The sequence below is a fragment of the Marmota marmota genome, unplaced genomic scaffold (assembly GCF_001458135.2).
Source record: "Marmota marmota marmota unplaced genomic scaffold, marMar, whole genome shotgun sequence".
Classification (NCBI taxonomy): Eukaryota; Metazoa; Chordata; class Mammalia; order Rodentia; family Sciuridae; genus Marmota; species Marmota marmota.
In genome coordinates, this window is record NW_025999961.1 from 5,499,619 (window position 1) to 5,571,707 (window position 72,089).

Genomic DNA, 72,089 nt, shown 5'->3' on the forward strand with positions numbered 1-72,089 from the left:
AATAATTCTCAAAGGATTTGTCTATGTTTGGTGTTTCTAACACGGTGTTATAGGGTACATACAGATAGTAAAATGGTTACTAGAGGGAAACAAAGTATCTCATTGTACATACAATACTCCTCCCTTATCTGTGGGAATACGTTCCAAAATCCCCCAATGAATGCCTAACACCAAAAGTAGTACCTAATTTTATATAAAGCACTGTTATACCACAACAATTGATCTCATTATCTAGATGGCTACTAAGTAACTAATGGACAAGTAGAATATACAGTGTGAACACACTGGAAAAAATGATGAGTTATATTCTGGGCAAGACAGAGCTTGATGATATGAGATTTCATCATGTTACTCAGAACAGTGTGTAATTTAAAACTTGGAATTATTTCTGGAATTTTTTCATTTAATATTTTTGAACTGCAGTTCAATGGAATTGACAACTGAAACTATGGAAAATAAAATCACAGATGAGGGGGACTCCTGTAGTTACTTTTCTTGTTGATAAGAACAGCTAAAATCTATTTGTTTAATAAAACTTTTTTTCATGTCCTTCATGAGATCTCTTGACTTATTCATTCTTCATATCTGCTACTTTGTATCATACCCACATCTCCACATTTCTACCTTCCTCCATCTCTGTGTGTTTTTCTTTTGCCTTTTTTTAAGTTCCACATATAAGTGAGATTATATAATGATTTTCTTACTGTGTCTGGCTTATTTATTTCACTTACCATTATGTCTTCCACATCTATCCACATTGTAGCCAATGCCGGAATCTCCTCCATATTTAGGACTGAATAATATTACATTGTAGAAAACTACAGAACCCTAAAGAGAGAAATAGAAGAAGATCTTAGAANCTAGTATGGCAATATGTAAATCAATGGATGTGTAACTGATGTGATTCTGCAATCTGTATTTGGGGTAAAAATGGGAGCTCATAACCCACTTGAATCAAAGTATGAAATATGATATATCAAGAATTATGTAATGTTTTGAACAGCCAACAATAAAAAATTAAAAAAAAAAAAAGAATCACTTCTATTTTCATTAGACATTTTAACCACATAAATATGTTGGCTGAACCTGACTCTTTGTTATAAAATCTTAAAAGTTTTCTATATAATTGACAGTTCTGGCCTTAATCATGTCATTATAGCTTACTGGACAATTATCTTTGAAAATACAATAATAGCAAATATTAGGAGTTTGCTTATTCATTCTCCTTATTATTGAGAGTGAAGTGTTATTTAAAAATTATAACTATACATATACATATATGTTTGTAACTATATGTATTGTATATATTTCTACTTCATCACTTTTCAGATTTCATGTCCAGTTTTCTAATAAAGGTGCATCTTTCAAATTTAAAAAAAAATATTACATTGTATATACATATTTTAATAATATTACATTGTATATCATGCTCTACTTTATAATTTTTGATCAATCTTGGACCACATAAATGACAGTGGTACCATAAAATAATAATAATAATAATATGATAATCAGAGTAATAACAAATAATAAGTATTAATTATTAAATATTATAATTATTATAGTGTTATTTAAGACGTGTGTGTTACATTTTCTTTATCCATTTGTCTATTGGTATATGCTTAAGTTGTTTTTATATGTAGGTTGTTTTAATAATGCTGTAATGATCATGGGAGTGCAGATCTTTTTAAAATGATTTTATCTCCTTTTGCTATAAACCTAGAAGAGAGATTTCTAGGTCATATGGTAGTTGTATTTTAAATTTATTTCTAGGTCCTCTATTTTGTCCATTAGTGTGTCTGATTTTATGTCAATACTATTTTAATTGGTTAATGTTAGTAATAGCAATCATACCATTTTGACTACGATAGCTTTTTCATAGAATTTTAAATTAGGAATTGTAATGTCTCCACTTTGCTTTCTTTCTCAGTGTGGCTTTGATGATTTGCATGTTTTGTAGTTCTTTATGACTTTTTTAGATTTTTTTTTTAATATTTGTGATGAATGTCTTTGAGATTTTGATAGGGATTGTATTCTGTATTTGCTTTGAGTAGTATGAATATTTTTAAAAACAATTTTTAAATCCAAGAACATGGAAAATCTTTCCCTTTATTTGAGCATTTTTAATTTTATTATTAATGTTTTATATTTTCCAGTGTATAAATCTTTTATCTTGATTTAATTTATTTGTAAGTATTCTTTTTGGAGGGGATGCTATCATGCATGCATTGTTTTCTTGATTTCCTTTTCAGCTAGGTAATTGTGTATAGAAATACTACTGATTTTTTTATACTGATATTGTATCTTGTAACTTAACTGAAATCATTAATTAGCTATAACAGTTTTGTGAACTATTTGGAGTTTTCTACTCAGAGGATCATGTCATCTGGAAATAGAGATTTTTTTTTCTTCCTTTCTAATTTGGATGTTCAGTTCTCTGATGAAGCTAAGAAAATTCGTGGGTTTCACCTTGTTCAGCTGTTTTTCTTCCTGTATGGATGGGAATGATGACTTTAAGCTCCTTACATTGCTGGACTGAAAGCCAGAAATTTCTGAAATCTTTCAGTTTTCAAATGATTTAAAATTTTATTTTGTCTTATAGTCATTCCATTTCACTTATTTTGGAGAGACCCAGAAATTTAGAAACCTAGTCATACAGTAGCAAAACTGATTTTAGAACTGAAATTTGAACTTGTCCACTGTTATTTATCCTAACAAAGTGAGTACAGGTGATAATGTTGATTTTTTTTTCACAATGAAATGTAGAACAATTTCATTAGAACAATAAAATTGGAATAATAAGCATGAGGTTAAGTAGGAAGCAGAGAGTATGTTCTGGAAGAAAAAGTTATCAAGAGGAAGACATTTGACAGAGTGAGAAAATACTTAAAAATATGCTTTTATAAATCTTGAAACATAAATGGAAGTAGAATTTATTGAGTAGTAATTTCATGTAATTAATGCAACATTCTCAAAAATGTGCTAAGATTTCTTTGCCAAGAAGTCTTTTTTTTCTTTTTTTATGAAATTTGCCTTTAAAAAATTTCTTATCTCTTGAATTCTTCTTCATTCTGTTAGGTGCAGTATAAAGTTTTCCTTCAATGAGACAGTCTTTGTGAAGGTAGGATCAGAATCAGCCACATAATTTGTGGGGCCAGTGAAAAATAAAAATTATGGGGCCCTTAACTTAAAAGCTTACGAAGAATTCCAAGACAGAAACAGCAAAGCACTAAGGCAAGAGTAGGGTCCTTTTAAGCACCAGGGTCTCTGAGATTTTATAGGTCTTGCAGTAACTCAGTTTTGTGATCAGTTATTGGCTCACTTCTTTGTCATTTCTGAAACACAATTTAATTATGTAGTTTCTAAGATTCTGTACAATGCCGAGTTCATTTGAGATTTCTCAAAAACAGAGTAGTACTTACTAACTCATTTAGTACTCATTTGTAAGTATCCTCCATTCTCCTCCTCCCCCCCACAAAAAACCCCATGAAAACCATATGTATACACATTCAATGCCCAGATATTAGAATCTTTCACTTCTAGATGGTTTGAATGACTCTCTCTCTCTCTCTCTCTCTCTCTCTCTCTCTCTCCATTATATGTGTTCAGTGATAGATAAGAGCTAGAGAAAGGCTTTAAGGTTTCTCTTCCCCACTTTGGGGAAAGTAAGAGGAAGAGTGAGACACTGAAATCTCTTAGAAAAACAAAAGAATGTTTTAAAGTGACAAATTCTTTGGCTAGAAGCCTCATCTGGTCCTGGCGAGCACACATTCTGCATGATTCTGACTATGCATTTTTATACAATTATTTGTCTTGATGTTGAATAAAAAAATGCCATTACTATGGAAACTGCTTTGTTGTATCAGGCTTTGTTTAAGATAATGCAAAAGAACACATGCTTTTCGCAATGGTTTGTCAACCTCTTTAATATGGATAAAATGAAAACCAGAGCTACATCCTTCTTGTTAACTAGTGTTTTTAAAGCACCATAAAAATTGCAAAGGGCTAAACTAAAGAGTTCCATAGGTCTATGAATTTACATAAAACATTCAGGACTGCTAATAACCCCTTTTCTTCTTAAACATTATAAATGACATTTTCATAAATCTTCCTGCCCCCCATTCTTTTTAAGATTTTTAAAATTTACTTATAGTAAAATTTGTGTGTGTGTGTGTGTGTGTGTAGTTCTGTTTCAGCAAATGCATAGAGTTGTGTAACTAAAAGATACAAAACAGTGCCATCATTCTTCTCTGTCCCTGTGCTCGCTCTCCGCTTTCACAGGTCCTAGCAACCACAGACCTGTTCTGTATTCCTATAGTTATTTTCCAAAATGTCATTAAATATCATCACACAGTACATAGTTTTCTGATTCTGGCTTATTTCACTTAACAAAATGCACTTGAGATTCATCTATGCTATTGAATTGATAATTTGTTCCTTTCATTGCTAAGTAATATTCAATTATACAGATATATCACAGCTTATTTATCCAGCACTGCCATGGAGAGACAACTGTTTTGAATTGTTTCCAGGTTTTGGAGATTCTGTACTATAAAAATTCATATACATGGACATAGGATTTCATTTCATTTGGATGAATATCCAGAGGTGAGAATGCTGACTCATATAGTGTGTATTTCAGTTCATAAGAAATGGTCAAATTATTCTCCGAAGTAGTTGTATCATTTTGCATACCCACTGGAAATGTTGTTTTCATTCCTTATTTCTGTCAAGAATCGATATTATTAGATTTTTTTGTGGTAGATTTAGTAATAAGCAAATAATGATATACATTGAAGCTTTTATTTACATTTCCTTAATAATTAGTTATGGTGAACATCTCATATTCGTATTTGCTATACATAATTTATTTTTTTGTGAAACGTATGTTCAATTTCTGTTGTCATTTTTAAAAGTTGGGTTATTTTATTGTTGAGTCTTGCAACTTCTTTATATATTATACATGTGTGGCTTTTTAATAAATATGATCTGACGATATTGTCTGCCAGTCTGTTGCTTGTGTTTTTTGTCTCTTGTGAAACAAAAATATTTCAATTTTGATGAAGTCCAGTTTATCCAACTTTTAAAAATTAATTCTGCTTTTGGTTTTGTCTAAGAACTTGTTGCTTAGCCTAAGGTCACAAAAGTTTTCTTTTATATTTTCTTTAGAAGTTAATAGTTTCATGTTTTACATTTAGTTATATGGTACATTTTGGGTTAATTTATGTATAAGAAATAAGATTTCCATCAACTTTTTTGCATATAATGCCCTGTTGTTTTAGAACCATTTGTTGGAAAAATATGTATGCTTTTTCTATTGAGTTGCTTTTACATATTTGTCAAATTTTAATTGACCATATTTTTGTATATGTATTTCTGGGCTCTGAGTTCCATTAATCCGTTTTTCTCCTTTCAGAAATATTGCAATATGTTTACTTTAGTTTTATAATTTTTAAAATTAAATGATGTGAATTTTCCAACTTAGTTCTTTTTAATTTTTTTTTACCTATTACAAATCCTTTGCTGCTATACCTAAATTTTAAAATCAGATTATCTAGGTTTTTAGAAAATTATTATGGTGTGTTGATTGTAGATACATTGAATCTATATTTTATTCTGGTAAAAAAAATGTCAGTTTATCAACAGTGAGTCTTTCAATCAATGAATATAGTATTTATATATATATATATATATCTCTCCATTAATAGATCTTTTTACATCAGTGTTTTATGATCTTCAGCAAACAGATCCTGAACATGTTAGGGTATACTTAGTTTATACTTATACTTATGGAAATTTTTGGTACTGTTTTAATTTTATTTTCTGTGGCCTATTGCAAGTATATAGAAACACAGTTGATTTTCTTCATTGAACTTGTGTTCTCTGACATTGCTAAACTATTTCTCCACTTAGTTCTACCTTCACATGAAATGTACATGATAAATAAGTGGAGAAATTTTTTTAAAAAATGGAATTTCAGAGTCCCCATATAGGATATTCTTCAAGTTTTCTAGTACAAAAGTACTAGTTCACACACCATCTTTTGTTTAGAAGTATTTTTGTTTACTTTTCAGAGTTTTAAATTGTTTCCTTTTTTGTGTTTTTTCCAAATTTTTGTTTTAATCAGTGAAAGATATCAGCTTTATTAGGCTTACATCTATGGTAACATCAGTCCTAAAGTATAAAACTAACACTCTATACTTTCAAGAAGTGTCTCCATTCCCATATTTAATGTAAAATATGTCAAGTATAGCATAAGCCCATGTCTTTGTTCATGGAGGCAAAGATCATGTCCATCATCTTATTAAATCTGAAAAATAGCTTTTGTTGTTATTTTTGAGGTCTAAAGGATTAATGTAAGACACCCAACTCCACCAAGTACTTCCAGGGGGTCACCAGATTATTCTAACCTCTGAACATTTGATGTGTTTCTTGAAGCTGATTTGGACACTAGGGATGCTTCAATAGATCAGGATTCAGTCAAACATGACCTGTCACTGAGAATGTGGAGAATCAGTGGTTCAGTGCATATGTAACTCTCACTCATGGTTCATAAAATCTTATCACAACTGATACGTAAGTTTCTGTAGTAGGGCACTCTTTGTGACTCAGAAGTTCTTTGAGGGTTGAGGCTTTATCTTATTTGTATTTTATTTTACCTCGAGGACCTGGCATAGTACCTGAAACATCTCATGGTAGATGCTATACAAGTTACATCTTTTATCTTTAGCTCTCTTTCTCTAGTCTTTGGGATCTTCTCAGGGCAAAATTAATGTTATCTTGGGAAAAGAGGCTCTGCCTCTGCCACTGAAGGAAATATTTTTCAAAGATGAGGAATGAAGGCAGGTAAATCTGCCAGATTCTGGGTGAAGTATTAGCAGGCCCTTTGGCTTCATACCACACTCACCATTGCATTTTATTTGTAATAAAAACTTATTATAAAAATAGGATCTAATTTATATCTGTGATGAACTCCTTCTGACTAATATTCTGTTAATTACCGAGGTCCTACCAGTAAGCACTTAGATATTTATTGAACTTAAAAATAAGAGCAGTAGTTAGAAAATTGAGAAAAAAGGAAGGACAGACAAAATCATCACAAGAAAAGAAAACTACAAATCAATATGTCTCATGAATATACATGTGAAAGTCCTCCACAAAATACTATTGTCAAATCCAATAATATATAAGAAATTACACATCATGATAAAGTGGGATGTTTTTCCAGGAATGCAAGGTTGACTTAACATAAAAATTAATTGAAGTACTATACCATAGTATTAGAGTAAGGACAAATACCATATGAGTACCTCAATAGATGCAGAATTTTTTTTTTGTCAAAATGCAGTGCCTTTCATGTTAAAAATGTGCAACAAAATAGGAATAGATAGGAACGTCCTTATTTTGATATAGGCACTTATGAAAAATGCACAGCTGACATTATCCTTAATATTGAAAAACTGAATGCATTTTCCCTAAAGAAACAAGACAAAAGTATTTGATTTTGTTACTTCTATTTATCATTTTACTTAAGATTAATTAAGAAAGAATAAAAGACATCCTGATTGAAAACATAGAAGGAAAACTACTCAATTTGCAGATGAAATGTTCTTATAGAAACTCCCAAGGAATCCACTAAAAAGTTTCAAGAGCTAGAAAATGAGTTCAGCAAGAGTTCAGGGTACAAAATCAATATACAAAATCAGTTACATTTCTGTACCATAGCAGTGAAAAAAAAATTTAAACAAATCAAGAAAACATTTTTATTTCTAATCACAACACAAGGAATAAAATCATAATACATTTTAAAAAGTATGAAATTTTACTCTGTTAACTATAAAACATTATTGAAAGAAAAATTTGAAACCTAAGTAAATGAAAAAAATTAATTATAAGCTTTTAAAATCTACTTAAATGAATATTCGTGGTTATGAAGACTTTATATTGTTAAGATGGTAACGTTCTTCAAATTGACTTACAGATTCAGAGCAATCCCTACCAAAAATCATCTCAGAAATTGATAATTATCCCAAAATTCACACGGGATACCAATAATCTAAACAGTTTGAAAACTAACAAAGTTGAAGAGTTGAAAATTCTTGATCTTAAGACTTAACCAAAAAGCTATAATAATTAAGATATGGTATTACCACTATAAAAATAGACATATAGGTTGATGAAATAAAGGCCAAAATGAACAATTACATATTTATGGTCATTTATTTCTTTTCTTTCTTTGTTTTCTTTCTTTCTTTTTTTTTTTGTACTGGGGATTGAAGAGATGCTTAATCACTGAGCGATATCTTCAGTCCTTTTTAATTTTTCCAACTTTTTTAGTTTGAGACAGGGTCTTGCTAAGTGACTTAGGCCTCACTAAGTTGCTGAGCTTGGCCTCAAACTTGGCAGTCCTCCTACCTTAGCCTCCCAGAACTGTTATGATTTCAGGAATGCACCACTACACCTGGCTATGGTCAATTGATTTTTGACAAGTATGCCAAAGCAATTCAGTGGTGGTGGGGGCATTCTTTTCAACAAATGGTGCTATGATAACTAGATATACATATGTAACAAAACAAAAATGGACCTCTACTTCTTACCATACAAAAATATTAATTCAGAATGGATAATAGATCTAAATATAAGAACTGTAAAGCATATTAAACACTTAGAAGAAAAAATAGGAGTTTTGGAGTTAGGAAAAAGGAAGGAGATTGGAGGTCAGAGGGGGAAAGAGGTAATAAGGAAGGTGGATATGATCAAAATACATTATATGCATGCATGAAAATGTCACAAGCCCATTTTTAAAATTAATATGTGCTAATTATAATATAAAATATATAGCATTCTTCATTAAGCAAAACCTACTTAGATATAACAAAATCATGAATAACAAAAGAAAAACAGATGAATTGAACTTTATCAAAATTAAAAGCTTTTGTGCTTCAAAAGATACCTTCCAGCATGTGAAAAGACAACCCACAGAATGAGAGAAAATATTTGCAAAACATATATCTAATAAAAAAGTTGGATGTAGAATATATAGGGGATTCTTATACTTCAGTAATAAAGACAATTCAAATAAAAAATGGGCAAAGGATATGAATAGACATTTCTCCAACAAAATACAGATACCAATAAGTTCATGAAAAATGGTTAACATGATTAACCAGCATGAAAATGCAAATAGAAGCCCGGTATGGTAGCACAAGCTTGTAATCCCAGTGGCTCAGGAGGCTGAAGCAGGAGGATCACAGGTTCAAAGTCAGCCTCAGCAACTAAGCGAGGTCCTAAGCAACTGAGTGAGACCCTGTCTCTAAATAAAATATAAAAAGGGCTAGGAATAAGGCTCTGTAATTAGTTGCCCCTGAGTTCAATTCCTGGTACAAAAAAAAAAAAGGAAACAAAGAAAGAAAACGCAAACAGAAACTACAATACCCACCCACTAGCATGGTTATAATAAAAAGATAGATAAGTAACTGTTGACAAGAATCTAGAGAAATTGGAACTCATATATTGTTGGTGGGAATATACATTAGTATGTCACTTCATAAAATACCCTGGCAGTTCTGTAAATGTTAAGTAACCAGCAATCTACTCCTGGTTATGTAACCAAGAGGAATGAAAACATTTGTCCATATAGAAACTTGTATATGAATGTTTATTATTAGTATTACTTATAATAGCTAAAAAATAACAACTCAAGATCCATCCATTGATGAATGTATCAGGTTTGGTATATCCATATAACAAAATATTACTTGGCAATAAGAAGTGGCATAATACTGCTAAGAACTACAACATGAATTGACCTTGAAAAAATCATGCTAAGTGAAAGAAGATGGTCACAAAACCACACATATGTATTATTGTGTTATTGTAAGTGTCTAGAACAGGCAACATATAGAGGTAAAAAGTAAATTCGTGGTTATATAGGGCTGAAGATTGTGGAAAAATGGCAGCTGACTAATGGCTATGAAGTTCTTTACATTTATTTTTGTTTTGAAGTGATGGAGTGTTCTAAAATTGATTGTGGTAATAGTTGCAAAATTCTGGAAATAGAGTTTCCTGAAACAAATCATCAGATGACTTAAAACAAGAGACTGAGTAATATTCCATTGTGTATATGTACCACAGTTCCTTTATTCATTCATCTGTTGATGGGCATCTAGTTTGGTTCAATAGTTTAGCTGTTGGGTGAGTTGAGCTGCTATAAACATTGATGTGGCTGCATCACTAGAATATGCTGATTTTAAGTCCTTTGGGTATATGCTGACCAGTGGGATAACTGGGTGAAATGGTGGTTCCATTCCAAATTTTCTGAGGAATCTCCGTACTGCTTTCTAGAGTATGCACCAATTTGCAGTCCCATCAGCAATATAGGAATGATAAGCAAAATAAGCCAGTCCTCAAAAACCAAAGGCCAAATGTGTTCTCTGATATATAGATGCTAATTCACAATAATGGGAGGGGGGCTACAGAAGAATAGAGGTACTCTGGATTAGGCAGAGGGGAGTGAAGGAAGGGGAGAGGGTATAGCGGTCAGAAGTATAATAGAATGAATCAGACATTAGTAACCCATGTGCATGTATGACTAAATGACCAGTTTGATCCTACATCATGTACAACCAGAAGAGTGAGAAGTTATATTCCATCTATGTATGGTGTGTCAGATGCATTCTACTGTCATGTATAACTAATTAGAACAAAAACAAACAAACAGAAAAAAAAAAAAACAGAGACTTACTCTTCCACAGTTTCAAAAACCCGAAAGCCCAAAATGAGTTTTACTGGGCTGAAATTAAGGAGTTAGTGGGGCTGCACTCTCTCCAGAGGCTCTGGATGAAAATCTGTTCTTCCCTCATCCAACTTCTGGTGGGTGCTAGCACCCTTTGGCTTGTGGCTGTATCACTCCAAACTCTGCTTCCGTGGTTACATTGCCTCGTCTTGTGTGTGTCTCTTTCTTATATCTCCCTTTGCTTACAAGGGTACATGTGACCAGGATAACCTGTCCATTTCAAAATCATTACCATAACTACATCTGCAAAGACCCTTTTTCCTTATTTTCAAAGAAAAATTTAGACAGATTTAATAAAGTTTATTTGAGCAAAGAACAATTAATAAATTGAACAATTAATGAATAATGAATCTCCTCAGGTCCAGAGGAGATTTAGAAAAAAATTCAGAGAGAGATTCAGACTCATTCCACACAGCAATGTGAGTGGTGAGTCTGAAGCAAACTGGAAAACCACTTGATTGGCTAACAGCTCTGTGTTTGCCTTATGAGGCATTTGCCTCATTTGCATTTATTCTGATCACTCTACTTCTTGTGACTGGCCGAAGTTTGTTTATAATTGGCTAAGTTCAGTTGTTTGTTACAGGTTTTGGTTTGTTTACTACTAAATTAGGTTGTAATTTCTTATTGCAAGAACTGAAAACACAGAAACAGCATCAGTCTAATGGCCTCATGCTTATTTAACATTTACAAAGTAGCATTTGCAATTTTCAATGATAAGCACCTGAAGTCTTTGAGGGTATCACTCAGCCTGCCACAAACCCGAAAGGCCTATATTTTTTTTAAGTGTGTTCTTTACAAAAGATGTTTTTACAGGCTATATCTATCGTAAGTTGTTTACATTTAGTAGTAAATTTGAGGGAAAAGGACCAAGTGACCTCTTAATCTCATTAGTCTAACATCTGGAAACATAACTAGACTTCTTTCCTATATTTAATAACTAAGGCAGGAATTTAAGATATCACAATTGAATGAACTTTTCAAGTTTCAGGCTGTCCTAGGTTTTGTCTCAACTCTGTGGTCAACATACTGTGTATTTTTGACCAGCTGAGATGTTTCATTTTGGCTTGGTTCATCTAAGTAGATGCTGATATTTCCTAGAAACATTTTAGGGTCAGGAAACTTATTTTTTTCCCTTCATTTTATAAGTTCCTGTATAAACTGAGAATTGCTATAAACACAAGAGATCATTTTTTTGGACATGTTTTCCTCTGATAGTTCTCACTGTATTACCTAATCAAGAGTCCCCTGAAGTGACTCTAGGCTTCAGGAAAAATAATGTCCCATAAATTGAAAAAATGGTATGAGGATGTACACTTTAAAATATAACTTCTAAGAGTCCAAATGAAGTGAAGTTCATGTAAACTGTTCGTTTTAAATTTTAGTTAACTGTTTAGAGAAGAAATCTGAGACTCATGATATGAAGGCTATGAGCTGATTTTTGAGACTTTTTTCACTGAAGTAAAAGTTTTTCCTCAGGTGAATACTTGAAGACAGTGCAGTTATTATTATACATCACTATGCAAACACATTTTCAGTGATTGACTTCAGATTCAGCTTCTGAATAATTGAGCTCTTATTACTTTATAGTCATCCCTAATATTTGCCCACAGCTGGTATCACCAAACCTGCTTATCTACTTCACTTGGCATCCTTTACTCAGAATGATTTAGGGTTATTATGACAATATAATGAGAATAGGTCTATGGGCATCAAAGTTGAAGAATCAAACAGAACAATGCACATTTGTATGCATAGGTTTGGGTGTACGTTTGATAAAATTAAATAAATCACATATCTTATTATCATACTTTATATACTGCAAATGAAAGGACAGAATCTTTTGTCTTTGGTATACTTTGCCTATCTTCAGCCAAGACAAATAGTTTTCTGCATATTCATCATTTATTGGGACTTGTAAAGGGTTTCATGAAAGAAAAAGAAACAGACTGATTTAACAGGGACTTACGTAGGTAGAAGCAGACAAAATTTATATAATATGTCATGGAGCAATAAGTGTCTGGAGAAAAATCAGATCAGAAAGAAATAGCATTGGGGTGGAAAAACTATTTGGATCAGCCGGTCAGGAAAGACTTACATGATAAAGTGAAGTTTGAGCAGAGATTTGAAGAAATAAGGAAACTAGCTCTGTGAATATGCATGAAAGTGGCCCTGATGGGAGAAGAGAATTCCCCAGTGGAAACAGCAGTTTCAAAGAAGCATGCTTGGCTGACATCATAAACTGTTGAGAGAAAATGTCACCTCTCAAGAGGACACTCAGGACAATTTAAGAACTAAGTACAAATATACAAAGCAGGAAAAAACTGTTTTATCCTGGAGCAAAATATCCTCTATTGATGAAAGCAAAACAAACCCATTCTTATTTTCCCTTTGTGTCTTCTGCTCTCCATCCTTTCCTGAGAGTTTGTACTTATATGCTCATCCTTTTAGTTTTTCTGGTCTCAAACTATTTTAATAGACTTCATCTAATCATGTCATTCTTGATACATGCTGGTGCACTTAAGATGAGCCATTCTGATTTAGTCATTGTGTGACTCAGCTTCTACTAGGGCATTAGAGTCAAAGCACACTGTTTATTTTTTCCATTCACTTCTAAATAATTGCTTTCTGTTAGGACTAGAGAGCTTCTTTGAAGGATGTTTTCAACCAATGTTCTTAAATAGCAAAATGAAGACTCTTGTATAGCCACAAGGAAGAACTTTCTCAAAATGAGGTCTGAATTTTGTAAAAGAAGAGTTGGGACATAGTTGTAGAAATTAGAATTTGAAGGAACAGCAGAACTTCCTTTGAGTTCAGTATCCTCATTTTTCTCTTGATGACATGTAGGCCCTGAAAGGCTAGGTAGAATGAGTATGATACACATGCTGAGTGTTTTTTGTGTGGCAGGCATTGTGTTGTACATGTCCATGTATATCATTGCACTGTATCAGCTCTGAGGTCTTTTGAAGTATTGTCAGGGATTTGTGTTAACTCTTTTATGTTTGCCCTCAAGGTCTTCTTTCCACATTGAGGTCCCCTTGCTATGATTACAGCATTAGCTTTAACTCTCTGTGATCAGGTGACCTCTTCCTATCCTTCATCAGACTTCGGGCTGGGAACAGGAAGCCTGGAGGAAGACAGTCATAGCTTCCTGTTTGGGGAGTTCTAGAATACTCCACCATTATTTATCAGTGTCCCTCACCCTGCCAGCATCTTTGCTAACAGAAACTTTAATAAATTATTCTCATTTACCTTATTTGGGGATTTTATTTCATTCATGCTGAGACTATAATGGATTAAAATTTACTTTCTCAATTTTATAGGGAAAAAGCTGATATTCAAAATTCTTGATTTGGAGCTGGGGATATATATAGCTCAGTGCTTGCTTATCATGTACAAGACCCTGGGTTCAATCCCCAGCACAAAACAAAACAAAACCAAAACCAAACAACAACAACAAAACAAAACAACAACAACAACAAAAAACAACTTGATTTTATTCAAAGTTATCCAACTAACTTGTCGGAGTCAGGACTTAAAACCAGTTCTATCTGACTCTGAAGACTTACTTGGTTATTTACACGTAGATATAGCTAGTGGTGTAATGGAGGAACTGCAGCTTGAACTCAAGTTTGGAATCCTTTCTGATTCTTTACACCAGGTTCTATTAAAGATATTGTGCGCACTCAGAGAGAGAAAAAGAGAGAGAGAGAGAAAGAGAGTGAGACACTGAGTCTGTCATTGTTAGGTATGCTTTGTTTTGTTTTTGTTGTTGTTGCTTTTGAAAGAAAAAATCACAAATTTTTCTTACCATTGAGTTCATTTATTTCAGTTACATCACATTAGGAATATTGTTTTGAATGAAAGTAGCTTAAAGACTTAAAATGATAAGAAACTATTATATTTTAAAATTAATTGTAATTGGGAATAAGGTACTTAAAAAGACAAGGGTGGTATTTGTTTTAATAGGGCTTTATATTTAGAAAGGAGAGACAAATATCAGTTGAATAGTCATTCAAATAAGTGTAAAATTGTAACTGTTTAATAAATGCTATGTAAGAGTGGTATCAGACTGGGAGAATTTAGCTAATAGAGATTTAGCTTGGTCACCTCTGCACCTTGGTTATCAGATTCCAGCTGTGAGGGTCAAAAGTAAGAGAGGGTATGGCCTTTATCTCTCTATATCCTTCTTTTTCATGCCTGCAGTTGGACAGGGCTATGGAAGATTAGGATACTTCCTTTTAGAAAGTGGTGCTTCAACTCAGATTTGAAGGATGAGTAGACACTGAGTGTATGCTCTTCCCAAATGGAAGCTAAAATAAAGGAAGCAAAACTGCTTATTTCCCAACATTAAGAAAAATTTTTCTTAGTGACCTAGCTTACATCATTGTTTTTCTTTCTTTTTAAAAATATTTTCTTTTAGTTGTAGTTGGACACGATACCTTTATTTTATTTTTATATGTTGCTGAGGATCAAACCCAGTGCCCCCCACGTGCTAGGTGAGCGCTCTACCGCTCAGCCACAACCCCAGCCCACATCATTGTTTTCCTTTAGTTCACCTTGGTTCCAACTGAGATTGCTTGAGATGGTTTCTAGCTCTGCCATGAGTTAGGTGAAGCTGAGAATCCCCACTATCTTGGATTCAGAGAGGCTGTGGGAGAGATCAGAGAATACAGGCATGCCATGGACTCTGATTGGCAATAGGAACTTTAGAGATAATCTGATCCAACCTCTGCATTTAATACGAACAAAAACCAGGGCATTGGCACTGTACTCTGAGAAACCAGTGTGGTGTCAACTGAACACTGGAAGAGCCACCTGCCTTCTCTCAGCTTCTCATGCTTTTAGACTGGAGAGGAACTGTGTCTGGGAGGACAATGGAAATTTAATTCTACTGCCTTTTATTGGGATATGAGGATTTTCTGGTTAGATTCTTTTTTTCTATGCATTGTCCTGGTTTTGGTTAGGGCCTGTACAGTTAATCTAGTTCAGTGAATATACTCTTCATAGCATTCTTCACTATAGCGTATACTTTACATTGTTACATATTAACACTTCCTTGAACCTTAAAAATTCTTAAATAGTATATGCTTATATAATTATATATAATTACAAATTGTTTCATAATAAAACATGGCAATGTTTTACAGCTCCTTTTATGGGACTGAGTTTCCTGATGTCAACACAAAAGCAGTGAAAGAAAAGTAATCTTATCACAGCCTGATAAGAATGGACCAGTATCCTCCTCTATAACTCAGATGTGGGATGCTAGACAAATAGATGGTTCACAAAGGAAATTTTTTTCTCTCAGAAAACATCGGAAAAGTTTGTAACAAAAACTGAGAGCCATATACAGTCCAGTCAAACATCATTGCCTTCTGGAAGAAGTTTGTCTGATCAGTATCAGGAGTTAATGGTGATGAACAAAAATTGATTCAATAAAAGGAAGAATGGGATAGAAAATTCAGATAGTAACGATAGGTGTTTCTTTTCTTTCCTTTTCGTTTTAGCAGTGTTGGGAACCCAAACCATGAGCCTTACACATGTTAGGCAAAGTCTCTACTATTGAGTCACATCTCTAGCCCAGCTTCCTATCATATATCTGAGATATTTTTTTTTTCTGTTCTTTAAGCATAATTCCATATTTTCAGTATTAGTTCATATCTGGATAGCATGGCATCTGTATGTTTGGTAAGAGAAATTTCCTCTGATGTTTGCCAGAATATCTCAGCTTATCTTTAGCTTTGGCAAAGGTTATTTGACACTTTATCATGGATAAGTTCCTTTCCCCAATAAACATAATAGAGTGTGTCTTTTGCCTATGGGATTACTTAAAATGTATTTGGAGTTAAAATATATTTTATGTATATATTATTTATATATACAGCAAACAGAGTGAGCATCTGTAATCCAAAACTTTGAAATCCAAATTACACACCTGACCTCATGTAATGGGTTGCAATCAAAATTCACAAAGTTATTAAAATTATTGTATAAAATCACCTTCAAGTCATGTGTATTAAGTTATAAATCAACCATAAATGAATTTCATAATTAGACTTGGGTCTCATTCCCAACATGAATCATTATGTATAAGCAAATATTTCAAAATACAAAACACTTCTTGTGGGGCTGGAGATGTGGCTCAGTGGTAGAGCACTTGCCTAGCATGTGTGAGGCACTGAGTTTGATCATCAGCACCCAATAAAAAGGAATAAACAAAGTTATTGTGTCCATCTACAACTCAAATAAAAAAAATCACTTCTTGTACCAAGCATTTCACATAAGGGATACTCTCTCCCTCTCCTTATATGTACAGATATCCATGTATAGATGTGTGTGTGTGTGTGTGTGTGTGTGTGTATATATATACACACACACACACACACATTATATTTCCCTTGTATTTCATAACTGTATCATAGTTTTTGAACATAGGGAGCTAAGATTCCAAATGAAAAAGTGAAGGGAACCATAACCTGGAAGGTTTTTAAATATATTTCTTTGCAATTGGGGGAAAAAGTCTGAAAAGAACTGTAAAAATGATAAGTGAACTCAGTCTGTCTTTTATAGCTCTTGTTTTTTTTTCCTTGACCTTGAGCCAGTTTGCATTCTCTTATATACAACTCCTTCCAGTAGACTGGCTTTAGACTGTTTGCAGCCGGGCCTTGGCCCCTGAAGAGATATTAGAGGAAGAGTTTAATGGTTAGTGAGTTATGCTGGGAGCTGAGGTTGCTGAAGCAGAACAGGACACAATTGTCCAGACTAGTTGCTCAGGGAATGAGGTTGTCTGGATGGTGTAAGTTTAACTTAATAGCTTTGGCAATGACCAAAGGCAGTGGTTAAAGAATGACTTAGAGAGGGACAGAGTAAAGGGATTACTACTCTTGGAGTTCAGTTGTAGTTCATTTGCTTATAATTTCCGTCTAATCATCAACTAACTTGGGATCCCATTGTAGTTCTGGAGCTTATACAAAAAGGTACCATAGGAAGGCAAAACTGCCTGTGAAGAGTTAAATGTCCCTGAGCAGCAGTGCTAGTGTGCTGTGAATATAATATACAGCAGACTATCTATTCTTAGATATTTTACTGATATATTTTCATTCCCTTATGCCTTTCTTTTCCATAAGGAAAACTCCATTTGCTACAAATAAACCCTTAATATCTAGGGAAGAATTTTGACTGTAAAACTGTATGACTTTTCTTCACTAAAAATATCTATATTTTAAGACACACTCCAAACTTTATAACAAAATACTTTGAAATAGCCAGGCCTTTAAAGAAATCTATGTGAAGATAATGAGAACCAGGTCATGAGCCTAAAAAGAATTTCATGTGTTCTACCTAGCTCATCTTTCCTTTTTGTAGTGGTGTGATGGAAGTTCAGTAAGGTGTTTATATGACTGGGAGGGCATAAGCAGGAGATCCAGTATATATAAGGAGAATCAATCTTCTATCTAGTGGTAATACTGCTATGGGAGCAGTTCCTAGATTTTCTTTAAAAAATCTACTTATTTAGTAAAAACATTGGTTACTGTAAAAGTTAGTTATATTGATCCAAAGAAAGGTCCGTTCATAGCCATGGACCTTAGTTAAGAACCAGATAAATTAAAGGACCTGTTACTGGGGGAAGTGTTTGAATTTATTAAGAAAATTCATCATATCAATAAGGGGAAACTTGGAAAAGCATGCATGCATAGGCTCAGTATCATTATCTAGAGTTATAGGGAATTTGTCATAAAGTTGAGAATAGAATTTGGGGCAAAATTCAGAACAAGCTTTAGAACAGAGTAAAACTCCATATTTTAGTGATTTCTGTTTTGAGTGATTTCAGAATTAATTTTCAAAGATGTGCCAATGGTGACATTCCAGGGACTGTATTATAATTGTGTGCTAGAGAGCAACAATTTGAATTTCTAAATATTTTTACCTAAATAATTTCAAATTTGTTTAAAAGGAAAGAGCACTGAAGTCTGGTTGCATTCATTTAGGTCAGGCAAGTTTATTCCTTCATCCATTTATTGTACAACATTTGTTGAGAGCAGACTATGTGCTAGGCTTGTAATAGGCACATTTTGATGAGTTGCAGGAATGCTACACTCCTCAGAAAATGGTAAGAATTTTGACATTTATGAAATAAATCTTCCTGGAAGAGAACTTCTGGGCTTTGGTAATAATGCCATGTCATTGAAGGCAAGAACAAGTTCAAATGGAGAAATTCAGGCTCATCTAGAGACTTTGACAGATGTTCCATGGATCTTTGAGGATGTTTCTCCAATTTTCTTATTTAAAATGCCCTTTTTGAGTTTTAGCTCCTGCTTTACTTTATTTGACAGGAAAGTTCTTTAATTTCTGTGTACAGACATTCATACTTTGCCCAGAAAAAAAGTGAGCTGTTCATGTTTCACTAGTAAAAATTTTGTCTTGACCTTCCACTTTTAATTCCTCAATATCTACATCTACATTTATTACAGGTCTCTATTTCCATGTGGTCCTATTTACTTATCTTGCATCTGATTTGTCTCCTTCCCCAGTATGTCCAGTGTTTGGTCAAATTTGGCTATGATTTTAAATACAGATGGAAACTATTTGAGTTTTTAAATATCCAGGCCTTTGATGTGGTTTCTAATGTGCCTTTTCCAAGTTTCTAGTAATAACTTCCTCTGATCTTTCTGGTGGCAGTCAGAAGCTATGTGTGTGATTGAATTGCTGTCTATAAAAGTGTTTATTGAATTTTCACTGGGAAAGATGGCTATTCTTGGTGAGCAAAGAAATTGTAATGTAATTGATTTGATTTAATATTTTAATCCTCTTAATCAGTCATTGTCTCTTTTTACATTTTTAGGGATTAGGATAGGAGGTTGGTATAAATATTAGATGTTTGTTTTCTACTATCCACTTACTCTAAGGTTTTTTATTAGAATTATGGGACTTTAGTGGCAGTTTAGAATAGTAATGTATCTTTTACTAGGTATGTATATGTCTTTATTTTCATGCCAGATAGACAGTAGTGGCTTTCTTATGGCTGACTTCTAGGAGTGTTAGCCTCCATTCTTCTTGGACAATAGTTTCTCTAACTGAAAAAGTCTTCTGAAAGTAAATTTAATTGTTTACTAAATGTTCATTTTAGAACGAAAGAATTTTTAGAGTTGGAAGAAATCTTAGAAATATTTATCTATCTCCTAGTGGGTGAAGAAATGCATTAAAATTGAACAGTTCTATTGAAAGCAAACATCCTAGCTCACGGAAAATATCCCATTTGTAAAAGTTCTAATTGTAACAGTGAGCAGAAAAATACCTCCTCTAGTTTCCATTAATTTATTCTAGATGGTCTTCTGTAACCAAATTGAATGTGTCTTTCTTTTGCATTTACAGATGGTTATTAGGTTCATAAAGGCTGCTTTCTCATAGAGAAATATTCAGGATCAATTCATATGACATGGTTCTGCATCTATTATTTTTCATTTTTTATTTCAATTCTCAAAAAAATTTTGAGGACCATTATGTGCTCAGCCTTGTACTACCCACTGAGTTTACAAAAGTGGGTAAGAAAGAATTAGACACTAAAGTCAAAAACTTCAGATTATAATGGGAAAGATAAATAAGCCAAATATAAAAGTTCAGCATGATTAGTATTAAATAAAAGTTTATACTAGATGCCAAAGGGTACATAGTAGAGGCAACAAAGACATTTTGTTTTCTTAAAGTGTTACCCAAGTTGAGACCTGAAGGAAAAAATATATTTAGATTGAACAACAGTAAAGGCACAGAAATATGAAGCATTGTGACACATTCAGGTGAAATATGACAGGAGTGAAAGTAGTGCAAGGTATGATGATGGATTTGGTAAACTATGCACTGAATCCTTAGATGGTAATATTAACTATGACTTAATGTAAAGGCTTGTATTTATGTCTAAAATATCAATTGCAAATGTGAGGAGTAGAAGAGATTTTGTTTAATATGATTCCCATGAAAGAGGAATGTTGGTTAGTTAGTTGCAAACTTATTTTCAACAGAACTACTAAAGCCCTGAGAAGAGAAAGAAGACTCTAGATTTCAACAGTCTTGTCAACACAGGTTTTCAACACAAATGGAAACTATTGAGGTTTTAAATATGCAAGAATCATAAAGAGTCCTGTGTACCTGAGGAAGTTTGAACTGTATGCTGAATACTAGGATCAGTCATTGAAATATTCTAAGTAGGGGAGCAACTTGATAACATTTGCATTTTAGTAAGATTATCTTGGCAGCAGGTAAAGGGAGAGCATTAAAGCAAAACACACCTGGAATTCAGAACACCAAGTCGGCTACTGAAATAATTCAGGAAAAACCGTTGGGGGGATAGACTTGATAAGGTGGTGGGCAAGGAAGAGAAAGAGAAAGAGAAATCTCCTCTATCTGTGGACAACAGATAGAGGAGATTCATAGAACCTGGGGAGGTGTGTGTGTGTGTGTGTGTGTGTGTGCGCGCGCGCGCGCGCAAGTGCACATGTGTGTTTAAACTGTTGCCTGGGGCCATCACTTGAGATCTGATAAAGTGGTATGGGTTGCAGCCTGGATAATAGAATTTAGTTCCAAGAGATTATAATTATACAGAAGAGTTTGAGAACACTAATCTGTATATTTCAGTAACTGAATAGGTAATTGTTTTCAACATCGTATTTATGTGACACCAAGAAGTGGACAAAATTTTATAGATGCATTCTGGTCAAGTAGGAAAATCACTTTCTTGGAGCAGGTCACTATTATTCTTTATTAATTAAGCCTAAGATGGAATTTACTTCTCATTCATATCACATTATTTTATACAGTAAGTTTCTAATTTATGAATTAGGCCTTTTTTCTCAGGAACCATGTTAAACTAGATCTTTTCTAGTCCCCACATTTGTAATTGATACTTTAGACTTTAATTCAGGTGTTTATATTCACCATATTTAATATTATCTTCTTAGATTCAGCTCATAGTTTATCATATTTTGATTCTTTATTCAAAGCCTTATAATTTCATGAACCATAGATTTAGACACTGCTTTCTATGTCTTTAATCAGGTTATTCAAAAAAGTTATTAAGTATGATAAGAACAATAATTATTGAGTTTCAACAGAATATAGTGGAGATAGCTGTTACAAAGGCATACTTTTCCAGCTTTGAAACTTGTAAGCGTTTGGAGCTCAGATGAAATATTTTAGTAAAAGATCCTGGGAGGTCTAGATAGGTGAATTAATTCTCTTCTGTGAGTGATGTAAAATTCCCATGAAGTGGTTTTCTCTGTAGAAAAATCTGATGCCTTTCCCACCACCTAATGACCACTAAGAATATTGTCAGAATTCCTAACTTTTGAGTTACAAAAATTCTCAAAGAAGCTTCCTGATAAAAGTTCAATAGAAATAGTCCATTGTAAAGTATTTGGTTAGTCAGTCTTTTACGAGATGTAATTTATAATAGACCAAGGAAAAGGACCACTGATTTTCCTATTGTAGTAGAAAAAATGCTATTTAAGCCTCTGGATGAGTTGAATAATACTGTTTTGTTTTAAGGATTTTGACTTCAACCTCAAGGGTCTGAAGATGTCGGAAGTCCAAATATCACCAAACAATAAAGCACTTGTTAGACCGACTAAGAGACATGAATGCCATTTTCTGAAAACTGTTGGCAAGCTACAGATAAACTGTGGTACTTGCTAATACACTTTCACTGCATTTCATTCTGGAGAACTCTAGTAGGCAGAGGCCTTTGACACAAGAGATTTTATTATAGACTTTCCTACAAAAGTGAATATTTTCTGAGTTATGGACTTGAGCAAAAGAGGGTTTGTTGTGTAGAACCAAAAGACCTTTTTAACCACAGCAAGATGAATAGGAGTTTTACTGTGAGTAAAGAAGGCCCATGGGAATTTTAAAGACTTCCTTTGGAAAACAATTATTATGGAATTATAAAACAGTTACCTTCAACCATCAAAGGCAAAATTTTTATTAGGACTGATCCTAATAAAACATTTTTAAGAAGATGAAGTGTGTCTCTTCTGGACCTGCTGTCCCTGTTCCATTCTGTGGCTCTCTACCTTCTGGTATCTTTACTCCAGATGACTCATGCCCTTAACTGTGCCCCTGAACAGTGTGAACTGTGTCCAGGGCTGCCCTTTCACCCCAACACCATGACCATTAATATGTCAAACCTAAATTTTTGACTGGTATATCTCAGTCTGTCTTTTTTCAAATAGCTTGCTTTAAATCTTATTCTCTCAGCATCCTCATAGGAAATTGTTTCATTAATTTTCTCTAAATAATTCCCTTTGAGAGCACATCTTTAATATTTTACTTCATCCTGAGAGGCAGTTCATAAAACAGAATATGTAAATGTCTAATAAATATAGTTGGCATTTATACCCAAAGGTTCTACAAACTCAAATTCAACCAAACAAGGGTCAAAATAGCTGTACTGAGCAGCTACAGTCATTATCCCAATATAGTAAAACAGCTATTTACATAGCATTCATATTGTATTACATTGTATAAGTAATAAAGGGATGGGGATAAAGGTCAGTGGTAATGTACCTTCTTGGCATGTAGGAGACCCTGGGTTTGATCCCCAGTATTATATACACTCTAAGTCAGGCAGGCAGGCAGGCCAGCCAGCTAAACTAACTAGGATGATGTGCCTAGGTTATATTCAAATGCTATAGCTTTTTATGTAAGGAATTATATAATTACAAATTATGTAAGGGATTATAAATTTTGTTGGGGGTCCTTGAACCAACTCCACCCCATGTAGTTTCTAGGACATATCACTAGGAGGTCAGGAGTATGGGATGGTGGATGACGATAACACAATACAACCCACCTACTTTTACCTTTTGACTTTGATTAGTCTTCCCCTAGCTCAATCTCCTCCTTGCAAAAGGCTTTGCTGCCATTCTGAACATTTCAGGCATGTTTCCCTTCAGTTCTTAAACTTGTTATTTTCGATTATGTTGAGAGTGAAGCCTTCCCTGACTATTCTATTTAAAGTTTCACCCTCTCTTCCAAGATACTCCCTAGTTTTCCTTCTTGCTCTACTTTTCTTGACATGGTATTAATTGTCTCTACCACCACAAAACTTAAACTCTATCAGGATAAAGGTATTTATCTAATTTGATCATTTCTCTTATTCTTTATCTAGAACAGTACTTGGAAACTAATATTCCTGTTATGGTTTGGATATGAGATGTCCCTAAAAAACTCATGTGCAATAATGCAGGAATGCTTAGAGCTGACTATATTAAAAATATACAACCTAATCAGTGGATTAATCTATTTGAATAATTAAATAATTTGAAAAGTCTACTCTGCTGGGTGATAACTATAGGCAGTAGGGTATGGTTTGAGGAAGTAGGTCACTGGAGGTATGCCTTTGCAGTGTATATTTTATCACTGATATCTTGATCTCCCCAGCTGCTTCCTGGCTTCCAGGAGCTGAGTGGTTTTCCTCCACCATGCCCTTCTGCTGCCTTTTTCTGACCGATCTTGGGCTCAGATGAATGGAGTTGATAGACCATGGACTGAACCTCTGAAACTGTGAGTCCAAAATCAACTTGTCCTCTGCTAATTTGTTTTTGTCAGGAATTTTGGTCACAGCAATGCAGAACTGATTAATGTACTACTTTGAATATTTACTGAATTCTTAAATAAACCCTTTAAAAAGAATCTAGAAATATTTACTCATACTAAAAATGTGTACACTTTTACTTAGCAATCATACTTGTAGATTACATTGGGCTGTATGCATTTTTGCTACTAGACTTATTGAGAAGTGACATTTTTGTCCATCTTCTTGAATCTAGGTAGGCTTGTGACTGATTGATCAATAAAATATGGTTGGAAAGACACTTCTTGTTTCCAAGACCAGGCCTTAAAAGACTGGTAGTTCCCATTTTCTGTCTTTTGAACATTTGCTTGTAGGACCAGCTGCCACATTGTAAAGAAAACCAAGTAGTTTATGGATAGACCTAGGTAGGAAGGAATTGAAATTCTTGGTTAACAGCCCTCTCTGAACCCCCAATCAACACCCAGTGACAAATTGTCAGCTATGTGGGTTGTCCTGAAAGTGAAAGCTTCGGCCCACTACCCCAGATGAAGCTGTATAAATTGTTCTGCTATCTCTGCCAAAATTTTAAATTCATGAGCTTTTGGGAGGTTATTTGTTACTGAACATTTGGTTACCAGGACCATCACTTTTTATGAATCTTATAAAAAGAAGAACACCAGAACACAAGAACAGATGTATATGGGATGCTGATAGCAATGTTCTTTATGATTAAAAAAAAAAAAGTGCGGAAGAAAGAAAATAAGCTAGGAATAACTTGAATGTTTATTATGCACATTATGGTTAAAAATATTGCATAGCTCTCTTGTGGACTTATTTGTCTATTAAAAATGAGTTAAAATGGAGGAACAGGAGAACTGGAGGGAGGATACACTTCCTAGTAGTTCCTCAGCTCAAGATTTAAAAAGTGGGAAGACTGCTCCTCAGCAAGGTGGGTGATTAAGGGTATTCACCAAAATTCAACACTAGACCACAAAATAATCATTGAGACACAGAAAATAAGAAACTTTGAATATAATTTAAGAGATAATATATTAGAGATGCATCAACTTGGCTATCGGTTCACTGTGGAGGGGAAAGGAGGCAAAGGCAGAAAGAGAGGAAAATGCAGCAAATAAAATTGGCTTGGGGGAACACAAGACTGACCTTAACTAACCCAGAAATAGTGGAGGAAGTTGTTGAGTGAAAAGCAATTAAAGTCAAATCAACATAGGAGCCAAGCATCCAGCTGGAATCAGCATCATGATGGCAGGCACCACTTTTGAGTGACCTTGAGGTAGCAAGCACAGGCTGGATATTGAGAACTCATAAAGTAAGTTGCCAGCATGACCCAGTAGTTACCTATTATGGGGTCCAGAGTATATCTGGGCAAATGCCATTAAAACATGTGCAGAGAGGATGGTGCCTATAGTGAAATAGGCTGGGGACCTAGGAGAGAGAGCTCCCTTTGGTGCTGGCATCCCATATGAGTATCAGGGGAAATGCCAGTAACATATCATACAGGCATGTATGTACTCCAGGTCTTATTATGGGTAATTTACAGCCATGGAGATGAAATATGTGAAGTCTGTCAAGGTTTAGACTCCCCACCCCAAAGAGAAATTTCAGGAGGCCCCTGAGACCCAGACATCCAGCAGAAATCAGCATCTCCCCAGAAATACCAGGGTGTGAACTAAATCTAAGTACAACCACAGGTTAGTCAAGACCAAACTCCAACTACTAAAACTTTCAATGTAGAACTCTTCTCCAGCTCTACTAAGGGAATATACCAGTTCCCAGTCTATCCCATCCTTTACTGGAAGATGGGAAGCTGGACTCTACCACAACTAGCTTTGGCTCTTGGCTAGCAACTTGGGGAGAAACATAAAGAAATGAGACTTAAAAACCCCAGACCTTGTCCCACTGGTTACAGAACTCCCCAAAATAAGTAATAAAGAATAGGACATCTGCATAATTGTTATGGGTTTAGATATGTGGTGTCCCCCAAATGCTCATGTGTGAGATAATGCAAGAAGGTTAACAGGTGATTGGGTTATATCATTGAATTAATTCCCTGGTAGGGATTAACTGAGTGGTAACAATAAACAGGTAAACTGTGACAGGAGGAGGTAGGCATGCCTTGGGATTTATATTTTACCTAGGTGAGGAGAGCTCTCTCGGCTTCCTTCTGTCATGTTCCCAGATGCTTTCCTTTGCCACACACTCCTCACCTCAGGCCTCAAGGGATGGAGTCGGCCATCCATGGACTGAGAAAAAAAAAACTCACAGTAACAAAATTAGAGGTAACAAAGAAGATATCATCACAGACCCTTCTGAAATCCAGAGGATTATCAGAAATTATTTTGAAAATTTATAGTACAATAAACTGGAAACTATAGAATACATTGACAAATTTTAGATATATATGACCTGCCCAAATTGAACCTAAACAGAATAATATCAAAACTGAAATTGAAACAGCAATTAATGGCTTTCCAACAACAACAACAAAAGGATCAGAGAGATTTTCAGCTGAGTTCTACCAGACATTTAAGCAAGAATCAAAAGCTGTTTTTATAAAATTGTTCCTTAAAATAGAAAGGGAGGGAACACTCCCCAATATATTTAAGGAAAGAAAACTGGAGATCAATATATCTGATGAACATGGATGCAAAAATCCTTAATAAAATATTAGCAAATTACATTCAAAGACTCATCAAGAAGATAGTAAACCATGATCAAGTGGATTTCATCCCATGAATGCAAGATTGGTTTAACACAGGCAAATCAATAAATGTAATTCACCACAAAAATAAAATTAAGGACAATAATCACATGATCTCATTAGATGAAGAAAAAGCTTTTGATAATATTTAGCAACCATTCATGATAAAAACGTTCAAAAATGGGTATAGGAGAAACCTACCTCAACATTATAAATGCTATCTATGACAAACCCAAAGCCAACATCATACTGAATGGAGAAAAACTGAAAGAATTTCCTTTAAAAACAGAACAAGACAAGGATGTCCACTTGCACCACTCCTATTCAATACAGTCCTTGAAACTCTAGCTAGAACAGTTAGGCAAGAGAAGGAAATTAAAAGGATACAAATAGGAAAGGAAGAAGTCAAATTATCTCTATTTTCTGATGACATGATCCTATGTCTAGAAGACCCAAGAGAATCTCCACAAAAAGATTTCTGAAACCGCTAAATAAATTCAGCAAAGTAGTAGGAAACAAGCTCAACACTCACAAATCAATAGCTTTTCTAATGCCAATAATTAATCTGCTGAGAAAGAAATCAGGAAAACTATCCCATTCACAATAGCATTAAACAAAAGAAAATACCTGGAAATTAATCTAACCAAGGTGCTGAAAGACACCCACATGAAAATTATGGCATACTGAAGAATGAAATTGAAGAAGACATTAGAAGATGAAAACCTCCCAAGTTCTTAGATAAGCAGAAGTAATATTGTCAAATATTATAGCTATATGGTATATATAGTAATGGCTATACTGTCAAAAGTGTTGTATAGATTCAATGCAGTCTCCATCAAAATATCAATGAAATTCTCACAGAATTAAGAAAAAATAGTCCTAAAATTTATTTGATAGAATAAGAGATCCAGAATAACCAAAGCAATCTTGAGTAAAAAGAGTGATGCTGGAAAAATGAAAATAAACCCCTATCCCTCATCAAGCACAAAACTCAACTCAAAGTATATCAAGGACCTAGGAATTAGACCAGAGACCCTGCACCTAATAGAGGAAAAAGTAGGCCCAAATAGTCATCATGTCATATTAGGCCCCAATTTCCTTAACAAGACTCATACAGTGCAAGAAATAAAATCAATAATTAATAAATGGGATGAATTCAAACTAAAAAGCTTTTTTCTCAGCAAAATAAATAATCAAAGAGGTTAAAAGAGCCTACATTTTGAGAGCAAATTTTTGCCACACACACATCAGATAGGAAATTAAAAGGTGAATTTTTGCCACACACACTAACCTCCAGGATATATAAAGAACTCAAAAAACTTAACACCAAAAAAAAAAAAATCAATCAATAAATGTACTAAGGAGCTGAACAGACAGTTCTCGGAATAAGATATACAACTGATCTACAAATATATGAAAAAATGTTCAACATCTCTAGTAATTAGAGAAATGCAAATCACTCTAAGATTACATCTCACACCAGTCAGAATGGCAGTTATCAAGAATACAAGCAATAATAAGTGTTGGCAAGGATGTGGAGAAAAAGGTACACTTATACATTGCTGGTGACACTGCAAATTGGTGCAACCACTATGGAAAGCAGTATAGAGATTCCTTAGAAAACTTGTAATGGAACCACCATTTGACACAGCTATTCCACCCCTTGGTCTATACCCAAAGAACTTCAAATCAGCATACTGTAGTGACACAGCCACATCAATGTTCATAGCAGCTCAGTTCACAATTGGTAAATCTGTGGAACCAACCTAGATACCTTTCAACAGATGAATGGATAAAGAAACTGTGGTACATATACACAATGGAATATTACTCAGCATTAAAAGAGAATAAAATTATGGCATTTGCAGGTAAATGGATGGAGTTGGAGAACATCATGCTAAGCAAAGTAAGTCAATCCTAAAAAACCAAAGGCCAAATGTTCTCTCTGATAAGTGGATGCTGATCCACAATAGGGGGGACATGGGAAAAATGGAGGAACTTTGATGGTGCAAAGGGGAGGGAGAGGTGGGTAGTGGTCATGGAGGTGGGAAAGATGGTGGAATGAGATGGACATCATTACCCTTGGCACATGTATGACTGCACATATGGTGCAACACTACATCGAATACAACCAGAGAAAAGAAAAGTTGTGCTGCAATTGTGTATAATGAATCAAAACGCATTCCGTGACATATATGCCTAATTAAAATAAACTAAAAAAAAAAGAGTGCTGGAGTCATCGCAAAATCTGATCTCATATCATACTGAAGAGCTGTAGTAACAAAACCATCATAGTATTGGAATCAAAATACACATGAAGATGAATAGAAGAGAAGAATCAGAGTCAAACCCACATAGTTAGTTATCTGATACCTGACAAAGATGCCACAAAACATACATTAGAGAAAAGATAGCCTTCTTAACAAATGGTGCTGGGAAAACTAAATAGTCATACGTAGAAAAATAAAATAGATCTCTTTTACCTTGCATAAAAACCAAATCAAAGTTGATGAAGACTCGGAAATTAGATCAGAAACTTTGCAACTGCTAGAAGAAACCAGAGTCAACACTCCAACATATTGACATAGGCCCCCAACTTCCTTAATGAGACGTCAAAAAATGTAAGAAATAAAACCAAGAACCAGCTTAAATTAAACTGATTAAAGGCTTCAAATTAGAAAGCTTCTACATAGGGGCTGGAGATGTAGCTCAGTGGTAAAGTGCTTGACTAGCATGTGTGAGGCACTGGGTTTGATCCTCAGCACCACATAAAAATAAATAAATAAAATAAAGATCCATTGACACTACACACACACACACACACACACACACACACACACACACATATATATATAAAGCCTTTGTATAGCAAAAGAAACAATAATGAAGAAGGAATCTACAGAATGGAAGAAAAATATTTTCCAGCTACTTCTCTGACAGGAGATTAACACCCAGAATATATAAAGAACTCAAAAAGCTTTACACCACAAAACAAACCAAAAAATCCATTCAGTAAAGGGCAAAAGAACTAAACAGACATTTCTCAAATGAGAAAACTCAAATGGTCAACACACTCATGAGAAAATATTCAGCATTCATAGCAATCTGGAAAATGCAAATCAAAGCTACACAGAGTTTATCTCACTCTAGTCAGAATGGCAGTTATCAAGAATATAAATAATACTAAATGCTGGTGAGGATGTAGGGAAAAAGGTGCACTCATACATTGTTGGTGGAACTGCAACTCTAGAAAGCAGTATGGAGATTCCTCAAAAAAACTAGGAATGGAATCATCATGTTACCCAACTATCTCACTCCTTAGGGATTTTAGTTCTTATCTAAAAGAACTAAAACATACTTTAGGGATTCAGTCACATCAATGTTTATAGAAGTTCCACTCACAATAGCCAAGCTATAAAGCCAGCCCAGGTGTAGGTCAATAGATGAATGGATTAAGAAAATTTGGTATTTATACACAATGGAGTTTTACTTCGCCATAAAGAAGAATAAAATTATGGCATTTACCAGTAAACATATGGATCTGGAGAACATCATGTTAAGTGAAATAAGTCAGACAGAAAATCACAGGTCAGACTCTCATATGTAAAGTAAGAGATAAAATGGGGGTGTCATAAAGACAGAGGGGAAGATCAGTGGAATATAAGGATATTGAGGGAGAGGGAGTAGAATGGAAAAGTGCAGGAAATGCAGACTTAATTTGACAAAATGACACTATATGCATGTATAAATAGACCACAGTGAATTCCACCATTTTGGATATCTATAAAGCATCAATTAAAATACATAAATGAGTGCAAGGTAGAATAGGAAGGGGAATGGGGGGAGAGAAGAAGCGATGGTAAAAGGGGCACTGGGGAATTAAATGTAGTAAATTAATACCATGCGTATGTGATCATGTCAAAATGAACCCAACTATTATGTACAACTACATTGCACCCCCAAAGCAAAAACAAAGTGGCACCAAAAAATTAAAGTGGGCTGGGCTAGTAGCTTAGTGGTAGAGCACTTGTTTAGCACATGTGAGGCAATGGATTTGATTCTCAGCACCACATATAAATAAGTAAAATAAAGGTCCATTGACAGATAAAATAAACTTTAAAAAATTTAAAACTGAGTTTAAAGATGTATGTACCTGCCGCAGTCCAGCTGCAGCAGAATAATCAGGGGGGGTGACGAATAACTTGTGTACGTTGATACAGCAAGAGTGGAAGCCGTTTATTGCAGGACAGGAGCAGTATTTATACATTCCACACAGCTTATCTAATTAGCATAAACTAGATACATCAGTCAACCAATAAGGAATCTCCACACTTAATGGCTCGCTTTTGTTACTTTTCAAACCACTCCCTCTGGCATTTTGCCAGGCACCATCCAGACTTGTTTATGAACTCTAACATTCCCCTGGCAAAATGCCAGGTGTTATTTTGACTTGTTTACAGACTCTAACATGTACCAACATGAAAAGATACAGAGAATATACTGATAATTGGAAAAAAATAAGTTAAAGGGAAAAATAATTAGTCTGATTTCATGTTCACAAAAAGAAAGAAGCACTTTAAATATGTAACCTTTACAAATAACTGTGAAGAATTTACATACCAAATTATTAACACTGATTTTGTCAAGAGAATAGTATTGAGGAGGAAAACTTATCTTCCCCCACCTGGGAATACCTCATCATTTGTTGAATTGTTACAACAAACAAACCACCATGAGTTGACCACTCATCTGTTTCCTTATCAGTATGTGGAGATATGACATACAAAAGAACTATTATGTCTTTCACTGCCTACATAAAATGATGACAATATTTGCTTTATTATAGGAGTTTATAAAACTAAGTAATGTCTCACCATGCAGCAGCTAGATGGCACCACCACCTCTAACATTTCTGTTGTAATAATTCAACATTAATTGTAGTGGACATTGAATGTGCTGTTTCTTTACTTCTTTACAATAGCATTTATATGGCTTGAGATTTATATGAATTTAGCTATGTTGCTTTGAGACACTATGGATCTCTTCACAGAAGATTCATCATAGATAAACACAAAGTCTTTGAGAAAACCAAAAGCTAGCCTTTCGTAGAGGACAGAACCACTGTATTGTAATCATCCTTTAGGTCTTAATTGACCTAATTTCATCAAAGCCTTTTTCTGTACCCCAGAAAATATGCTGACATGCCTAATTATTATCATATAACGTGGTAAAGACATAGTATCCCTAAATAAGCAAAACCTTCTCAACACACCACATCTCTAAATTAGAATCATTTAAGCAATCTTTGAACAAGACAACTTCTGCATTTTACAACTAGCTACGTGAAATTCTGAGGTTAAATGATTTGTTCATGTTTACTAAAAAGCAGTGTATAATAGTCTCTAAACTTCCTTCCTTGATTTTCCACTTTTTTCTCCAAATTTACATCGTCTTCTTGGGTGTTACAACTAAATGGAATTTTGCAGGGTTGCTTTGCATATACAAAAATCAAAAACAAAAAATGAAAACAAAACAAAAATTACCCACAAGAGGTTATTTGAACCCTATAAACAGGATGGAATTTTAAACAATTTCTAACTCCCATATCACCATGAGCTGTAGAGCAAGGGTTATTTGGGTAACAGGGAAATCGTGTGTAATCAGAACTTTGTTATTAAAGTTCTCAATTTCTTACAAACATTTTAAATAGTATTTTGCATGCCTAACAATACTGAAATGAAAAACCATGTGAGTAAAAATTTGGGGTTTTCTAAAACAATGTTATAAGAATCTGGCTCATTTTTGTTATTATTTCTCTGTCAAAGAAGTTAGTTTTTCTTCTTTTAAATTTAGGTCTTAATTATCTAGAAAAAAAAGTTTCCCCCAGTATGGGGGGGCGGTGATGGCCCGTGTCTCATGAAGGTGTTCTTCTTCCTGTCCAGGATAATCCAAGCCACCCTAAAACTTACAATCTCAAATAATTAGTAAATAACAAAGCACAAATACTCAGAAATATATTTACAGAAAGTAAAGCCCCTGATAGATCTAGTCCACATGGATTCTGGAACTAGACAAAGATATAATGGCTCCGGTGGTTTATTTAAGGGGGTACATCAAAGGCAGGGATAAGATTTCAAGGGTGGAGTCTTGCTTTGTGACGTCTTACAGCTTTGTGATGTCTTACAGTCAGCAGGTTGATTGACATCTTGACAGGTCATACTCATCTCAGGTGCTATGTGAGCCATAGCAGAGCATGATAGAGATTCACATTGTCCCTGGGCAATTGACCAGAGGAAAAGTCCACTGGTCATTCCCAGACACCAGATGTCTGTATCCATGAGACTTCCATGTGCGGTGACCCACAAGGAACCCATGGATGGCTCCTGACACCCCAGTTTGAAAGATGCTAGCAGAACATACTTAATGAGTGCCTCCTTCTTCATATTTATTTTTGTTGATATAAGTGAAAAAGTGTTGTTTGTTTGGCCTTTTCCATATCTACATAAAACACTTATGGAAAGAGTGATACACTAATGTATTGCTCATTTCTTTGCTTTTTTTTTTCTTTTTTCAAGAGTTTGGTTATTGAATTGTAAATTCCAAGCAGTTTTAGAAATCTACCCAAAGACTGTAACACTTTTATTGGCCAGCACATTATCCAGTAGCAATAGTTTTTTTCTCTCCATTTTTCAAATCTCTTTCAAAATAAAATTTAAATATTCAGCAGTTTGTATTTTTCCTTTTTTGGTTTTATTTACAAAACTTTAAGTCCTTGTGTATTATGTCATCACTGCAAATTACTTTACCCAGAACTCTGAGATGAAGATGGTAAATAATTTTAGGAAATAATTCTGATAGTAACTTAATATTCTGGGGCTAGTATTTCTCAGTCTGTTTGAATCCTTTAAAGAGAAAAAAATAAATTGAAGAAACTTTACATGGTAATAGTTGTATTTATAGTATATATTGACTGTAAAATATATAATGACAAAAGCAACTATGAATTCAGTGACACTGTGTTCCTAAATTGCTATTAGTCACAAAAAATACACACATATTTTTTAAATGGGAACACTTTTGTGATAAAAATATATGATTTGTTTAGTTGTCAGTTACTAGATGCATCTAGGAATTTAGACTCAATTTTTCTATAGCTTCCTCAAACTGTATGTTGGACGTGATTGCCCGGGGGTGATAAACATCTCCAGATGAATCAAGTTTTAACAATTCATATATATTTTTTGTAGAGGGAATTGAATGTGTCTTATTAGAGAAAGAAAAGCCATCTTGGAACTGTATTGTGTTTTCTTTTTCTTTTTAAAAATTAAAATATTTGTTCTTTTTAGGTATACATGATAATAGAGTGTGTTTTGACATATTATACATACATGGATTATAACCTATCCTAATTAGGATTTCATTTGTTGTTATTCATGATGTGGAGTTTCACTGGTCTTGTATTCATATCTGAACATAGGAAAGTTATGTCTGATTCTTCCTACTATCTTTCCTAATCTCATCTTCCCTTCCTTCCTTTCATTCCCTTTCCCCTTTTTCTAATTGCCAGGGAGGTAGCAAATTGGTTCAACCACCCTGGAAAGCAGTATGGAGATTCCTCAGAAAACTTGGAATGGAACCACCATTTGACCCAGTTATCCTACCCTTCAGCATATACCCAAAGGACTTAAAATCGGCATGCTACAATGACACAGCAACTTCAATGTTTATAGCAGTTCAATTCACAATAGCAAAGCTATGGAACAAGCATAGGTGCCTCAACAAATGACGGATAAAAAAATGTGGTATATATACACAATGGAATATACTCAGCCATAAAGAAAAATGAAATTATGACATTTGCTGGTAAAAGGATGGAACTGGAGAGATCGTGCTAAGTGAAATTAGCCAGTCCCCCAACACAAAAGGCCAAATGTTCTCTCTGATATTTAGATGCTAACATAATAAGGGGTGGGGAGGGAAGAATAGAAGTTCATTGGATTAGCAATTTATATTAAGCAACAGCTGAAATGCACTGGGAATCTAGTATAGTCCAGGCACTATGCAAAATTGTGTTACACATATTAACTAATTCTCACAACAGCCCTATGAGCTAGGTACTATCTTTGTCTACATTTTATCAAAGCAGAGAGATAACCCTTGGGGGTTTAAGTCACTTTTTTGAGGTCACACAGCTAATAAGTGGCAGATTAGAGATCTGAGCTTGGTTTGAAGATTTCAGATATTAATGTGAATCACAATAATGTATTTCCCCTCATCAAATTTAAATCTGTTTTTCACTTGCACGATTAATATGATGTATTATACCCACAAACAATAATTCACATTCTCATGCCTATATCAATCACACAATTAGAGCTAAAAAGAGATAGACTACCAATTTAATGCTCCTGGAATCTAAAATGTTTTGTAATACTAATAAACCTGGAAGGGTCCTCAGAGAACATCCCATACTGTGATTCTCAAGTAGAGTGGGGAACCAATTTAGTGGCTTTAAAATTCAAATTCCCAGAATCCATTACAGACCTACTGAATAGAGGTAGAGGAACTAGGTGGACATAGATATGCATAATTTTAAAGATGACCTCAGGTGAGTTTAATGTATATCTCTGGTTAAGAACCACTAATCTAATTCCCCTTTTTTATTTTGTATTTGAGGAATTTGGGTTACAGAAGGGAGAACAAGTTACTGCTACACCAGATCTAATGTTAAAGTCCCTATCACTATTAACACAAACATTTTTTTTCTTTTTTCAGAGACCTGTAGAGAGAAAGGACCTATTAAATAACTTGCAATCTGAATAGGGAGCTAGGACTTAGGCAAAAAATATGAATGACAAATAACTCATACTAGGTTGGGAAATGAGATGAGTGGTGAAAGAAAGGAAAGATAATTAGTGTCAGATTAGAGATCTGACCTTGGTTTGAAGAATTTCAGATATTAATGTGAATCACAATAATGTATTTCCCCTCATCAAATTGAAGTGGAGAGATAGATCTCCAAGGTAAGCTTCAGAATGGAGGTGGGACTTCAAAGAATAGAATTTGGGGAAGCAGGGAGGAATAGGAAATTTCTCAGGAAAAAAAATAATAGTATGAGAAAAATAGAGCTGAGAAGATAAAAAGAAGTTTGAGATCAGTGAACAAACCATCCTAGTTACAGTGGATGGTCTTTAAGTGAGAAGTAGATCAATTAGAGAAATGAATGGGGACTAGGTAGTGGCCTTGTGTGCTAGACTAAGATGTTTGTACCTTTCCTGTAGGAAGTGGAAAGCTGTTGAAAGTTTTCATGAATGCATAATAAATGAAAATATTATATAAATTCCAGTAGCTAAGTTTGAAGGTAGGAAATCAGATTTACCTGATGGCTTTGGGTTCACTGGAGGTAGAAAGGGCTTGAACCAAGAGTTGGAATGGCAGGTATAACTTGCCTGAAATGTAATTACCACTTTACTATTTCCAGACACAGATTATGATAGCAAATAAACAGGGAAAGTCCTAATCAGAATCCTCAAAGCAGTGCTTGGAACTACTTTCTGAGGCAAAACTTCTAATATCTGTTTTTAATAGAGTAGTATTTTTAAATTTCAAAGAGCTTTGAAGAGACAGAATTTATTCTGAGGTTTTATAAGTTGCTTGCTACTGTCTTATTGTTACTCTAGTCAAGTAAGCCTAATTATCTTTCTGTGGACCTCAGAATTTTTCACATGGTGAAGTTAATTCTGGCTCAGAGAAGTAAAATAGAAGTCCATAGTAACTTTTCAGGAAATATTTTTTTCCCCACCATTGTGGAAATTTTACAATTAAACTGAAATAACTATAGCTGCAATTGAAGGTAATACTACAGAGAGATCTTATGGACTTGTACCCAGTATCCTTTGGTGGTAAGGTAAGGTGCTTATCTTCTGCTGTTTGCAAAATTTTTTTCTTTAGTTTTTGAAGTTTGATTAGATGTGTAATGATTTGGGTTTCTTTGGCTTTATCCATTTTGACTATGCCCAGCTTCTTGAGTCTGTAGGTTTATGTATTTTATGAACTTGGAAGGTTTTGGGTCATCTATAATTTCTTGGAGTATTTTCCAGGCTCATTCTCTTTCTTTACTCCTTCAGAAACTCCAAAACGTAAACGTTAGATCTTTTGTGATAGTTCCACAGGTCTCTCACACTTTGTTAATTTTTTTTATTTAGTTTTTCTCCAGTTTCAGATTGGGTGATTACTATTTTTCTGTCTTCTGGTTCACTCATTCTTTTGTCTCTGTTATGCTCTGGAGCCTATCCCTGAGCTTATTTCAGTTACTTTTTTGTTTGTTTGCCTTTTCAGTCTGGAAATTTCTATCTGGTCTTGGTTTATATCTTCAACTTTTTTGCTGAGACTTTTATTTTGTTTCAGGGATCTTAGCTCCTTGAAACATTTTTGATTGTAAGGGGAAGGGGAATTGGATTCTCCTGATGACTTAGATAATTCCAGGTTCTCTATCACCTTCTTATTGGCATCTGTTAACTGTTATTTTTCATTCAATTTTAGATCATTTTCTTTCTTGGCATGATAAATAAGTAACATCTTTAACCAGAACATGTTATGAGACTCCAGATCTTGTTTAGTCTGTTTTGAGATGACTTTTTTCTGACATTAAGAGAATAAGGGTTGCCACTTTTTACTGTCAGATGGGGGTTGAAGTCCATCCAGGTGCCTCTGTCTGGTACCACTGATACCCAAGGCAGGGCACTTCTTGCTACTACTGAGAATGAATGGGAGTTCCAGCTCCCACCTGGTCTCCCCAGATATCTTTCTGCTTGGGAAAGGTGGGAAACTTCCTTAATGCTCTCTGCCTGCCACTACTGACACCACAGGGAGAGGAGGAATGACTTGTTTTTCTTGGAGAACAGCAGAAGTCCTGATTCTCTCCTCGGGCTCTTCTGACTCCACTCTCATTACTTCTGGGTGGGATAGGAGTCTGTGCTTTCTACGTGTTATCCACAAACACCATGGGTATGTGGAGATGTGGCTCATTATTGCCCAGTGAGAATGAATACCCGTGATCCTTACTTGACTTCTCTGATACTACTATAGTAGAGGATGTTGGGTGCCTTATTACAGCCTGGGGAGGTGGATGCTCACTTGTTGGTGATGGTTGTGTTGGAGGGTAGCTATGGTGTTTGGCTATAGTATAGTGGTTATTTTCTATATGAGTTCTCTTTTATATAAGGATTCACTGTGGTGTATTAATATATGTACTAACATGAGGCACCTTATACTGTAAATCAGTATATCATATTCTCTTTTTGTGATTTGATTAAAGCAATATAACTTCTGCTCCCAAATTTTGCTTACTGTCTAGGGTTTTCATAGATAGCATATATGACTCTGGTAAATAATATCTGTCCTAAGTATTTGTAATCTCTAAGCTGTGAAGCTGAAAAGACACCAAGAATGGAAAAAGACCAAAAAAAAATGATTAGGAAGTACAATACTCAGGGATCTTTCTATGACTTAGGCTGAGCAATGCATACAACCCAGCTCTAAAAAAGTCTATTTGGTTAGCTTAGGTACAAGGAATACAGTTCTTAAAAGTTCTACTACCATTCCAACTAGTCTTTCTTAATTCAGTATTCATACTCTTTTTATTTTTGATATTAAGGATTGAACACCAGAGGCACTTAACCGTGGAGCCACATCCCCAGTCTTTTTTAAAATTTTTTATTTTTTACTTTAAGATAGGAGCTTGCTAAGTTTCTGAGGCTGGCTTTGAACTTGTGATCCTCCTGCCTTAGCTTCCCAAGTCACTGGGATTATATGCCACCACACCTGGCTCATACTCTTATTTTTTGATGCCCTGTTCTAAGCACACAGTAAATATTTTCTTTCTTTTTAAAAAATATGTATTTATTTATGTATTTTTTTAGTTTTAGGTGGACCATTATTTTGTTTTTATGTGGTGCTGAGGATCGAACCCAGTGCCTCATGCATGCTAGGCGAACACTCTACCACTGAGCCACAACCCCAGTCCCTGAGTAAATATTTTCTAATCTGTGTATTAACAGATAGCAGTTGAAAGAGTTTTATCATCATATTATGGTCACATCCATATGTTTTGGAGACTGAAATTTGGCATTAAATGCAACCATTATTGGTTGGGAAAAAATGTATTGGCAAAGACTTCCGTTTTTCCCCTCTTGAACAAAGATTGAGATAAAACACTAAATTATTCTTAGGAAAGGCTGCTAAAAGGGCTACATATTGCTATGTAACAAACAACCCCAACAGTTAGTAGTTTAAAAACCACAATTATATATGTCAGTTCTCTGCTTTGGGCTTATAAATGATTTTTTGCTGATTTTTCCTGGGATTGCATGATTTACAATCAAATGATGATTTTCCTGGGGTCAGAGGCCCAGGATGTCCTTCTTCATACTTTTGGCAGTTGATGCTGGCAGTCAGTTGGGGAACCTTGGTTCTCTTTCACATGGCCTCTCATTCTATGTTTAGCAAGACTGGACTCGTTCACAGCATGGTGTTCTAAGGATTCCAGAAGAGAGAAAGGTGTAAACTATATGGCTTCTTATGACCCACCCACCCCCAATTTGAAGTTACCTGGTGTTACTCCTACAAATCCCAAGTCCAGGCTGAATTCAAGTGGGTGAGAAATAGACTCTCAATGGGAAGAAATACAGAGTCATAGTGGAAAACAATAGGTGAGATGAGAGAAATAGTTGTCACTTTCTCTGAAAACAGTTGACCTACCACAAGGGACTGAAGTCAAATGCTGATGAGGAAGAATGGTAGGGTGAGCTGCTGACTCAGGGTCTTATGTCCTGGAACAAACGCAAGGTGTGAACAGCAGCCAAAAAAAGTGTGAAGCAGTTGGTAGGGAGACCTTCTGTTATGAATTTAGACATCTCTAGGAACTGCTCATTTTGACTCAGCTAATGGATAGAACTAGACTTTTTCCCCTAGAGTTTTTCCCTTATTGAAAGTAAATACTGAAATCAACAGGCTTCAGTTCAATCTGGATACATAATCAGCCTGGGACAAAAAAGATTTTCCTATCCTAAGCACCCCATGAACTTAAAAAATTCAAATATGAAAATGAATCAGCCTATAAAAAATAGCTATTGTGCAAACATTTTGGCTGCTATAATAATGTTGTAAGCAATACAAAAAGTGAAGACTAGAGTTTTGCAAAATAAATGATCTCTTTGGTGCTTTAGCTCAATGGATTAACAACATTAATTTACAAACCAGTTCTAAGGGGGATTTGTGGATATTGCTTGATGAAGGTGATGTTACATCATACAGTAGTTTGCTGGCTCAATTGTCCAGGGGAGACATTTGTGTCAGACATTTACTTCTGGAACATGAGCTGTGGGTAGAGATGTGCCTGTGTTGATGAGACAGAGTGTGTGCTGAATCAGCTATAACCAGGAATGAAATACCAAGATGTATTTCATTCTTTTGATTGAAATATTTATGGAATGTTGGCAATCCACAAGGAAAGACAATGGGACTAATCACAGGGTGCATACCAACACTCACTGCTTATCTAGTCCATGCTTTATGATGCTGGATCTTGAAGTTTCACCATTTCAGATCTCTTGAGTTCTACCTATATAATCCTACTCACACAGCAGTTAAGAACAACCTAGTATATAAAAGCTATTATAATGTCAGTGATTATTGAGAGATAACATCAAGAGCTACCTCATTATTCAAGATGTATTTCATTCTTTTGATTGAAATATTTATGGAATGTTGGCAATCCACAAGCCATTCTCCTGGAAGTTGGCCAGAGGTGGTACATGAGGCTGGTTTTAGACATGGATGGAACAGCAAGGTCAGCTGGAGGATTTTAAGAGCAGATTCACCCCAAAAGAACATTCTTTCTGGCTCATTTCTTCTGTATGAAGTTTTACCACTAAGGAATCCTTTCCCCCTTTTCCCTTCCCCCCTCTTCCTCCTTACTAACATTGTTTTCTCTAAGCTTTCTCTTTTAAAATGTATACATTTCTTGTGTATTACTGTATTGGCTTCCTGATGTAGTGGAAATCATACAGGCCTTGATTTCAGACCCTATATTTTTATTAACTGTTTTATCATGGGCAAGATATATTACACCTGTTAGATTCATTGGGTTTTACAAGGATTCAATGCTATAAAAATTGCACATATACATATACATAATATCTCTCTCTATATATAACTTAGAGTATATAACATTCAATAATTGTAGTATACTTGCAGATATTATCAATATTTCTGTAATTTGTAACCTACAAGTATAATCAAAGTGAATGTTAAATTTCAGCTAAAAAGGTAATGAAAACAAAGATGTAATTTTCCCCCACCCAGGTTCACAGATTTTCCTGAATTCCATCTATGTATCCCAAGTTTAAAACCTCTGGAAAGAGCAACTAAAGAAAGTAATTTCCAATATTGTTAGTGTTTTAGTTTTTGTGGTACTGAAGATCCAACCCAAAGCCTCACACATGCTAGGTAAAGTAATGTATCACTGGGCTACTTTTTATTTTTTAAAAAATTATTTTTAGTTGTAGATGGGCATAATATCTTTATTTATTTATTTATTTATTTTTATGTGGTGCTGAGGATTGACCTAGTGCCTCACATGTGATCAGTAAGTGCTCTACCACTGAGCTATTACCCCAGCCCTCTTTTGTATTTTTTATTTTGAGAAAAAGTTTTACTGCATTGCCCACACTGGTTTCACACTTGTCTTCCTTCTACCTTAACTTCTTAAGTATCTGGGATTACAAGTGTGCACTGCCACAGCCAGTGTTAATTTGCTTTTATAAGAGAAGCAAGAAACTAAAGTTTATTGAATACTAGGACTCTCTGTCTCTGACTCTGTCTTTAAATGCTGGAACATTTTATTTATTTTCTAATATATTAAAAAACATTTATCTGCTCTCCTACAGAACATGTGGTCATAAATAAAGCTTTTCTTGATTCAAATCATGATTATGAGAATCATTTATTTCAGGGTACTATCCTTGGGGAAGAAATATGATGGTTGATTTCCCGCTGTACTTATTTCTTCCAAAGTATCATATCTCTTTATTTAAAAGTGTCTAGTCTGAGTCTATAATTATGAAAAGAACTGGCTGATAAGTAGTTACATAGTTCACATGTCACCAAGATATATCCATATCTATGTCTATGTCTATATCTATATCTGCTATAGTTATTATAATAATAAATATGTCAAGTGATTTAAAAACAGTTAATTTAACTGTATGCCCCCACTAGGATGTATCCTAAAGCCAAAAAATGCACTTTAAATATTTTCCCACTGTTTTTAGTAATCCTAATAACATTAGTACTGTTATTTTTAAGTTTTTTTTGTTGTAGACATACACAATACCTTCATTTTATTTATTTATTTTTATGTGGTACTGAGGATCAAACCCAGTGCCTCACATGTGCTAGGCAAGCACTCTACCTCTAAGCTACAACCACAGCCACTAGTACTGTTATTTTTTAACCTATTGTATATGCATACGCATATGTGTGTTTAATATACAGTAGGATAACACTAATAAAATATTAAGTAATGTTATTACTACGCATAAGAGAAAGAAAAAAATAAAACCAAAGAAGTTAAAGATTGCATTGGAAATAATGGTATGTATTNTTTTTTACTAAATATCTATATTACAGGCATTATTTAAGATACTGTAATTTGCAGGGGTGAATTATACAGAGAGAATGCTCCTCCTCATACTCTTGACCATTCCTCCCATTATTCAATTGACTAAAGTTCCTTACATAGTTGTAAAAACTTTCTCTGTTGTTATCCATGTGTTTTAACAAGTTTTTAAAAATGTATATATACCTGTAGTTGTAAAAACTCTTCTTAGTGTTAGGAGAATCAGATTACTTCCCTTTTAACCCTAGTCTCATTGAGTGAATAGTCTTTATTTTTTAAAAAATGAGAGTTATGTAAAGAATCATTGATTAAATTGGCACACTGGGTACGAGTAGCAGGGACATTTGGACAGCTAGAAGACAGATTTAGGTGGTAGATTCTAAAGAATCTAGGATAAGGGGGAAAGAGTACTACAGAGAGGAAGATCCATTTGTAACTGCTTTTGCGATTGTTCCATGGACTCATTCTGTAGCCCATCTCAGCACAGTTCTCTTGACATTTAATCCCTTGCTTCACCCTCCCACCCATCTCTCCCCTAGGCCTTACCTTTTGCTGAGGCTGTTCTTTATTTAGGACATATCAATCAGAATATCTTCACAATTTCCATATATACAAAGTTGGCAGAATGATCTTTTGAAAACATAGACCAAATAATATTTTTTCCCTGCTTAAAACATTTCAATGTCTTCCCAGTATGATTAGAATAAAAGTCAAATTCTATGTCCAGCCAGCAAAGGTCTACTTGATTTGGCTCAGATCTGTTCTATGACTCTGTCTCCCATGGTTCTCCTTCTGCTTTAAACATACAGCCATTCTCTCTATTATTTGGACATCTTGAGTATATTCCTGACTCGTGTATTTTGAACTTTTTGTATTTCCTCTGCCTGTTGACTTTTTCAGTAGACCTTTGTCACCCACTGCTAGCTATCAATCTATAAGTATTTTGGGTTTTTATTATTTTTATTGTTTATCTTATCCCACATGAACATATGTTCTGTCATATCCTGTGCTGTTCACTAAAAATATATTGCATGAATAAATGGAGAAAATTTTCATTTTGTTGAAGTTTACTTTTTTTTTTTTTTGGTGATGCTGGGGATGGAACTGAGGACCTCACTCATGCTAGGCAATTGCTCTATCACTGAGCTACATTCCTAGCCCTTTTATTTTGAGACAGGGTTTCATCAAGTTATCCAGACTGGCCTCAAACTTGTTATCCTCTTGCCTCAACCTCTGGAGTAGCTGGGATTACAAATCATTTTATTTTAGAGGAACACTTTTTGTAAACAACACCTCATTTTCATTTAGCTTTTTTCTTCATAAAAATCTTAAACTATCCAAACAATATTTAAAAATATACACAAGCTGAAAAGCACAAGTCTTGTTATATTTAAGTCTCTTTAATTTTGAAGAATTTGAGATGGTGAGAGACCATGTAGCTCTCTTTTTCTTACAATCCATATTAATGCTGAAAAGAAGAAAACAAGTTCATGGGATGTGTTTCCTAGGGTTTAATCAGTCGAAGAATATTCTCTGTTGTCGAAGAATAAAATAGACAATATGAATGTCAGATCAGCAGAATTGCTTTCTATTTTATTCTTACTCTACCAATGTCACTCTTACCCTCACATTCTCTCACCAATTTGGAAAATTCTTTAAGGATGAAAGTGGAATCTTGTGTTTATTTTCTAGTAGTGTCTGGCACATTTCTGAAAGCCCAGTAAATAATAATCATTTTTATTAAATAATAGTGATGAAAGTACTTCAGGTTCATATAGATCTTTACAGTCTAGTAAGAAGTAATACAACATCTTTCTTCACAAAGCTCCAGTGAAATAGCAAGGCAAAAAATCACTTCTTCATTTTTCATACTGAAAGACTGAGATTGTAGAGTTTAACAGAGTTATCTAAGCTCACTCAGCTAGTAGTGGCAGAGTTGGGGTAGCAACTCTTTTGGAGAGTTTCTTCTTCCTGGTTAGAGTTCATGTCTCTAAATGATACATTGTTAGTGATGATGACACTGCTTAAAAATTAAAATTAACAAATAAGTTCAGGTATTAGTGAAATAATGTTCATCCTTTGATAATGAAATGAAAATATGAATTCAGTACTGTACTTGAAAGGTAACTCACATGCAATCTTTTAGATTTCCAGTCAGGCTCCTGAAGCAATGCTGGCAATTAGGGTGGATGGTGAAAGAATAAATGGTTTCAATGGGCCAGAGCCTTAAAACCTTATTGTCCTTTGCAGGCTTGTTTATAACCTGCTCAACATGCTATCAAATTGCTTCACCATGGAGAAGGCAGCAGTATCAATTGTTCTCTTTTAATGCTTAGAGAATTTTGACAAATGATTTACCTGTTTCCACATTTTTAAATTGACATCCCAAATTTTCTATTGCAAATGATGCACTTATCATTGTGTCATAAATATTGACATTTTAATAAAAGTACTGTATCATTTTAAAATCTACCAATGGCAAATAAATTCAGTTACCCACAAAAATGCAATCAAATTAAAAACACTTGAACAATCTCTTTATAACACTTGGAAATTTTATGTCTTTTTCTCCTAGAATGTTTCCATTCCATTTTTCTTTTAAAAGCCATAACATAAATAGCTTTATGCTTTTATAGATCACTTGTTATATACCTTTTAAAAAGACATGTATTCATTGTTATAAAATTTTTAAAAAATCCTGAAAGTATTTAAAAACATTTCTTATATTGCATTATCATTATAACAGTGTTAGTTTATGATTGTTCAAAGCAAAGATATGTTATAAATTTTCATAATTATTACCATAAAAAGAAAAATCATTTCAGATATGTTGTATAAATGAGATAGATGGGAGAGGTCTTTTCCAATTTCATGTGTCCAAGTATATTATTTATTTCTATGATTAAACAATACTTAGTATCAGTTTTATTTCTATTAATTTTTAAGTGCATAAATTCTAATAAATTTTATTCATACAAATAAGTACATGAAATGGAATGGAAGAAGTTTTCTATAGCAGTGTTATACAGTATGATGTTGTCACAGTATTTACTCAATTCTTTGATTTTTTTCTGCAATAAATGCCAAAATTCACATAGTAAACTTTTCTCAAGATTAATTTTAATGATCTATCAGTTGACAATTTATTTTGGCCCTCCAATTTCACTAAAAGCAAAGAATTTTAAACCATCTCATTTACAAAAGGTTTTGTTACCATGCCATTACAGTAATTCATTTTATCAACACTGATGTTCATATTTGAAAATGTTATTTTTGTTTGTGTGCCCCAGAAGTTTTTACATGCATGAGTCATAAACCATGATAAGAATCCAGATGGGTTTAATTGTCTCATCTTTTATAAGGAGCAAGATGGGGATTATAAAAAAACAATACAGACATATTCTCATGAAGATCAGCTTTAGTAAAAAGGCCTTGAAAAATGGCTGGAGTTGTGGCTCAGTGGTACAGCCCTCACCTGGTATGTGTGAGGCACTGGGTTCCATCCTCAGCACCACATAGACAAAACTAAAATAAAAGTACTGTGTTCCCCTACAACTAAAAAGTGTGTGTGTGTGTGTGTGTGTGTGTATTTTTTAAAGACCTTGAAATATAATTATCATAGACCAATCGTGGGAGTTGAATGAAATACATGATAAACAGGATCAGGAAAAGGATGATTGCAAACAGCCACCATTCGAGTTTTCTTAATTAGTATTAGTTGTCACACTTCAGGGGAAAACTAAAAGGTTGGCCAAATACAATGGCTTTTTATTGTCATCTCAGAAATGTGCTTGGAGAAAATAAGATGTATCTTCAACTTTTATAACTTAGAGATACCTTATAGTTTGAACATAGAAATTTACTATTTCTTGATGGCAATCAGGTTTGAATTCTTTGTAAAGATGAGTAGCATGAGATGGGTTAGTTTATTTCTTGGGAAAATTAGGAGATAGGCAATCTTCATTTAGGGTGATTTCTCACATCTTCCTTTAACATATGTCTGTCTTTCTTGGATTCTTCAATTCTTCAACTTTTGAGCTGCTGCAATGATGTATCCACCACCCATTCTTGTGTTCCCCTGTGGCATTTTAATTTTAAGGAGAATTCCTGAAGAGACACAAAAGAATGCAAGACAGAAAAGAAAAGTGACAAGCAGGGAGAATTGGTAAAAATTACTATTTGGAGTAAAAAATTACAGTCTCAAATATACTGCAGTGATAAAGCTACCTATTACTTTCTTCCATGGTCAGGTCCGTGGGATAAATGAAAGGCAATGTTAGTTCCTGTGTGCTGGGTTAGTGTTTATTCTGTAGGTCAAGTAGTATTTTTGTAAGCCAAATGACCTCCAACTGACTTCCCAGACTGTGTTATTTAGATCAGATCCACGAGATACAAATATTGCATATCATTTGAAACTGAAGTCCCTGACCAGATATTGAACTTCCAGTAAGTAGAGCCAAAAGATTAATGAATGGATGAAATTTGGGTTTCTGATAGCAATTTGGCTTTTAAACTTGTGAGCAATGATAGAGACAAGCAGGCAAAGGACTGTTTTAATCAAAATCCAAATAAACAAAATGATAGGAGCAGACCGAATATAAATAGATGAAGGTTTTCTTTAGGGCAAAGATAAAGCACATAGCAAAGAAGAATATTTATAATGATTATAGAGTTTAGTTTGGGTTCATTGCTCTTAAGAAGAATAAAGAAAGCCTTGTATTTTCATACATATTGTTTGCTAAATTTTATTTTTAATGGAATCTTGTACATCAGTTTAGAGACAAACATTATCTTGTCTGCTCTTTTTTTTAATGTAAAGAATGTGGTGTACTGTACACTATCCTATAATTTTTCTTAGTGGGCCAGTTTTATGTTCAAAACCTGACTATTCTTAAGAACTTTCTGGGAAAATGATAAGCTATTGTGTTCAGCATAGCAAACTGCAGTCATCATAAATCTTTGAGTCAATGATAAGAACATTTCTATATGTTTGCTAAATTTTATTTTTAATGGAACATTTCCATATGTTTGCTAAATTTTATTTTTAATGGAATCTTGTACATCAGTTTAGAGACAAACAGTATCTTATCTGCTCTTTTTTTTAATGTAAAGAATGTGGTGAAATTTTAGCATATTTTATATCCTGCACAATGTATGGGATAACCTAGTTAACTAAGATCTTTAATATATGCTTCAAAATTCTTTTTGATTGGTTTATTACAATTATACATAGTAGTAGGATTCATTAACCATATTTATACATGCACATAACATAATTTGTTTAATCTCATTCCCCAATACCTTCCCTTTCCCTCTCGCCTGCTTCCCCTGCTTGCTCTACTCTACTAGTCTTCNTTTATATTATTATTGTTATTATTTAAATTACTGCATTATAATTACGTATAGAAGTGGAAATCATTGTGATACATCGACATAGCATAATTTGCTAGATTTCATTCCCTAGTACATCCCTGTCATTGTTTGGATATGTGGTGTCCCCAAAACTCATGTGTAAGACAAAGCAAGAATGTTCAGAGTGTAATGATTGGGTTGCAAGAGCCTTAACCTAATCAGTAGATATGGATGAACTGGGCAGTAACTGGAGGCAGACAGGGTGTGACTGGAGGAGGTAGGTTACTAGCAGGGGTGCCTTTGGTGCTTATATTTTGTCTGTGGTGAGTGGAGCTGTCTGTGTCCAGTTGCCATGTCTTCAGCTGCTTTCCTCTGCCCTTCTTCTGTGATGTTCTTCTTCACCTCGGGCCCAAAGCTATAAAGTTGGCAGACCATGAACTGACCCTCTGAAACTATCAGCTAAAGTAAACTTTTCCTCCTCTCCATTGTTCTTGTGAGATCTTTTGGACACAGCAGCACAAAAGCTGACTAAAACATTCCCCATACCCTTCTCTTCTCTCTTTCTCTTAATCCTCTTCTGTTGGTCTCCCTTATTTTTTCATGAGATCCCTTTTTAAATTTCTTTTCTCTCTCTCTAGCTTCTACATATGAGAAAAAATATTTGACCCTTATCTTTTTGAGTCTAGCTTATTTCACTTAGCATGATGTTTTCTAGTTTCATCATTTACCATCAAATGCCAAAATTTCATTATTATTTATGACTGAGTAAAACTTTATACACACACACACACATATACACACACATACACACACGCACACACACAAACACACACACCTCATTTTCTTTATGCTTTCACCTGTTGATGACTGTGTCCTTCCGGGCCAAAATGTGAAAATGAAGAACTTTAAGCTCCTGTTTACCAGATTTCAGGTGTCCTTTCCTTATGGGTAATGATTTTGATTTAATAGGCAGCTATATACTTATTTGCTTGGTGATTCAGTCATCTCCTCTCTTTAAGTTCTCTACTTAGACTTTCCCAACTTGTGATTATGAATTTGAATATATTTGACATGGTTAGATATCTAGGGTCTCTCCAATATGACTATGCAATTAATACTGAAATCCTCAACCCTGGGGATCATAGGATATCAGTAAGAGCCTCATGAGGTCACTTCAAACCAGAGCAGACGACCTGTCCTCTTTTGCATATTTTGGTAGTATATTTGGACTTCCTTAGCTCTTTTTGAAATTTGACACCAACTTGATGCCACCATCACGACAATAAACTAGGTTCACATCTCTGTGTTTGGGGAACAAGTGTGTTCATTGCTGTATTTGAGCATGATCCAAATATGTTTTTTTCTTTTTCCAGGATTGCCTGGAAAGCATTTTAGCAATCTCTTCTGCATATGTTTGAGGAGATCATAACAAGACAGTACAAGTTGTGGTTTTCACAATGAATTTACTGCTTTCTTATTAAATGGTAATAACAAATGGAGTCTCATAGTTTTTATCTGTATAGTTTTTGATACAGCTTTTGATGTTTCCTCTTGTATAGCCTGGTATAAATTTCTTGCATTTAGCAGGCATTTTATCTTTTTCCCCACTGCCCTCCTATTTTTAAAGCACAAGAAGGTTGAATTCATGATGGTGTTTTAAATCATATCAGATATTTAATTGTTAAGTACTTGGTTGCAGGCCACAAAAATGTAATTGTGTCAACTGGCATTCTTTTATTCATTCAGTATATATTTATGAAGACTTCTTTGGGGGCATAGTGTTAGACTAGGTGATGAACTAGATCCTATTATTTCAAATATTTTATCTTGACAAAAGGCAAAATGTTCCAAAGAAAATATGCAAGAAGGCACTTGGGTTTTTTTGAGGTTTATAATTATTTTGGAGAAATGACCAAATTGAAACATATGGAGATTTAATATATCATTAAAAGATCAATTACTAAACAGCAATAAAAAATGATTCTCAGCTGGGTGTGGTGGCACACACCTATAATCCCAGTGTCTGAAGGACCTAAGAATTAGACCAGTGACCTTGCACCTAATAGAAGAAAAAGTAGACCCAAATCTTGATCATGTCAAATTAGGTCCTGACTTCCTTAACCAGACTCCTGAAGTGCAAGAAATAAAATCAAGAATTAATAAATGGGATGTATTCAAGATAAAAAGCAATGAAAACAATCAATAATGTGAGGAGAGTGCTCCCAGAGTAGGAGAACACTGTTACTACATGCACATCAGAGAGAACATTAATCTCCAGGATATATAAAGAACTCAAAAAAACTTAACACCAACACCCCCCCCCCAAAAAAAAAAAAACCCAATCAATAAATGAGCTAAGGAACTCAATAGACATTTCTCAGAAGAAGATATACAAATATCTTTGATCGACAAATATGTGAAAAATGTTCAATTTCACTATTAATTAGAGAAATGCAAATAAAAACTACTATAAGATTTCATCTCACACCAGTCAGAATGGTAATTATCAAGAATACAAGCAATAATAATAAAAAGGTACACTCATATGTTGCTGTTAATACTGCAAATTGGTGCAACCACTATGGAAAGTACTATAGAGATTCCTTAGAAAACTTGTAATGGAACCACCATTTGACACAGCTGTTCCACTCCTTGGTCTATACCCAGAGGACTTCAAATCCGCATATTGTAGTGACACAGCCACATCAATGTTCATAGAAGCTCAGTTCACAATATGTACAACAGATGAATTTATCCATTCATCAACAGCTGAATGGATAAAGAAACTGTGGTACATATACACAATGGAACATTACTCAGCATTAAAAGAAAATAAAATTATGGCATTTGTAGGTAAATGGATGAGTTGGAGAATATAATACTAAGAGAAGTAAACCAATCCCAAAAAACCACAGGCTGAATGTTCTCTTTGATAAATGGATACTGATCCATGGCGGGGGTGGGGGGGGTAGGAATGAAGGAACTTTGGGCCAATGGGATGGAGGGAAGGGGAGGGCATATGGGGTCAGGAATAATGGCAGAATGGGATGGATATCATTACCCTAGGTACATATATTACTGCATATGTGGTGTGACTCTACATCGGGTACAACCAGAGAAATGAAAAGTTGTGCTCCATTTGTGAACAAATGAATCAAAATGCATTCTGCTATCACGTATAACTGATTAGAACAAACAAACAAAAAATTCCTAGAGAGGCTGAGACAGGAGGAGGATTGCAAGTTCAAAGCAAGCCTCAACAACTGTGACGTACTGCTAAGCAACTCACTGAGACCCTGTCTCTAAATAAAATACAAAATAGGGTAGAGGATGTGGTTCAGTGGTTGAGTGCCCCTGAGTATAATCCCAGTATCCTCCCCCCACCAAAAAAATGATTCTTATCACATCTTGTCAAGTCTTTCTCTGAAAGGCCTGGTTTATATTTGTAAATGGAAAAACAATAGTAGTTGGCCTGGTTCACTTCCATAGGAATGGTTTATGATGTGGAATTCAACCCTTGGTTCCTTGGTTTTTCATTTTATTGCCTCATTCTCCTGCTTCTTTAGGATATGACATGGAAGACTGGATTTAAAAAAAGGGATATATTAAATAAATTGCTGATTTTTCATGGTAACATCAGAATTCAATGGATGAGATGACATGAAAGAAAATATTTAAATCATTTAGTAATTTTTACAATCAATTATATACATATATATGAAGTCAGATATATCTTCACTAATTTACTTTATTTAGGATAATATTAAAATATTCTCCCCACACATATTAAATTATGACTTGGAAGTTATCTTCCACAAATATCTAAGATATAAATATATCCTGGATAATGCCCATATGTAGATTATAATAGAGATAGATTCTACATTAGTTCTTCCTCATATTTGTGATTTTAAATTATTCTTTTCATTTCTACTGCCATGAAAACAAGAATGGGTTTAGAATGCTACTTATACTGTGTCAAAGCTGTGCTGGATGGTTTGCATTCACCTCTCCAGATCTGTCTCTTCCCATCCATACCTGCTTCTCCCTGCTCTTGGCTCCGGAAACTTGACAGGTATAGACAAGTCAACAGAGTGATTTTTCTAGTTTCTAGATGCTTTTGACAAATGGGAGGTTTGGCTGGATTTTAGCCACTCCACCTAAATTTACCTTGGATGGCTTGACCCTTTTTCACAGGTGACATCTAACATAATGGGGTTCCTCTTGGGTTGTGGTTATCTCAACCTTCCTCCTTGGTGTTTGGGAGTATTAACAGATACTGTGATATTAAGAGCTTCAAATTACCCCTTCCTCTCACATCTTTCCACATCTTTGTTTATAGTCTCTTTGTAAATACATCATCCTCAAATAATCCTGCTCTAAGTATGCCATCCATTTCCTGTAGTTACCTTGATTTATTAAAAAAAAAACAACAAAGATACAGAGTTTAGTGTGCCATAATGTTGTGAGTGACTAATTTGTTAATAGGCTAAAGAATAAAAAATCACTGGATATCTTATGAAAAATATTATTAAAGCTCCTAGAACAAACACATTTTCTATTTTCTTTCTGTCCCAGTAAACCTTGCAGTTGCTTAATTTTGTACATAGCTCAAAATTTTGGTGAAAGTAAATTTACTGGTGTATAAACTAGTGAACAAAAGCAGTTTAGACTTGCCCCATGGGTAAGATAGAATCATTATTCCAAAAGCTTTATACCAGTTTCTTCCAACAGGCCCTGAGATGATCCTTTATTATCCATAGAAACCTGTTGAGAGCCACAGCCGAAGGGGCCCCAGCAAACTTCCAGCTGCCGGCTGATGATTGGCTCACAGCGGCCCCAGCAACATCTAGCTCATTGGCTCCTCTGCGGTGATGCTCATTGGGCTGTTTCCCTGCCCTTTCAGACCACGGAGCTGCTCATTGGGGGACTTTTTTGGCTCCGCCCACGTGACCCAGCCAATCGGCCTCAAGAGCAGGAGGATTGTGGGAGGTGGAGAGAAGCTTGGGTGGGAGAGAGAGGCTTGTGGAAAGCCGGTGGTGGCAGTTGAGGCTCTGAGGGTTTTTCCTGAGAGGCTGTTTTGTTTGGCGTGTGTGGTTCTAAAAATAAAGTTAGTTTCTTTTGACAAGTGGCTCCTGATTGTGCCCAGCCAGACTGCGGCATTTGGTGGCTTGCACGGGGAGCGACTGAGGGTAAGTGAACTGCTCGCCCCTGAGGGCAGGGCAAGAGGATGGGTAGCCATTTTAAGATTCTTCTTTTGTTAATGTTTCACTTTTGTTTTAAGTTGCCTGTCCCTGGAGATGTGTAAGATGGAAGAAAAACCGCTCACATCTGAGGAACAGATAGGGAGAAAGGACGGATGGACATTTCAGGAGGCTATTATAATGATTTTNATTATAATGATTTTGTGTTGTTTCAATTTTGTTTCACTCTGTTTCAGTTTTGTTAGGCGTTATCTTGTTGGGTTGTATTATAGTAGAAATACGGGATCAGAAATTAGTAAAAAACAAACTGAAAGAGTGTTAAGTAAATTGTTAGAGGAAGGAGGCATCTCAGTAAAATCAAGAACAATCAGGAGCCACTTGTCAAAAGAAACTAACTTTATTTTTAGAACCACACACGCCAAACAAAACAGCCTCTCAGGAAAAACCCTCAGAGCCTCAACTGCCACCACCGGCTTTCCACAAGCCTCTCTCTCCCACCCAAGCTTCTCTCCACCTCCCACAATCCTCCTGCTCTTGAGGCCGATTGGCTGGGTCACGTGGGCGGAGCCAAAAAAGTCCCCCAATGAGCAGCTCCGTGGTCTGAAAGGGCAGGGAAACAGCCCAATGAGCATCACCGCAGAGGAGCCAATGAGCTAGATGTTGCTGGGGCCGCTGTGAGCCAATCATCAGCCGGCAGCTGGAAGTTTGCTGGGGCCCCTTCGGCTGTGGCTCTCAACAGAAACCCTGCTGATGGATTTTCTGAGTAATAAATTTTCTGACTGATAATTCTGTCAGTACTGTTTATAGTTAGTTTTTCCTTTGGCAATTGACAAGAATTATTGATATGACTATTAGTCATTCTGGTACTGTTCTCTTCTATTCAGAAGCAACGTGCCCTATAGCATCCTAAATGTATGAACTCTAAGCCCTTGGTGAACATTTAGAATGATAAGGGGCTAAGGACAAATACTCAGGATTTTTAAAGTAGGAAATAAGAAAAAGATCATTCTGTATCTTTTTAGTTTTTTATTTTAAAATAATTTCAGATTCAGTCAAAGTTACAAAAGTAGTACAGAGTGCTCTTAAACACACTTTGACTAGTGACATATAACAATAATTATACATTTTATTTTAATGACATTTCTTATTGAAAAGATTTATTGATTTATTCCTATTTTCTGCAGCTTGGTTCCTTCATGAGCTAATATTAAAGAAGTTCCATCTTTCTATTTTCATTTTGGGAAACAAATTGAAGATGAATTTTAAGAGAAAACAAAAGGTTTTCAGTTAACATCAGTAAGATTTTGCTAGAAAGTACTAGCTGGGCAAAGAGTAAAATGCTTCTTTCATGATAGAACTTTTAGTAATAACTACTAAATATTGATTTTTAAAATTCTGTAGCAGAGCAGTTTGGTGTGATTTGTTACATGCTAGAGATATTTTACTAGCAGTGCCAAACAACATTTTTGAGAATACTATGCAGTTTATAGGCAGCCTTAGTATAAATAAATTGAGAAGAATCCAATATTTTTACTTCTTATACCTAGCACTTTTTCCTATTTATAAAGGTATTTCCAATGTCCTGTCTACAAAACAATTAAATTCTGGTAGAGTATGTTAGGATATTTTATTTCAGGATGATATATTATTTATTTGAATATTTGATATTAGTTTCCATTTCATATAAATTTGTATTCTCACATTTTTAGGACACTCAGGCTTATGGCCCTAAAAGCTCTTTTTAACATCAAATGACCCTTTAAAAGAAGATTTCATGCTACCAAGAGTTCAAAATTCAGAGAAATAATATTTCTGCTAAACTTGTCTTTCTCAGTACCCTATAATGGCTATTTTCTGATGTCCCATGTGAATTCTTTTTTACATTGTAAAATAATTCACTTTATAACAATGTACTGAATAGCCATGCAATAATGTGGCCCTGGCCAACCAAATCCTGTTCACTTTAACACTGAACTCAGTTTCTACATTGCCTGAACACATGATAGCAAGAAAATAAACTTCTCTTTAACGTTTCTTCAGCTATAAAGAGGTAAGCCATTTGTTTTTTAATAAGTTATTGGGTTTTAGCTGCTTTTCACTCAAGAAAAGTCTACTGATTAAGAAACAGACACATCAAACAAATACTGATAATTTATGAATGAGCCATCTACCAATTTTCAGACTTCTACATTATTTTTGAAATATTTTATAGATCTAAAGTTGGAGAGAAAAAAGTACTTTTAGTTATCCAGAAAGATAGTTAATTTCAGCAAATTTCCATTGGTCTTTTAAATTATACATTGTTCTAATTCTAAGCACTGAGTGATAATAGCTCTGAAGTAGACTACACAGCCTTTTACTATACTCAGTAATAAATCAAGGTGTATGTTACATGTCTAATCATCTCCAATTTGTAATTCTTTCTGCTGAAGAGGAAATTTTATAAATTAAATTACAGTGCAAAAAAAAGTTCAGTTTTAGATAATACTTGCTTCATTTAATATGAACTTTAACAATAGAGGTTACCAAGAGGCTAGCCACTGAGAGTATATTCTTAAGGCACTCTCATAAGGAACAAGACTTTATTCTTTCTCATCAGCATCTTCTTCATCATTCCTCTAACAGTATTTGACTTGCTGAGACTGATATTGCTTATCTTGCAAATACAGAAGTTGTTTTTAAGCAGTAAGATAAATCTCTTAGGTACCTGTGATCACTTTTTTTATGAGTTTACAATGACCCCCACATTTTTGTATTCTCTCAGGCTGTAGTCTAAATAACAATATTACTAATAACCTGAGGAGAGATGTGCAGAAAAGTCATTTATTCTCTTTTATGATCACAAGGCTTATTCCTATCTTGTGTGTGTAACAAAGAATAAATTTTTCACCACAACAGAGAAAAATTTCACTACTGCATTCAAAGATAATAAGACACAGTTCCTAAACCATTAGAGTTCATAGTCCAATGAGTGAGAAGTACACAGAGAATTACAATGTAATGTGGTAAATGGTATAATAAGGGTATATACCAGGCATGGAGCACATAGAAACAGATCTTTTTCTAAGGGTGAGGTTAGGGTCAGGGAATACTACCATGGATAGGTAGCCTGAGCAGTGAGTTCTGGAAAGGCTAGTGAGGGGGTAAGTAAGCAAAGAGAAGAAAAGGCAAATGGAGGAATTAGAGGGTACTGTAAGCAGAGGCACAGTAGATTCAAAATGGTTAAGTAGTAGAGTTGAGACACATTTATGAGCAACAATGTGTAGGAACTCTGCAGTTCTCACCCCGTTTTAATTCTATATGCAAGGCCAATGTTAGCTCTATTTAATAAGTGAGAAAAGTAAGGCCATAAATAATGAGTGAAATTATGTAAAATCCTATTACATATAAATAGTTCAGCTAGGATTTCACCCCAGATATGGTGACTCCAAATTTTGCCCTTTCCATATGCCCTTTTGACCAGGCCCTACTATAGTGAACCGTGAATAGGACTAGCTCTTATAATAAAGTGTACATTTTTCTTTTTGAGTTTTATACATTTTTAGAAGTACTTTTGTTACTTTGTATCGTAAAGTGCTCAGCACAATGTCAGACTTACAGTAGGTGGCCAGTCATTGTTCTGAGTTGAATTTATGTCTGTATCCTAAAATTTTCCTTGAATGAATGGAAGTCTTGGCCAGGAGTTTCCATGTTTTACTCTTCTCATTTAGTTGTTTCAGTCTGTTCTTACCTTTACAGATGTTGATGTGCATTAGAACTTCACTTGCAGATTCTAAACTCATAACTTCAGCTCTCCTCCCTTCTCCTCAGACTCTTTTACACAAAATGGAAAGGTTCTTTTTAAATATATTTGTGTAGAACCTATGCCTTATATATATTTTTTATTTTTTCCTTCTCCAAATAAAGTCTTGAAAAAGAAGATTATATCTTTGTTTTTATAATTGGCTTTTGTTTTCAGTTTCCTTTCTTAAACATAAGTCACAGACATTCAGGGCTTCCTGTGACAACTTTGGAGTTACTGTATACTATTTTTCACACTTACTCTTGGCTAGGGAGATGATGACATTTTTGTTTTTGTTTTTACTTTTACCTCTATTTGAAATTGATGAAAAAAAGAAACTATTGTTTGTCTGGAAAGGAAATTAGAGATTATTTGATGCTGACCTGATGTTAACTAAGGACAGGGCTGAATTTAAGCAACAGAACTGATTTATTCTGCCTACACTTTCCAGCTTTCAAATTGTTTTGACATTTACAGGAATTGCATGAGGCCAATTTTGTGTCAGAAAATCTTAATTTAAAAATTGTATGGAGATAGATCTATGGAAATAATTATATGGCTTTAACCATTCACCTTCCACATAGTAATGTGTGAGAGAGGTCCTAAAGAACAAGCCACATCAATCATTACTGGAAAACCCTGTTATACCCTTTCTGTGTCAGAGTGGCCCCTGCAGCAAGTGTTTCTAGTGAGGAATCCACCATTTCTCTCAGCAGCTCTTTCAATTCTCTGTCCATCAGCACTTTTTCCAGACAGTGAGGTTTGTTTCATGCAGCTGTGTTTGACCAAATGGTCCCATGGGGTCATTCTCCCAGGCCCATCCCTATCACGTTCCATTATATGTGGGCCATAAAGCCTTGATTTGGATGAGGCTAGGGTAGAGAGTGAGAATGTTGTCAGTTTAAGAATGTATGATTTAGTGTTAACATTTTTTGCTCTCAGTTTAGTGTCCAGGATCCCTGTCAGTTGTTTCTTATAAATAAGATACAGTGACAACTAGGTCTACTTTTTATCAGCACTTAATTCCACAGTGACAAACCACTACCTCTAGGACCTAGTCTTATATCCTCGACAATGTGATTACATCATTGTGAGGAGCCTGTCTCACACGTGACATGAGACACTCATTTGACCAGTACACCAAATGTTCTTGGCCTTGCTTTCACATAGTGCTCCATTGGAAAATCATCCATAATTTTCTGGCTGCTGTTATTCCTGGTCTCTGCTTTCCATAACCTCTCATTCCTATTGAACAGCTGTGCTTCTGATTAGTTTTCTCTAGAGGTATTCACTTTTCAGCACTCTGTACAAGGAAACTTTTGAAGTAATGGGAACAATGGGTCCATCCTTGCTTTATTCCAGCCAGCTAGTCTGGTGTGCTTCAGAAAAAATTCTGGAGGAGAGACATGAAACTAAACAGAAACAAAAATTTATTTAAGTGTTTTTTAAATACAAGCATTGGCACTATGAAAATCATGATTATCCATTCACCATATAGGAAAATCTCATGTTTTCTTGTATATATTTCTTGGGTCTCTTTTTTCCATGTATTTTGAGAAACAGATATTTAGTCGTTAGTAACACATGTCAGCTCTCTGAAGATTTGAGGAAAAAATAGATGATCCTTGTTGCTGAAGTTAACTATACATAACCACTTTATGTTTTCTTTTTCTCGACCATTCAGTTAAGTCAGTCTGTTGTTACACGCTCTCTTTAAATGGCATTTCCTTCATATCACTTATTATTAATTTTATCAAAATAAAAGCTACCTTAGAAAAATTTTCAAAAGGAGTTATAATTATGTTGTAACTACTAATAAATGAAAAGTTTTGATTTCACATTTTTTTTTACTTCAGGAAATTTCACAAAAGATAATATTTATATGATAACATGGAATGCAAGAATAAACCACTACTGTGGAACCACCATATGACCCAGCTATATTACACCAAAGCTATATCACTATGATATACCAAGTATACCAAATATATACTTTGTATTTATCCTGAAGGATAAAAGTCATCATACTACAGTGATACATGCATACCCATAGCAGCACAATTTACAGTAGCCAAACTATGGAACCAGCCTAGTTGTCTATCAATAGATGAATAGATAATGAAAATGTCTTTCTCTTTCTCTCTCTCTCTCTCTCTCTCTCTCTCTCTCTCTCTCACACACACACACACACACACACACACACACACAAAGGGGAGTTTTATTCAGCCATAAAGAAAAATGAAATTATGTCATTTGTGGGAAAATGGATGGAACTAGAGACCATTGTGTTAAGCAAAAGAAGTCAAACCAGGTTAAGGGTCATATGTTTTCTCTCTTATGCAGAAACTAGAGAGGAAAGAGGAAAAGCAAGATTGGGGCAGATGTCTTGAAATTAAAGGTAGATAAGTGGAAGAAAGGGACCAAAGGGTGGGAAGAGGGAAGGGAAGGGGAAAGGTCTGGGGATTAATATTGGCCAAATTTATTATTATATAGTGTATTGTGTGCATGTACAATATATAACAACAAATCCCATCAGTATATACAACTATAATGCACCAAAAAAAAAAACGTGGGAAAAAAAGAATAAGCCACTACTTAAAGAAATGATGAAATGCAACTGTACTTTGTGGATTTACTGAAAGATCTTCTTTCCTTTGGGTTTATTACTAGAGTTGTATGTTAACCTTTATATCTACAGCCAATAGAATATCATTTGCTATGGTGAAGAAATGACTGATTCATTGATTATATTAACTATATGTTTGTTAAAAAGAAAGTAAAATGTACTCTCTAATTATTAAGAAATATCTTGTACAGGAAGTAAGACTTCTAGATCTTGAGAGAGATTGATAGGACTGCAACACAACACTAGTAGAAACCCAGATGAGAAAAAGAGTAACATGGGTTTAGGAGAGAATAGATTTCTGACTTTATGGAGAGTTTGTACAAGGGAACAGAGTGAAGTAAGACTAGAATTATAGGATAGAAAGATGATCAAATTTTAGCAAAGTTTGAATTCTAACATGGAGAGTTTGGCTCAAACTAAAATGCTATTGAAGAGATAGAAGTAGGCAAATATTACCAGTATAATGCTTTAAGAAAAAAAATTAGTCCAGAGCTAAAGAAAGATATATAACCAAAAACTGGAGATAAGATAGGAAGTTGTGAAGTATTTAGTGCTTGAAGAAAGGTGATTAAGTATAAATGAAAGACAAGAGAGAAAGCAACAAACTCTCCGTTCTGTCATTTGTTCAGCAAGTATTGATTAAACATCCAACATACTGTTCCAGGTACTATAGAGAATGCAAAAGAAACATGTACAACTATTCCAAATTTAAAAGTTGACTTCATAACTCATTGTAGGTTGTATCTTTTATAATTTTTATTTTCTGTTTATTGCTGGTAGAGAAAATCAACTCTGATCTTATATCTAACTACTAAATATATATATACATATATATGTGTATATATATATATATATATATATATATATTATAAATATTTGTAGATTCTTTAGAATTTTTGCATACATTATCATATCATCTATGAGTAAGAACACTTACTCATTTCCAATTTATACATCTGTTAATCTTTTTTGTGTCTTATTCCATTTGGCTAGAGTAACCAAAACAAAGTGACAAATAGTGATAACACTGATTATTCTTTTTTTCTATATGCTCTAAATCTTAGATGATGACTTTTAGTATTACTATTAATAAGTCCACTGTAAGATATTTTATGTCCATATCCTTATTGGATTATGTATCCTATTGCTCTGTTAGTGAAAATTATTATCATAAGTAGATATTAAATTTTATATATGCTTTTTCTGTATTCAGTAAGATTATTATTGAGTGAGCTTTATTCTCTAATGAGGAAAATTACATGAAAGTATGTTTTAGGGGCAAAGGATTGTGGATCAGTGGTAGAACTCTTGCCTGCCTGGCATGTGTGAGGCCCTTGGTTTTCAAATTTTAAGCCAAATTTGCATTCTTCAAATAAATAAATTCAGTTAGTTCTTGTCTATCATCCTCTTTTCAAGTTGCTGAATTATCTTTGCTAACATTTTTATTAAGAATTTCATATGAATGTTTATAACTTAGAATCATCCAATTTTCCTTTTTTGTTGTGTTCTTGATGAATTTGTTACCAATTTTATGAATAATATGCTGGATTTATAAAATTGAATTGTTGAAATGTTCCTGTTTTTACAAAATCTTCAATTATTTGGAAGAATTTTCTGGTAAAGCCAGTAAGGTCTATAATTTATTTGGAAGTGCAGGGAGAGGAAGATTTTTATTTATGAATTGAACTTCCTTTAAGGACACCAGACTATCCATATTTTATCTTTGTTATTTAATTTTCTAAGAGTTTGTTTTCCTAGGAATTTATGTCATCTAAACTTCTAATTATTGGCATAAATAGTTTAGAATATTTTTTAATATTTATTTATTTTTTAGTTGTAGTTGGACATAATACCTTTAATCCATTCATTTATTTTTATGTGGTGCTAAGGATGGAACCTAGGGCCCTGTGCTCTACCGCTGAGCCACAATCCCAGCCCAGTTCAGTATACTTTTATTGTACTTTACTTTTTCCCCTCACGTTTTTTATTTGTGCATTATAGGTGTACATAATGATGAGATTTGTTGTTACACATCTGTGCATATACACAATATAATATAATTTGGCCAATATTACTTCCCAGTACTTCCCCTTCCTCCCCTCCTCCAACCCTCTGGTCCCTTTTCCCTACTGATGTACCTTTGATTTTCATGAGATCCCCATACCCCAAACTTTCTTTTGCTTTTTCCTCTCTAGTTTCCACATATGAGTGAAAACATGATCCTTGATATTCTGAGTTTGGTTTATTTCATTTAACATACAGTCTCTAGTTTCATCCATTTTTCTGCAAATAACATAATTTCATTTTTTGGGGATTGGCTAACTTCACTTAGCATTGTCTTCTTCAACTCCATCCATTTACCTGCAAATGTCATGATTTTATTCTCTTTTAATACCAAGTAAAATTCCATTGTGTATATATGACACATTTTTTTAATCCATTCATTCGCTGAAAGGTATCTAGGTTGGCTCCACAGTTTAGCTATTGTGAATTGTGCTGCTGTGAACATTGATGTGGCTGTGTCCCTGTAGTATGCTGTTTTTAAGTCCTTTGGGTATAGTCTGAAGAGAGGGATAGCTGGGTCAAATGGTGGTTCCACTCCCAGATTTCCAAGTAATCTCCATACTGCTTTCCATATTGGCTGCACCAATTTGCAGTACCACCAGATCCTTGCCAACACTTGTTGTTTGTCTTCCTAATAGCTGCCATTCTGATTGTAGTGAGATGATATCTTAGAGTAGTTTTGATTTGCATTTCTCTGATTGCTAGAGATGATGAACACTTTTTTCATATATTTGTTGATTGATTGTATATCCTCTTCTGAGAAGTGTCTGTTTAGGTCCTCGGCCCATTTGTTGATTGGGTTGTTTTTTGTTTGTTTGCTTTTTCTTTTCTTTTGTTTTGTTTTTGGTGCTTAGCTTTTTTGAGTTCTTTATATACCCTCGAGATTAGTGCTTTTATTCTTGATGACTGCTGTTCTGACTGGTGTGAGGTGAAATCTCAGTGGAGTTTTGATTTAAATTTCTCTAATTGATCATGATGTTGAAAATTTTCTATACATTTTTGGCTGTTTGTATTTCTTCTTTTGAGAAATGTCTGTTGCTTTTTTACCCATTTATTAATTGGGTTATTTGTTTCTTTAGTGTTAAGTTTTTGAGTTCTTTATATGCTCTAGAAATTAAATCTCTGTCAGAAAAGCTAAAAAGATTTTCTCTCATTCCATAGGCTCTCTCTTCACATTCCCAATTGATTCCTTTGTGGTGTGGAAGCTTTTTAATTTGATACCATGCCATTTACATTATGAATTTTTATTAATAGTATTTCATATAAGTATTAGGTCAAGTTTTAAATTAAGTTGTTTAGATTTTTCTCTTCCTGTTTGCCCTTTTTCTGTTAGTAAGAAGTAAGGAGGAAATTCTGCTTTGATTATGGATTTGTCTATTTGTCCTTATTTTTTTTTCAATATATGTGTATCTGAGGTCATGTTACTAGGTTTACTTACTTATCATGATATTCTTGAGTTCCATTCATTTACCAGCAATGACATAATTTTGTTCTTCTTTACATTTGAGTAAAGTGCCATTTTGTATGTATACTACATTTTCTTTATGCATTTGTTGACAGGCACCTTGACTGGTTTTATTCTTGGGTATTTATTATTATTAATTGTGCTGCTATAAACATTGATATGCAAATATAATTATAGTATGTTGATTTTATTTATTTTGGATAAATACGAAAGGGTGGGATAGCAAGACCATATTGTGGTTCCATTTCTAGCATTTTGAAGATTCTCCATACCATTTTCCAAAGCAGTTGTATTTGGGTGTGGTGTCACATGCCTGTGATCCCAGCAACTCTGGGAATGGAGGCAAGAGGATCATGAGTTCAAAGCAAACCTTAGTGAGACACTAAACAACTTAACAAGACATTGTCTCAAAATAAAACATGAAATGGCTGGGCTGGGTGGATATGGCTCACTGGTTTCACCCCTGGGTTCAATCCTTGGTACCAAAAAAAAAAAAAAAAGCAGTTATACTAATTTACCATGTGTACCTTTTCCCCTACATCTGCTGCGCCCCTCCCCTGACTCAGGCAATGGCAAGGCCCTACTGAGGTGGATGGCGCCAAGGCGTCCATCCTCTGGAGGAGCGCAGTATGTTTCTGGGAATGGGCTGCTTTGTTTTTGTATTCCTTTAATAAGTATAGTTGCGACTTCTCATATGACCATTAAGTATGAAGGAAAAAACATGACTTTCCCAATTAATGCAACTACTTCTAAAGAATAAATCTGCTCTAAATGCAATGATTCAGCTGTGGAATGTAAATTGTTAATGTTTAATGAAAAACTCCCTGTATTCCTGTCAAGGAAGTTTTTGAGAAATTAAATTAAAATCTAGAGAAGAATTAATGTTAAGAAGACAGATTAGTGCTTAGTACTGGGCAGCTTGTTCTTGTTCCTGTGCACAATGGTTTGTGCTCTTACTCTTGTTTGATTAAAATTAGTAGCCTCTCTTTTCAAGTTAACCACTTGCCATAACCGTGGCACCGGTTCCAGTCAGTAAGTCAAGAAAGAATAGTCAAGGTATAGGCCAATAGTCCGGGACATTTCTAACTATTATTAAAAGTTAACTAAGCAGAAACAGCTCAAAGCAAAACTCGAACTGAAAGGAAAAATGCTTGCTTATGCATAAGCCAAGATACATTCTTCTGATCTAATTGTAGCTACGTAATATTTTGTTTCTTTGAATAATGATTCCTGTCTTGTAACCACAAAATACTGTGAGCCTGCCAAAATGAAAAGTATATATGATTAACTTCACAAGTAAAGATTGGGATTCAGCACCTTCACTTTTGTGTCTGTGTTGTTTCTACACCCCCTTTCGCCGACTCCTCACCATCTGTTCGTCTCCTGAGACCCCCTGTTGAAGCTGGACTCCGACATATATCCTCACTAGCAATTTTGTTCTTTGTGTTCTTTTTTTCCCCCCTTGGTCACCTTCCATACTTTTATTTAGCACCTACTAGGTACAAGAAGTGTGATATATATTACTTCTCTCAATGCTCCATCCAGTCCTTTCCTGCAGATAGATACTAATCAACCTTTTTACAAACAAGGCCAACTCAGAGAGAGGTGGGTCACATTCAAGTTCCCAAGAAGCTACTAAATGGGAAGACAGGTTTCACAACCAAAACTCCAGAGTTCTTTCCAGTTGTCTTCTTAACTGCAGCTCAGGAACTGGCTGGCCACAGGGAGGACAGGACCATGTGTCTCAGAGGACCTAATCCAAAGTTGTACATTCAGTGAGTCCTTGCCCTGTTAACAATGCTGAATGGACACATAGGTGGTTGATGGGATTGATGGATGGATGAATGCATGATTAAATGCCAACTTTGGGAGCAACCAAATTAAGCTATGTGAACCAAACAGCATGAATGGCCACTCTTCAGTAATTGTTCTTTGTATTCTTGATGAGAGTATCATGATCTGTATTTTGCAGTAAGATGAAATCTCAGTGTAATTTTGATTTGCATTTACCTGATTGTTAAGGATGTTGAACATTTTTTCATATTTTTGTTGGCCATGTGTATGTTTTCTTTTGAGAACTGTCTGTTTAGTTGTTTTTTTGTTGTTGTTTGTTTGTCTTTTGGTGCTGTTAGTTTAGTTCTGTTTTAATTTTTAATTTATTCTAATTAGTTATACATGAGAGTAGAATGCATTTTTAAAATTAAATTATTTATTTATTCTAATTTGTTATATATAATGACAGAATTCTACTCATTTTATATTACAAATATAGAGCAAACTTTTCAAGTCTCTGGTTTTACACCAAGTATTTTCATACCATTCATGTCTTCACACATGTACTTAGGGTAATTATGTCTAACTCATTTCACTATCTTTCCTAACCCCATGCCTTCCCCTCCCTCCCCTTTGCCTTATCTAAAGTTCCTCCATTCCTCCCATGTCCCCCTCCCCCACATGGCCATTATGCATTTGCATCCTCATATCAAAGAAAACTTTCAGCCTTTGGTTTTTTGGGATTGGCTTACTTCACTTAGCATTATATTCTCAACTCCATCCCTTTACATCCAATTGCCATGATTTTATTCATTTTAATGCTGAGTAACATTACATTGTATATGTATACCAAAGTTTCCCTATTCATTTATCTACTGAAGTGGGTTGGCTCTACAATTTAGCTATTGTGAATTGTGCTGCTATAAACATTGATGTGACTATGTCCCTGTAGTATATTGTTTTTAATTCCTTTAGGTATAAACCGATGAGTGGGATAGCTGGGTTAAATGGTGGTTCCATTCCAAGTTTTCCAAGGAATCTGTATACTGCTTTCCATATTGGCTGCACCAATTTGCAGTCCCACAAGCAGTGTATGAGTGTGCCTTTCTCCCCACTTGCCAACACTTATTGTTGTTTGTATTCTTTTTTTAAAAAAGAGAGAGAGAATTTTTAATATTTATATTTTAGTTTTCGGCAGACACAACATCTTTGTATGTGGTGCTGAGGATCGAACCCGGGCCACACGCATGCCAGGCGAGCGCGCTACCGCTTGAGCCACATCCCCAGCCCTTGTTGTTTGTATTCTTGATAGCTGCCATTCTGACTGGAGTGAGATGAAATGAAATCTTAGTGTAGTTTTGATTTGCATTTGCATCTAATTTCTGGAGATGTTGAGCATTTTTTATATATTTGTTCATTGATTTTATAACCTCTTCTGAGAAGTGTCTGTTCAATTCCCTGGCCCATTTATTAATTTTTTTTGGTGTTAAAAGTTTTTGAGTTCTTATAAATCCTAGAGATTAGTGCTCTATCTGATGTACTTGTGGTATAGATGTGCTCCCATTCTGTAGGCTCTCTATTCACCTCACTGATTGTTTCTTTTGCTGAAAAGAAGCTTTTTAGTTTGAATCCATTCCATTTATTGATTCTTGGTTTTAATTCTTGCACTGTAGGAGTCTTATTAAGGAAGTTGGGGCCTAATACGACATAATGGAGATTTGGACCTGCTTTTTCTTCCATTAGGCACAAGGTCTCTGGTTTAATTCCTAGGTCCTTGATCCACTTTGAGTTGAGTTTTGTGCATGGTGAGAGAGAGAGATTTAATTTCATTTTATTACATGTGGATTTCCACTTTTCCCAGCACCATTTGTTGAAGTGGCTATCTTTTCTCCAATATATGTTTTTGGCATCTGTGTCTAATATGAGATAACTGTAATTATGTGTGGGTTTGTCTTGTGTTCTCTATTCTCTACTACTGGTCTACAGGTCTATTTTGGTGCCAATACCATGCTGTTTTTGTTACTATTGCTCTGTGGTATAGTTTAAGGTATGGTATAGTGATGCCACCAGTTTCACTCTTCTTGCTAAGGATTGCTTTGGCTATTCTGGGTCTCCTATTTTCCAGATGAATTTCATGATTGCTTTTTCTATTTCTATGATGAATGTCATTGGGATTTTGATGGGGATTCCATTGAATCTGTATAGTGCTTTTGGTAGTGTGGTCATTTTGACAATATTAATTCTGCCTATCCAAGAACAAGGAAGATCTTTCCATATTCTAAAGTCTTCTTTAATTTCTTTCTTTAGTGTTCTGTAGTTTTCATTGTAGAGGTCTTTCACCTCCTTTGTTAAATTGATTCCCAAGAATTCAATTAATTAATTAATTTATTTATTTATTTTTGAGGTTATTGTAAATGGGGTGATTTTCCTAGTTTCTCTTTCTGAGAATTTTTCACTGATGTACAGATATGTCTTTGATTTATGGGTGTTGATTTTGTATCCTGCTACTTTGCTGAATTCATTTCTTAGTTCTAGGAGATTTCTGGTGGCATTTTTGGGGTCTTCTAGGTAGAATCATATCATCAGCAAATAGTGATAATTTAAGTTCTTCTTTTCCTATCTGTAATCCTTTAATTTATTTCATCTGTCTAATTGCTTTGGCTAGAGTTTCAAGAACTATGTTAAATAGAAGTGGTGAAAGAGGGCATTCCTGTCTTGTTCCAGTTCTTGGGAATGCTTTCAATTTTTCTCCACTTAGAATGATGTTGGCCTGGGGCTTAGTATAGATAGGTTTTATGATGTTGAGATATGTTCTTGTTATCCCTAGTTTTTGTAGTGTTTTGAACATGAAATGGTACTGTATTTTGTCAAATGCTTTCTCTGCATCTATTGAGATGATCATATTATGATTTTTACCTTTAAATCTATTGATGTGATGAATTACATTTGTTGATTTCTGTATTTTGAACCACCCTTGCATCCCTGGGATGAACCCTACTTGATTGTGGTGCACTATCTTTTTGATATGTTTTTGTATTTGATTTGCCATAATTTTATTGAGAATTTTTGCGTGTATATTTATTAGAGATATTGGTCTTAAATTTTTCTTTCTTTAATGTGTATTTGTCTGGTTTTGGAATCAGGGTGATATTGGCCTCATAGATTGCGTTTGGAAGTATTCCCTCTTTATCTCTTTCATGACATAGTTTAAGGAATATTGGTGTGTGTTCTTCTCTAAAGGTCTTATAGAACCTTTTCTGTATGCATCCAGATCTGGGCTTTTCTTGGTTGGTAGGCTTCTGATGGTGTCCTCTATTTCCTTGCTTGAAATTCATCAGTTTAAATTGTGAATATCATCCTGATTTAGTTTGGGCATATCATATACCTTTAGAAATTTGTCGATGCCTTCAACATTTTCTATTTTATTGGAGTACAAGTTTTCAAATTAATTTCTAATTATCTTCTGTATTTCTGTAGTGTCCATCATGATATTTTCCTTTTTATCACAGATGTTATTAATTTGGGTTTTCTCTCTCCTTCTCTTTATTAGCGTGACTAAGGGTCTGTCAGTTTTATTTATTTTTTCAAAGAACCAACTTTTTGTTCTGTCAATTTTTTTCAATTGCTTCTTTTGTTTCAATTTCATTGATTTCAGCTCTGATTTTAATTATTTTCTGTCTTCTACTCCTTTTCGGGTTGATTTGTTCTTTTTCTAGGGCTATGAGATATGTTAGGTTATTTATTTGTTGACTTTTCCTTCTTTGAAGGAATGAACTCCATGCAATGAAGTTTCATCTTAGAACTGCCTTCATAGTATCCCAGAGATTTCAATATGTTGCAGTTTCCCTGCTTCTACTCTTTTCCTTTCTTCAGTTGATCCTCTCTCTACCTCTCTCATCAAAACACAAGGCATTCCCTTATTGCCCCATCCTATATAAGATGCCAGAAAGAAAAAAAAATACATGAGTAATAGAAAAACAAACATCTTAGATATTAGGCTGAAATAAGTAGCCACAGAGATCTTTGTAAACTCTTGAATCTCTGATCATTTAAAACATATTTGAATTTTTAACTCTTTGTCATAGTATACAAGAGAGGGGATGTAATCATTGACTGCTTCTCCAACTTTCTAAAACTTTCCACTTCTTTAGTACTATCTGCTCATACCTATTTTAGTTTGTTGAAGGCCATTGGGGTGGGGGGAGGTGCTGGAACTCCCTCCTTCTCATTTTCTCATTATTCTTCTTTACAATTCAGTTTATAATTTTCTCCACAGAGAACTTCTTCACTATGCAATCTAAAGTAAGTCTCTCCTATTAGTTTCCATTAATAATTCTTTTCCTCTTGGTTTCTCAGTAAAATTTATAATTATTCTTCCCTATTAAAAGTCAGTGACAAAAGTTAGAGATCATGTTTTTCCTTTTATGATCTGTAACATAAATTACATGAATCCATAAATTCAGGACTAATATGGGGTGTAGGAGTTCATTAAATAATTTCTTGAATGAGCACATGATCTCCAAATGGTAAATCCCCTCTTCCAAAATAAAAATTGTATTCTCTGCTCTCTGCTACAAGTGTTTTTTAAAAGTCCTCAGATATGATTGTACATGCCTATACTGATCTATCCATTAGAGTTATTTATCAGGTCACCAGTTTTCACAGGTATAGTTCTTGTTTTTCCATTAAAAACTGTTAGGATATTATCAGTAGAACTTGATGAGGGTGATAATGTTTGTCTCATTCCACCATCTTTCTCATACCTACACCCCCCTCATCCCCTCCCTTCCCTCTGCACAATCCAAAGTTTTGAGTTCTTTATGTATTCTGGATATTAATCCCTTGTCCATATTTGTTTCTTTTATTTTTGCAGTATATTGTTTGATAATTTTAAGTCATGTTTTCTTTATCCTTCATTTAAAAAAATATAAACAGATTCTCTTAAGAGAGACTGCCTGAAGACACCCAGTTACTGAGTGCTTAGACTAATTCTACATTTTCAGACCATGACCCTACTTTTGGTCTCCATAGAATCATCACAGTTTTTAAGTTATATATATCCTTCTTTCCTTCCTTCCTTCCTCTCCTCTTCTCCTTCTCCTCCTCCTCCTTCATCTCCTCTTCCGCCTCCTTTTTTTTTTTTTGTCAAAACACGTTGTTTTCCTACTTCACCCCCACTTCCACAGTGAGATGCCAGAAAGAAAGAAGCATGAATCATTAGAAAAATAAAAACTGACTATTTCAGATATGGAATAAAATTACTGCTTTTTCATATAACAAATTTTCAATTTTTTTTGCTTTGGATCATTTCTTTCCACCATTTCATAACAACAACCATAATACCAACAGTAATAATGGAGATGGGAGACTACATGGGGGGCAGGAGTAAAGAGTACCAAGGAGGACTAGAAAAATAGAATAAAGCATGAAGTTCTCATTAGTCCATATTTGTGAATATATTTTTTTTGGTTAAGGTTTTTGGAAGAGGTGAGAACTTTTCAATATATGTGATGCTTGTGGCAGAATTGGGGAGCACTGAAGGATGGATGCCAAGCCAATGACAGTGTTTCTGGGATGGAAACAATATCGATAAATAATAGAAGGCAACCATATGTTGGAACCTTGTTGATTAATTTTGGATTTCACCCTCTAATTTCAAGTAACTCTTCTTTTTAGAAACAATCCTCAAATTGATCTCCTAGGTTTGAAATTAGTCAACTTGGAGTGGTTTTGATTTCTCTGAGTAGAAAGAAAGCAGGGAAGGAAGTAGAAAGAGATAAAATAATGGTTAATTACAAAAAGGTGGCATCATAAGTCCTAAATAAAAGTTCTCAAAATATTTACTTATTTACATTTAAATATTTTTTTATCATTTTTATTTTTGTAAAGAAAGCAGATCTCTGAACGTATATTTCTAGACATTGAAAATAAGGACATTCTTTTCATGATGCAAGATGGATTTTGGTTTATCCTGGCTTTCCTTGAAAGTAGTTGTATTTCAAATGGTTTATTTTCTTGAATTGCTTAGAATATTGTTTTTCCTGCTTCTGTGATTTTCTTGTGACAAAATTTAAGAAAGATTGTAGAGGTTATATCCTTCTGCCAAATTTTTATTATTAGAGGAATACTCATTACATTTTTTTTCTCATAAATTTTTTCTTTTCCTCTTTTTTCAGAAATAAAACTAAAACTTAAAAATCCTGGAGTTTGTCTTCCCATCTTTCCATGTGAACCCCTGATCTCTCCCATAGTCTAACCATGATACTTTCTATTATGATGTGATGCAACTTCGGGGACCCACACACCAGCAGTGGCACTATGCGCTTCAGACTTTCCACCTTCAAAATGGAAACTAAACAAAACTCTTTTCTTTATACTCAGCCTCAGGTATTTTGTTGTAGCTATGAAGAACTGATTAATACACTTAAATTTTCTCACCTATCATATTTTATCAGAAACCCTCTTTCAAGATTCTAGTAGTCTATTTCCTCCTAGGAAACTGAAGCTCTCTCTTTTTTTTAATAAGGTCCATATCTGAATTATGAATCCATATTCTTCTTTGATGCTCCCCATATATAAATAAGTAGGTGCAGGCTCCATTTTGCCATAGTATAGAAGCTCGATCTATATGATCAGCTTGCCCATCCTGCCTCTGCTTTTGAAAACATTTTCTGTGTCCTATGGGTCTTTCCTTGTTTTATTTTTCTTAGATTTTATTTCTCCACCAAAGGGAATCCCATTCTTACCACCCACATTGGACACATCCCTTTATCCCAGTTATTGTTGGTATCCTCCCCCCCCAACTACTATATTAATGCAGAAATATCCAGAGGCCAAATGATTGGATAATGAGATAACCTAATCATTCCATCCTAGTTTGAAAGGACTGACTGATGGTAATTGTAAGCAGATGGACCATGGATGGAGGAGGTGAGTCATTTCAGGCTTGCCCTAGAAGGGTTTATCTTCCCTGTAGCCTCTTGCCCCTCCCTCTCTTTCTTTCCTGGCTGCCTTGAATGGAGCACCACTTCTTTACGCCCTTCCACTATGATGTTCTGAATCAC